The sequence below is a fragment of the Zootoca vivipara genome, chromosome 11 (genome assembly GCF_963506605.1).
Source record: "Zootoca vivipara chromosome 11, rZooViv1.1, whole genome shotgun sequence".
Classification (NCBI taxonomy): Eukaryota; Metazoa; Chordata; class Lepidosauria; order Squamata; family Lacertidae; genus Zootoca; species Zootoca vivipara.
Window position 1 is genome coordinate 11,119,516 of NC_083286.1, and position 71,684 is coordinate 11,191,199.

The following is a 71,684-nucleotide window of genomic DNA, read 5'->3' on the forward strand; positions in this document are numbered from 1 at the left end:
ATCTTTTTTGGAATAGCAGCAGAGAGAAAGCGGATCCCCTGCTCACCCACGGGCAAGTGAGCCGGCGCAGGCGTACTCCGACTTCCAGGAGGGAGGGAGGCGAGCGCGCTCTCGCGCCGGGCCAGACAGACGGCCGAGGCTCCGGCTCTCCTGTCGCAGTTCAGCGGGCGCAGTGCGCCTGCGCGGCCGCAGCAGCAGGACGGCGGGAGGCGGGGCCGCGCGTTTCGGAGCGGCTCACTATTTGGCAGGAAGGCGCGGAGGCCTCTCTCCTGGCAGCGGCGGCCGCGCAAGGCTGAGGGGAGGCTCCCAATGTGGCAAGGGAGAGGAGGAGGAGGGCTGAGCAGCGGCGGCGGCGGAGGAGGAGGGGGCCGAGCGAGACAAGGGGAGCCGCCGCAGCAGCAACCGCCGCCGCCGAGGAGCTGAGCGGCCTGGCCGGGCGAGCAGGGGGTTGGCAGAGCCTCTGCAGCACTGGCACCCCCGCCGACGCCGCACCCCCGCCGGGCACCTCGCGCCCGCCCGGGTGCAGGCGGAGGCGGCGGAGGCAACGACGGCGGACAAGGAGGCTCGGGCAGCAGCAGCAGGTGAGGGAGCGGCGGTGAGCGGCGAGAGGAGGGGGGGAAGGGAAGGGGAAAGGGAGCGGGAAAAGGAGCCGCCGCCGCGCCGCCCTTGGCCCGGCCGGGCAGTACCGGCCACCGCCGGTGGGAGTCGCTGTGCGGGAGCCGCTCCCTTGGCCTGGCCCCTCCCGCCCCGCGTCCCTCGGGGCTGGCGTTATTTATTATTCATCCGAGGAGGGCGCGCGATCCCCCCCCCCGGCAACTCGCTCTCGCGCGCCAGGCTTTTTTTTTCTCCTCCTCTCCCTCCCCCCCGGAAGCTGTTGCTAGGATGAAACGGGGGGGGGGTAGCGAGGCCAGAGGGGGCTGCCCGGGGGGGGACCCTCTTTCCCACTCTCCTCCTCCTGCTCCTGTTGGGTGGAAGGAGCGAGAGGGAGACGCTCGTGGTCTTCAACTCCCCCCCCCCAAGTCTTCCTTATACACACACTGCTTCCTCCCCCGCTATTTTTTTTTTGTGTGTGTGTCGGGGGTGGGGCTGGGGCCTTTCTCCTCATCCCGCAAAAAAAAAAAATTCCCCTTATCGGAAACAGAGCCACGAGGGAGTGGGGGGCGGGGGTAGGTGAGGGGGGAAAGTGTGTGTGTGTGTTGGTGAATGGGGGTGGGGGGAGTGATGGATCTGTTGTTGCTAGTGGTGCCCGTGAGAATGTGGCAAGCCTCCTCTCTCTCACACGCAGACTCTTGCACACACAAAACACACACTCACACCAGACACACACTCTCAATCACACACAATCTCAGACAGACACACACAGGCACAGGATCTCACACAGGCACACTCTCAATCACACACAGGCACACACTCACTCAATCACACACTCACAATCTTACACACACACTCCAGAAACTTCCCACTAGGTAACGAAAATGGCCAAGGAGAGAGGCAAACAAAGCTGCCCCAATCCTGCCACAGCAGCTGTGTGTGTGTGTGTGTGTGTGTGTGTGTGTGTGTGTGTGTGTCTTGTCAGGCTTTGCTGGGTTCCTTTGTCTGCTGTTGCTGCCTGTCTCTCCTCCCTTCTCTCCTTTCTTTCTGCTTTTCTCCCCTTCTCTTTCTCCTTCTCCTCGCCCTCTCCCCCTCCTTTCCCCCCTTTTCCCTCTTGCCATTCCCTCTCCCTCCCCTCCTCCCTCCCTCTTCCTTCACAGACTCCAAGAGCTGCTGCAGCTGCAGGTTTGTAAATACTGGACTCACACACACACACACAAGCAAAACATGGCTGACGCTCTGTCCCCCCCCCCCCCAGGGCTCATTTTCTCTCTGCTTCTTGGGTCTTTCATCCACTTGTGCTTTGCCTCCCCCTCTTTTATTTTCCCCTCCCCCCAACCCACCCAAAAGGAAGGAAACTGCTGTGTGTGTGTGTGTGTGTGTGTGTGTGTGTGTGTGAGAGAGAGAGAGAGAGAGAGAGAGAGAGAGAGAGAGAGAGAGACTTTGATGGGATATAAAGGGAAGGGTCTTTGCTCTGGAGCTTTCTTTTCTTTTTTGTACAGTGCGGTAAATGAAAAGTCCAAAAGATTATTGCAAGCTTAGGGAGGCCTGGGGAGGGGGAGGGGGGTGAGTGGTGCCGACCTCTGCTGAGAGGCTTGACTGGAATGTGCGTATCTGTCTTCCTAGGCATGGGGGGAAGGGAGGCTGATGCACCAAAAAAATGTTGGCTGTGATTAAGGTTATTAAATAGGTGTTATGTTAGCAGGATGCTCAGGGCCATTCCTTTTATTTTGGGATATGCCTCATTACCTGCCATCATACAGTATGTTAGCTCCGAACACAGGGTGGCAATTCCCCACCCCCCCAGTCTGATTCATCCTTTTTTTAGTGCATGTGCTTTTCCAGAATCTGAAGTAATTGTTGAGCTGTGAGAGTTAAAACATGCATATGGTGATGGTAGTTCAGTTTTACACAATAACTTTTCTTCATAACGACAAGATAAGTGCATACAAGGAAGGGTTGTGCCTCATTCTTTAGGGTTTCAGTGACTACACAGATCTAAAAAAGCACCCAAGACTTTTCAACTCCCCCCCCCCAAAAGATCTTGGCCAGCTACCAGCACCTCCTTCTGGCTTGACAAAACTTCATAAAACAGTTTTGAACTACACACACACCTCTTTAGTTGACAAGCCCCCCCCCCCACCCCTTTGCAGTTTCTTCTCATGTAAAATGACCTTGGGCATATTTGCATGCTTTTCTTGAAAGGAGGATCCTGCACAAGAGTTTTCTTTGGTTCTGTGCTGCCTGTGGGTGACTGGTTGCTAACAAGAGAGATCCCCCCCCCCTCTTGTGGATTTTTACTTCTGAGGATGTTACTAATGTTTAGAATGCTGGCTTTGTACTACTATTCTTTTGTCCACAGAATAATTTTGTGGCCTTTGAATAATTTATCTCCAGCAAAGTTAGTAGTATTTTTCAAAAATACATAATGTAACCAATTAGAACTTAAATGCTTGGTGCTGATTGGTAAAATCGATTTTGAAATTGCAGAGCAGATGGGTAGAATAATAGAATATTTAGTCAAGCTTTGGGTATTGGAGCTGCCACATTACAAAATTATATAGATGCATAGTTTGGAACCTTTGTTTGAAATATTTATGTTAAGTGGTACGGATATAGATTGTATAACTGAAAATAATTCTAAGTGGCTTACAAGAAAGAATACAATAATAAAAGCACAGAGCTAACATATTCCATATTATGTATACAGGTACGTTATCAAATATGTTCAGTATTCCTGAATGAAGAATTGCACCTGTACTGAAATGAAGCTTTCATTAGTTTCTGCCTACCAATGGGACCAAGGAAAATCGGTTGCAACCCAGGTTTTACAATTGGGAACCTTTTGTTCAGTTTTTGTTGGGCTTTGCATGCAGCATTCTTGTTACAGTTGACTTGTTGATCAGCAAATGATGCCCTGCATCCTGTTCTCAGACCAGTTAATAGGGCAGTCTCCATGGCGGCACACCACTATAGAGTGAAAGTATATAAATATTTAGCCATACTGTATTTGTATTGACTTGTTTTTTCTAAACTTTGCTAAGTCTAGATGTGGAGGAAACAAGAGTCAAAGGATGTTCATGAGGGGAAGTTTCTGAGAAGACTGTAGAACCTGAACTCTTTAGGACATTAGAGAAAAGACTGGCCTCAAAGCTTAAAACAGAGGATAAAAAAAAGACATTTAAATGGACGTTCTGATGTAGGAACCTTATCAACCCCTACAGACAAAGAATAATGGAAATTCAAAGGGTTCTGGAGTGGGTTGTGAAGTTATGAGCTCAAACACATGTGAGGGAGCGAAATTAAGGCCTTTAAGATCATCCTCTTATAGGGACTACTTTCTGCATTGTGGCAGTTTGAGGAATCTGTGTCTTCTAACTTGATTATATGTTGATAGTGATTAATTGTAAGTTGGCTTTCCAGGGGAGGGAGTAGAAGTATGAACAGAAAACAAACAGCAAGTTTCGTCAGGAAGGTCCTGGTTCTTTGGCCAGGGTTGTTCAGTTCCATAGGGAAGGGCTGAAGCAGAAAGCTGAACTTAATGGCCATTGCTTTGCTGTTTGTAAGAAGGGGTAGGAGTGATAGTTACAGTGGTACCTCTGATTACAAACTGAATTCGTTCCAGAGGTCCGTTCTTAACCTGAGGTACCACTTTAGCTAATGGGGCCTCCCACTGCTGCCGCCGTGGCGTGATTTCTGTTCTCATCCTGAGGTAAAGCTCTTAACCCGAGGTACTATACCTCGGGTTAGCAGAGTCTGTAACCCGAGGTGTTTGTAACCTGAGGTACCACTGTATATGCAGTCGGTATGCTGTAGGTGATTAGGCATATAGATGAGGCTTTTTGCAAATTGAAATTCCCTTTGTCAGTCCAAGTCAAACTTTATGTTAACTTTGGTTAACCTGGTGCTGTTTATTCCATCTGAAACAATTTGAATCTGTACTTTGGAATAATGTGAGCAACTTCCAAGACTTCCCATTGGAACTCATACAGTGGACATATGTCTCCTGTATGCTACACTCTTCCTTCACTACTGCACTTGAGTGTTACCTGAAATGATCTTGCTGTGCACCCACCCAACCTGTTATGAACTGTGCCACAGTATTGAGGCACAGATGTAAAGGGTTCTCAGTTTTTGCTGTGGCCTCAGCATGTTTCAGTTAAGCCATACCTCAGGCAAGCAGTCATTCATTTAGAGCAGGATTCCTCAACTTTTTGCCCGGCAAGTATTTTGGACTACAACAATATCAAGGGAATGCTGAATATAGTCTATCTTGATTTCAGCAAGGCCTTTGACAAGGTGCCCCATGATATTCTTGTAAAGAAGCTGGTAAAATGTGGGCTGGACAATGCTACCATTCAGTGGATTTGTAACTGGCTGACATCAATGGCTCCTCTTCATCCTGGAGAGTAGTGACTAGTGGAGTGCCACAGGGTTCTGTCTTGGGCCCAGTCTTATTCAACATCTTTATCAATGACTTGGATGATGGGCTTGAGGGCACCCTGAGCAAGTTTGCAGATGACCCCCAAATTGGGAGGGGTGGCTAATACCCCAGAGGACAGAATCACACTTCAAAATGACCTTAATAGATTAGACAACTGGGCCAAAGCAAACAAGGAGAAATGTAAAGTACTACACTTGGGCAAAAAAAATGAAAGGCACAAATACAGGATGGGGACACCTGGCTTGAGAGCAGTACATGTGAAAAGGATCTAGGAGCCCTGGTAGACCACAAACTTGACATGAGTCAACAGTGTGATGCAGCAGCTAAAAAAGCCAATGCAATTCTGGGCTGCATCAATAGGAGTATAGCGTCTAGATCAAGGGAAGTAATAGTACCACTGTATTCTGCTCTAGTCAGACCTCACCTGGAGTACTGCGTCCAGTTCTGGGCACCACAGTTCAAGAAGGATACTGACAAGCTGGAACGTGTCCAGAGGAGGGCAACCAAAATGGTCAAAGGCCTGGAAACAATGCCTTATGAGGAACGGCTTAGGGAGCTGGGTATGTTTAGCCTGGAGAAGAGAAGGTTAAGGGGTGATATGATACCCATGTTCAAATATATAAAAGGATGTCATATAGAGGAGGGTGAAAGGTTGTTTTCTGCTGCTCCAGAGAAGCGGACACGGAGCAATGGATTCAAACTACAAGAAAGAAGATTCCACCTAAACATTAGGAAGAACGTCCTGACAGTAAGAGCTGTTCAGCAGTGGAATTTGCTGCCAAGAAGTGTGGTGGAGTCTCCTTCTTTGGAGGTCTTTTAAGCAGAGGCTTGACAGACATATGTCAAGAATGCTTTGATGGTGTTTCCTGCTTGGCAGGGGGTTGGACTGGATGGCCCTTGTGGTCTCTTCCAACTCTATGATTCTATGATTCCTATCAGCGCCAGTACGGTTGGTGGTCAGGGATACTAAGGAGTTGCAGTCCAACAACATCTGAAAGTGTGCCATGTTGTGGAAGGCTGATTTAGAGGGATTGGAAATTTTGATAGTTAATAATTGCAATGACTTTGCTGTTTAGATCTGAATAAGGAAGGCAGAGGTGGTTGAGTCATGCTAACTTGACAGCTTCCATAGCTGCTAGAACTTTAACTCATGGAAAGGTCTTGTATTAAATATGCCAGGTTTGCATCTCCAGCTGTATTCTAAATCAGAGCTAAAAAGTAGTTTCTAGTTGGCATAGTTCAATCAGACACAAGCTCAAGGCCATTCTCAAGTTAATCCTTATCACTTGGTAGGTTTATTTCACAAAACGTAGCCAAGTAATTTCCCAGGATATTTCTGGTTATCAGTAAATAAGGAGGAGCCAGAACAGTGGCTGGATAACCCTTCCGCAGAGCAATTCCTCAGACCCGAGGTGGCCATTGTGGCACTTTTTAGGTGCAGTGGCACCCTTGGGATCTAAAGTTGGTGCTCACAAGGTGCACTCCCTTGCAATGATGACAAAGAGGTGGGGCTCCTTCTTCTCCCAGAGAACAAAGGAGATCTGGGTGGTTAGAGGGAAGAAAATGTAGTTGTTGGGGTGCAGGGAGAAAGACGAGAGGGCGATCTGGCTGCGACATCTGTCACCCCATTGATCGGCAGGGAAGGAGATGGGGTGCTACAGAAGTCAGGAGAGAATGAAGTACAGTCATACCTCGGTTTAAGTACACTTCGGTTTGAGTACTTTCGGTTTAAGTACTCCGCGGACCCGTCTGGAACGGATTAATCCACTTTCCATTATTTTCAATGTGAAAGTTCGCTTCAGGTTAAGTACGGACTTCCAGAACCAATTACACTCATACTTCAGGTTAAGTACGCTTCAGGTTGAGTACTCCGCGGACCCGTCTGGAATGGATTAATCCACTTTCCATTACTTTCAATGGGAAAGTTCGCTTCAGGTTAAGTACGCTTCAGGTTAAGTACGGACTTACGGAACCAATTACACTCATACTTCGGGTTAAGTATGCTTCAGGTTGAGTACTCCATGGACCCGTCTGGAACAGATTAATCCACTTTCCATTACTTTCAATGGGAAAGTTCGCTTCAGGTTAAGTACGCTTCAGGTTAAGTACAGACTTCTGGAACCAATTGTGTACTTAAACCGAGGTACCATTGTACCAGATACAGAGAAGGCTTGCATGTGTTTGCACGTGCACACTAGATCTTGTGGAACGAATGCTATTCAAAGTCCATGATTTTTTTCACAACTTCCCTCTCCCCCAAATCTACATCAATTTCTGTCTCCATTGACGGAATAATAAAAAGGTGCATAATCATGGATCTAATGCAGGGGTCCTTATGTATTATGAGTTTTACAAGGGATCATCTCAAAACTGCTATCAAACTATAACAGGTTAGCTCTGTGTACATTGATGTGTTATGTTATTTGTTTTTTGTCCTATGAGGAGGATTGTTGCCTTGGATCAATATTTTCGTTGTGCTGGCAAATTCCAGATTTACATATTTTTTACTGTGCAGTTTAACACTTTCATTTGATAGTGGGTTTGTTTGTTTTTAAACCTTGCATATGCAAAAGAATCTGTTTTAAGTCTGCTGGAACTGACTTTTACCCAGGTGCCATAGAAAGAGTGTGCACATGCTTTCTGTCTAGTGAGATGCCAACCTGGAGAAAGGAACAACCCAAGATAGTAGTGCTTATGGCACTCACTGAAAATTCTGAATGGACCAACAAAGGTTGCCTAATTATCTAATGGGGGAGCCTGTAAGGCCATCTTAGTCTGGCCAGTTGATAAAAAATAATAATCTGTTCTTTGAAATTGTGCTATGACATCCTTTTCCTTGTTCTCCCAAGTATATCTTCCATCTTCTCTATTCTTATCAACCCATTATCTACATTTTTCCTGCCTTTGTTGTTAAGCATTATAATCTACCTTCATCTGTGACTTGCCAACTTCTGTAAATTATCACTTGCTGGAAACACCCCCACCCCCACTTAGTTGTAATTTTTATTGATGTTATTCAAAATATCAGTAAAGTTTGTTAAAACTCTAACCTGATTCAAGAAGACTAATTTTTGGTACTCTGTGGGCCAATAATGTAGTGAGGAAACGAGCAAATTGATTGTTTGGGATGTCTACTTGATCCTAGTGGTGAGGCCAAAGCCACTTAAATCAACAGCAGAGGTGTAAATGATATTTTTATGATAGAAAACAATTAAAATGAATGTCAGATAGCTTTTGTGCTTTGGAACAAACAGAAAACTCATTTCACTGTTCAGTTATGTGAGATGTGGTGAGGCATCAAACTGCCTTAATCTTGTGAAGTGGAAGAGACCAGGTAAATCTTTGTATTCGGACCAGTCTAAGTCATATGGGCAAGGGTAGCAGATGAGTCAAGGAGACAAACATACAAGAGAGTAACTCATACTGCATTTTAAATAATACACTATCCTGGTGTTGGAAAGCTAGAAAACAAAGGGATATGCTCTAATTTGGAAGGGAAGAAAGAGACTATAAATGCATGCCTTTGTCTCATTGTAGCATGTTTGCTAGTAGTTATACATCTCCTGTTTCATTCTTACAATTGGTTTCTTCCACTTTTCATTCTGACCATATATGCCTACACACATGTCATCCAGAGAATTTTCCTGAAGAATTGTGTGGGTTAGAAGTGCCTTGGGTCAAATATGTGCTGCTACTCTTCCTTTGAACCCTGTCCATTTTTGGCTTAGGGCTCTTTTACAGGGTTCTTGAGTAGAGAGCATGCAGGTGGAAAGCAGAAATATGAATTAAGCCTCACACCTGTGTTTTTTTTGGCTGCTCATTATAACCCATGAAGGGGCCCTTATATTCTGATACATGCTTTTAGATTCATAATTACAATATTTTGTGCCTTATGCAGAAATCGCTTTAGTACAATACAAAGACATATTTATTTGCTTTATAAATGTGAAATAATAATACTTGTTCATGTTAGACTTATCAACACATGATCAGAGTTGCATGGTGAAAAGGCTACTCGAGCCTATAGCTTATGTTCTAAGGACCCGGGAAGCGCTGTGGTCTAAACCACCGAGCCTCTTGGGTTTGCCGATTGTCAGGTCGGCAGTTCAAATCCGCATGACAGGGTGAGCTCCCATTGCTTTGTTCAGCTTCTGCCAACCTAGCAGTTTGAAAGCATACCAGCACAAGTAGATAAATAGGTACTGCTTTGGTGGGAAGGTAAACTGCGTTTCCATGCCCTCTGGTTTCCGTCACGGTATTTTGTGTGCCAGAGGCGGTTTAGTCATGCTGGCCACATGACCTGAAAAGCTGTTTGCAGACAAACGCCAGCTCCCTTGGCCTGAAAGCGGAGATGAGCGCCGCGCCCCATAGTTGAATTTGACTGGACTTAACCGCCATGGGGTCCTTTACCTTTCTAAGTACATTCTCTAGCCTAAGAAATTAGTAATAGGGGTATTATAACATGCTTATAGTCCATTTTGCCATGTTTAATAACACTAAAGACAACTTACAGTACAGTGTTCCCTCGACTTACAAACTTAATCCGTTCCAAATGCACATTCGTAAGTCGAAAAGCGGTTTCCCATAGGAAAAAAAAATTTGGAAAAATTCGTAAGTCGAGGAAACCGCATTTAATATTTGTAAGTTGAGGAAACCGCATTTAAAACTGCCAACGGTTTCCATTCGGATGTAGAAAATCGTAAGCGTGTGGCCATTTGTCCCGTTCGTAAGTCGAAAACTTTGAATGTCGAGTAATTTGTAAGTCGAGGGGCCACTGTATATTCTTTTTGAATGTCAACATTTATTTTTTAAAACATGGCAAGACAGCAGATAAAAATAATTTTAAAAAATCATTCTTCAGGTAACTGGCAGTATAGCTTTAGCTTGACAAGCAAAAGTTTGGAAGCAAAAGTCTTGGCTAGCAAAGGTTTGTGCAACTCAAACCTCTCTAGGTAGGCCATTGCATAGCCTAGGAACTACCACAAAGTGGCTTTCCCTTGTCCCCACTAGTAGACACTTCAACTACTGATGGAAAGCAGAGAAAAGCCCCTCTGCTAGATTTTATGAAAAAAAAGACTCAGAGCTTTAAAGGCAAAAAACAGGTGGTTGTTGTCTTAATTGTCCCCATAAACAGGCCAGAAGCCAGTGTAGCTGTTGTAATAGCATACTCCCAAGAAATTATTCCAGTCAATACTCAAGTTGCTGCATTCTAGACCAGCTGAAGTTCCTGGACATTTTAGAGGCAGCTCTATGGAGACGGCATTGCAGCAATTCCCTCTAGGTGGTAATTAAGGCATGTTATCTTGGCCAGATATGATCTCTCTAGGAATGGATGGAGCTGGCACACCAACTGAAACTGTGCAAAAGCATTCTTGGCAACAGCTGCTCCCCAAGAACCCAGGAGGAAAACTGGATCTGGAAATGTGAGCCTGAGCTTTCACAGGGAGTTCTGCCTGTCTGAGTGGCTGATTTCCAATACCATCAATTAATCCTAGTTCAATTTCCCTGCCGTCTGCATAAGATTTCATAAAAAGTGGTATTGGGTTATTATTATTATTTTATATATTGTGATCTTTTCTGTGAACCGCCCCGAGACCTCTTATAGGGCAGTACTGTATATAAATTGAATAAATAACAATTACTGCTACTACCCATTCATTTATCTAGGGACTTTCATGTGCACTCCTGAATTTAGAAAACGAACCCGAAACAATTTTGTATGGTACCAAGTCCTCTCTCTTACTTGAATGCATAGGACAAGTAAATTTGGATCCTCAACAACTCCCAATAATCGCAAGTTTGAGAAACACTGACATATAGCCTGTTGTACAGTGGTCATCTAAACCAACCCCACCTTGTTTAGTAGTATTGACTTTGTCATTTCTTCCCAAGCTCTTCAGAATGTTTCTATTTCATATTAACGGCTTACATTGGATATTGTGCTGAACTACAGTAAATTGGCAAGCTCAACACTCCCTTGGTCACAGCAAATCTGATAAACCAGTCTGAGGGTTGAGGCAACTGGATAATCCCAGTCAATTTTTTCACAGAATTGTAGCGCCACTCTATATTGTAAAGTACTGACAAACTTGAAACTTTAGCACTTTATTCATTTCTATGAAGATACAATGCAGAGAGCTTTGGGTCATTTTCTCTAGAGTAGCTGACTTTGCCATGTGGGGTTTTTATTCAGTCTGTACAAAAATAGTATTGGAACTCTCAGAAATACCGGTAACTTGTTACTTTACCTATACAGTGGAACCTCGGTTTATGAACACCTCAGTTTACGAATTTTCGGTTTACGAACGCTGCGGACCCATCTGGAACGGATTAATTCACTTTCCATTACTTTCAATGGGAAAGTTCGCTTCAGTTTATGAACGCTTCAGTTTATGAACAGACTTCCAGAACCAATTACACCCATGCTTCGGGTTAAGTATGCTTCAGGTTGAGTACTCCGTGGACCTGTCTGGAACGGATTAATCCACTTTCCATTACTTTCAATGGGAAAGTTCGCTTCAGTTTATGAACGCTTCAGTTTATGAACAGACTTTTGGAACCAATTGTGTTCATAAACTGAGGTACCACTGTAGTTATAAAGAAACCTGTGTGTCTCCTGGATGTCATGAGTGCAAAACCTCAGGGTTTTTTTTACCCAAACTTGATGATTTGAATACTAAAGAATACTAAAGGCTAAGGTAAAGATGTTTACTGACAAGAACATTTGCCATGCCTGATCATGCATAATAAGGTGAGCCAAGTTGGCTACTTCTGATAGGTCAGTGAAATAGCCATTACTTAGAGGCAAATTGTGCTAAAACAAATTGTTTGGCTTTATTAGCAGCACTTTACATTTCCAGGATGGAATTCGTAAATGGGGCATTTCTCAGATGGAGAGGGATATTCTTTTTAATTCATAAATAATGAATTTATAGCACGTTTTGAAAACAATTGCCAATATAAAATGATTTAGGTAAATAAGTATTTTCAAGTCTCTCTGTGTGTGTGTGTGCTGCTAGAATAGGCAGATTGTAGAGTCTGACTGAATTGCATTGTAAATCCTATGGGAGGAATTGTACTAAAGTAATAATAATAAATAAATAAATAAATTGTTATTTATACCCCGCCCATCTGGCTGGGTTTCCCCAGCCACTCTGGGCGGCTTCCAACAGAAAAGTAAAATAAAATAATCAATGAAACATTAAAAGCCTCCCTAAACAGGGCTGCCTTCAGATGTCTTCTAAAAATCTCGTAGCTGTTTTTCTCTTTGACATCTGATGGGAGGGCATTCCACAGGGCAGGTGCCACTACCGAGAAGGCCCTCTGCCTGGTTCCCTGCAACTTGGCTTCTCGCAACGAGGGAACTGCCAGAAGGCCCTCGGTACTGGACCTCAGTGTCCGGGCAGAATGATGGGGATGTGAAAGTTACATCAGTGCAAGCAATTCAGCTTGCCTGATGGACTGTTCTCATTTCTATTCCTTGTGCTCTGTTCTAGGGGGTTCTCCTGACCACCCCCCATCCTGGGAACCAATTGCAGGAGCACACGGGGAGGTAACACTGTAGCACTGGTAAAAGTATTTCCATAGGCTTCTACTAGTGGGATTAATTCATTGAATCTGGTCTTAAGTGTACAGAATGATATTTCCCCCCCCCCCATTGTATCTTGCATGTATGAATGGTAGACAAATATATCCCATAACTTGTCATGAAGTAGTGATCCTGTGAGCAAGTACCACTGGGTGGGGCAGGTGGTAACAATTAGTCCCCAAAGTGGGAGCATGTGATGGGGCTGGCTGGTTGCAAGCATTCCCCACCCCCTATAAATATTTGAGTTAAGCTGCTGGGGGAGAGAGAGAACCTGCCATGTTTTAGACTTGCTGTTTGATGTTCTGTAGCTGGTGCCAGAAAATAAGCCAATAAAGCCTGGTAACCCGTTTGGTGCCTGCATGTGATTGATTAGTAGCTTGGAGGGAGGACTCAGGAAAGCGGCCCCCTCCTTGACATTTCTAGTCCAAAACAGCTCTCTTTCTTCACCTCAAGATACTAAAGTCTTCAACTTCTATAATTTGAGTTGCAAAATAGTTTATTCTGGTTCTTGCAGGGCTATCTAAGCTTGTGAGTACACCCTACAGTTCTGTCTGGTAGTGTTGCCTTGAGACTTTTACCTAGCTCTACCCTTTATTAGATGTATCCATGTTTTTTCCTCTATTCTTCCTAGAAGCAGCAAACTTCAACAGCCATGGTAGGGTATGCTATCATAACTTGAGTTTATAAATAACTTCCTAGGCTGTACACAGGCTGCTTACATTCCATTGCCCTCAAGGAGATTTAAGTAGCCTGTGTTCAGAATTGGAAAATAATTAGTTACTACATGCTAGAAGGAAATGCACCATACTAAGATCTGGCACCTGGGTCACTTCCGGCACCCTTAGTGAGCAGCATGAACCATTTTACTCTCACAAAAATGTGTTCCTTCCTTGTTTGTGAAACAAAAGATAAAATCTCATCTTCTCTGTTTGCTAAAGGTGCTAAATGTCCCTGAAGGCTAGACTTTGGTGTGTATAACAAAATTTGTATGCTGTTCACTTGTCTTTATCTCCCGGACATAATAGGATCAGCACCAGTGATGGATGCTGGTAGGTGCTAAGTGAACAAGTACATTTTGTTGCTGTGCCAGCACATAGGAAATTGGAAGTAGTAATAGTAATATTTAGGATTACCACTTCAAGATGATGATGATTATAAAACAAAATTTCCAAATGCAGTAAATAAATCAAACAGAAATACTTCATACTAATAGTCATAAAAGAACACCATCGGATATAGTCCATGGTGGGATGCAAGGTTCAAATTTATACAGAGTAAACATTTGCCAGATATAATCATATTTTAGTAGGAATATGCCAACCATGATATGGTTTGGTTATATATATAACAAACCACCCCCATATTACAAGTCTATCATGGGTCATTTTTTCAGAGATGGCAGTAAACATGTCTCTTTAAAGCCATAAGACCAAAGAGTATCAAGATGATGCCTTCCATGCTTGACAGATAACTAAACAAGCAGTGACCAGCAGATATAAAATTAGCTGTTGACTAATAATATCAGCATTAACACCATCAAAAATGGATAAAACACACGTAACATAGCATCCAAAGTGACCTGTTTCTCAATAATAATACTAATTTCTGTTGCAGAATTTGTTGTATCCCCACCACATATGCCAGCATGTTCCTCATACCATACAACCCTGCCAGCATTAGGGGGAATTAGATCTTACAGTACAAGCTAGTCTGGGGTTAAGAACCATTGGTGGACCACCTTCAAAATATCCTCCCAAATGTTAGCAGACATTGACCTAGAGTGGGTGAGTGGACCAGATCTCAAGCCTTTGAGAATCTTTCAGTTTGCCTGTAGGGTCCATCTCCCACATTGATTTCCAAGTAGCATGTGGAGAGAACTGGGATTGTAACAGTAACAGGTACTGTATATCAATGAGAGACCCTGCTTTTTGGACCACTTGCTACATCCAGATGTTCATAACATCGTTTTGTGGCTAGACAATGCACCACAGGATCTTTCAAGCTGATGTTAATCTTGTGCAGGGGTCCCCAGTCCTCTTTTATCCTGCCCACGACGACCCCCGCCGCCCACTCTTAGCATGCGCCGGAAATAGCTGTGCACATGCGCAAGCGTCATTTCCGGGTCAGAGAAGGCCTGTGTGCATGCGCACGAGCTATTTCTGGTGCTCCTCCGACCCAGAAGTGTGCTGGAAATAGCGTGTGCGCATGCATATGGGTGCGCTCTCACGCGCGCTCTGGCCCGCCACACGATCGGTGCTGCGGGCACCGGCCTGAAGCCAGGTAAGTTTGGGGGCCCCTGATCTTGTGGATGTGTAGCCAGTCTAAGCCTGAATCTTTCAAACTTTCCAAGAGTTGTGGCACATTTTTAAAATAACAGTCTTGCAAGTGGTGAATTCCCACTTTATAAAGAATAATAGATATAACAGATTTATTTTGGGTCTGAACGTGTGCTATACAGGGAAGTGGGATTAAAGTTGAGGGTGTGGAGGCTAATTTCTAAAACCATCTGTTCCACATCTCAATAGTACATTGTGTTGAAAGGATTGGAAAGAGACTTCCTTGTCAACCTCATCTGGGGCAAAGGTGGAGGTCACAGTTAAGAGCAGGTATCCCCAAACTGCCCTCCAGATGTTTTGGGACTACAACTCCCATCATCCCTAGCTAACAGGACCAGTGGGTCAGGGGTGATGGCAATTGTATTCCCAAAACATCTGGAGGGCCGAGTTTGGGGGTGCCTGCTTAAGAGGGGGGAAAGAGGAGTCTCATGCCTCCAGCATGATCCAGGATGTTCCTAGATCTAAAATCATAGGAATGATTTGCTGAAGTTGGAAGGCATTTTGGTTTGGCATAGAATCATAGAGTTGGAAGAGACCAGAAGGGCCATCCAGTCCAACCTCCTGCCAAGCAGGAAACACGATCAAAGCATTCTTGACATATGCCTGTCAAGCCTCTGCTTAAAGACCTCCAAAGAAGGAGACTCCACCACACTCCTTGGCAGCAAATTCCACTGCCGAACAGCTCTTACTGTCAGGACTTTCTTCCTAATGTTTAGGTGGAATCTTCTTGTAGTTTGAATCCATTGCTCCGTGTCCGCTTCTCTGGAGTAGCAGAAAACAACCTTTCTCCCTCTATATGACATTCTTTTATATATTTGAACATGGCTATCATATCACCCCTTAACCTTCTCTTCTCCAGGCTAAATATACCCAGCTCCCTAAGCCGTTCCTCATAAGGCATTGTTTCCAGGCCTTTGACCATTTTGCTTGCCCTCTTCTGGACATGTTCCAGTTTGTCAGTAAAGACAGTTTGGGGATGCCTGGGCTATATCCACAGCATTCCCTTCATCTACCAGGCTTGTAATTCTGTCAAAAAATGAGATCAGATTAGTCTGACATGACCTATCTTTCAGAAACCCAAGCTGACTTTTAGTGATCACAGCGTTCCTTTCTAGGTGCTCACAGACCGTTTGCTTAATGATCTGCTCTAGAATATTTCCTGGTATTGATGTCAGGCTGACTGGGCGGTAATTGTTTGGGTCCTCTCTTTTCCCCTTTTTGAAAATAGGGACAACATTTGCCCTCCTCCAGTCTGCTGGAACTTCACCTGTTCTCCAGGAATTTCCAAGGTTATTGCCAGTGGTTCTGAAATCACCTCTGCCAGTTCTTTTAATACTCTTGTCACAGTGGCCGGAGTGGACTACTTCAGAGTAACGACGCTACGCAGCTCTGCATTTTATTCTTTTATTGGTGCTGCGTATTTACAGTGCTCAAGTCATTGCTATTTACACGGAGCGATGTTGTCAGTCGGTTTCAGAACCTCCTAATGGCTTTTGGCGCGTCTTTCTCCAACACAAAAGCTTTGGCAGACCCATCCTCTTGCCCCTCCTCTTCCTGCGTAATTCTGGAGTTGGGGGGATGGGTCTTCCCCCCTTACTTGCCCCTTCCTGTCCCACCTGGGACCCTGGCTCCTCTACCCTGCCTGAGCCTCGGACACGACTTCCTGCTTCCCCACTGGAATCGGAACTCTCCCTGCTTTCCCCTTTGCTCGGGGACGGGCTTGAACTCAGGAGGGGAGGGACTTCGCGATATCCCCTGTCCCTCACATCCACCCCCCTCCCAAGCTCTCCTTCACCCCTCCCCAGGCCCCCCCCATGTGTCGGTGACGACTGGAAGCCTAAAAACTCGGTGCTCTCCGATCCCGTTGGTGTGAACACCTCCCCCCAGTCCTGCGAGCCCCCCCCTTCCGCCTGGGAGGACGGGAATCCCAAAAAGTCCGTGGCGTCTGAGCTGGTGGGGGTAAAAATGTTTTGCCAATCTGCTCCTTCCTCTGACTGGGTGGATCTTGGCGACACCCATACCTCATCCTCTGGTTCCTCAAACTCCGCTTCCCAGCGCCATGGTGAGCTGTTCTCCCGTGCCTCCTCCTCCTCCCCCTCCCTTTCCATGTGCCAGGGCTTGGGTCTGTGGGGAAAGAGGGCGTGAAATTCTTCCACCAAGAATTCCTCCTGTATCTGAGTGGCGGGAACCCATTCATTCTGGGACGGTGGAGCATCCTCCCATGCCATGAGGTACTCCAGGCCCCCCACCCCCCACCTTGAATCCAGGATGGCCGTGGCCTCATTGAGTTGCTCCCTGTTTTCCCTCTCCCCCCCTCCCTCGGGGGTTCGTTCGCTGTCCCTGAGCCTGCTGCTTTCCCTGTACGGCGACAGCAGCGATCTATGAAACACTGGATGCACCCTCATGTCCTCTGGCAGTGCCAGCCTGTATGCCACCGGGTTGACCTGTTGCGTGACCGTGAAGGGGCCCAGCCATTTGGGTGCCAGCTTCTTGCACCTCCCTCTGGTGGGAAGGCCCTCCGAGGACAACCACACCTTGTCCCCCACCCTGATGACCTCCCCTTGTCGCCTGTGGCGATCTGCCCCCTTTTTGTACGCTTCCTTGGCCCTCTCCAAGTGTTCTCTGAGCTGCTGGTGCACCGTCTCCAGTTCCTCTGCCCAATCCTCAGCCTGTGGGCCCTCCTCCTCCTCCTCCTCCCTCTCCCTCTCTGGGAAAGATCTGAGGTCGCGCCCGTAATTGGCCTTAAAGGGCGACACCCCTGTGGAGACGTGCACTGCATTGTTGTAGGCAAATTCTGCTAGTGGCAAGCGATCCACCCAGTCCGTTTGCCGCTGGCTGACGTAGCATCTCAGGTACTGCTGCAGAATGGCGTTGACCCTCTCCGCTTGTCCGTTGGTCTGCGGGTGTCTAGCCGTCGACAAGCTGACCTCCACCTGCAGGAGGTTCATGAGCCGCCGCCAGAACCTGGAAACAAATTGGCGGCCACGATCCGAAATAACCCTTAAAGGTAATCCATGCAGTCTGAAAATGTGATCAACAAACAGTTTGGCTGTCTCTTCTGCCGAGACTGCCCTGGCACACGGTATAAAGTGACACATTTTGGACATGAGGTCCACCACCACCAACACTGCGGTCTTGCCCCTGGAAGAAGGCAGATCTGTGATGAAGTCCATGGACACCACTTCCCACGGCCTGTGTGGTGTGGCTAAGGGCTCCAGCAACCCTGGTGGCGCTGCTCTGACCACCTTCGCCCGCTGGCAGGTGGTACAGCCCCTTACATAGTCTCGAACATCTTCCCGCACCCCTGGCCACCAGAAGTGTCTCATGACTAGGTGAGCGGTTTTGTCCCTTCCAAAATGCCCCGCTGTAGGGTTGTCGTGCATCTGCTTGAGGACCGTACGTCGAAGCTGGGTGGTGGGTAGGTACAGCGCACCCTTGTAGAAAAGCAGCCCTCTGCGTTCTGCAAAGTCTTTTGCTTGCTCCCTCCCCCCTCTCAGTTCTCTGAAGATGCGGTTGGCAAATTCATCCGCTGCCGTCAGTGCTGTGAGTTCTGCCTCGCTCACCACAGCTGCTCCGCAGGACCATGCCGACGGGGGGAAAATGTGCCTTGGGGCTGGTGGCGCCTCCTCCTCCATGTACTCTGGCTTGCGGGAGAGGGCATCCGCCCTGACATTCTGCTCCCCCGGGATGTAGTGGATGGAGAAGTTGAAGTTCGAGAAGAACTCTGCCCACCGTATCTGCCGCTGGTTGAGCACCCTGGCAGTTCTCCAGAACTCCAGGTTCTTGTGGTCTGTGCACACCTGGATGGGGTGCTTTGCGCCCACCAGGAAGTGTCGCCAGTGCTGGAACGCAGCGTAGATCGCAAGAAGTTCCCTATCAAACACTGTGTAGTTGCGTTCAGGCTGTGTCAGCTTCCTGGAGAAGAAGGCACAGGGTCTCCACTCCCTGTTGGCGTCCAGTTGCAACAAAATTGCGCCCACAGCTTTTTCAGAAGCATCTGTCTCAATGCGTAGGGGCGCGTCCTGCACCACATGGAACAGGTTTTGGTCTGAGGCGAACACTCTCTTGAGGCTTTCGAACGCTGCTTGCGCCTCTGGTGTCCACTTGAACTTCTGCTTGCCTCTCAGGCAGTCCGTGATGGGAGCCGTAACGCGAGAGAAGTTCTTGATGAACTTCCTGTAGAAGTTAGCGAAGCCTAGTAGGCGTTGGGCATCTTTGCGCGTCCTGGGGCTGTGCCAGTCCAGGATGGCCTGCACCTTGTCCTTGTCCATCGCCAGCCCCTTGTCTGACAGCTTGTAGCCCAGGAAGTCCACCTCTTTGGTGTGAAACTTGCACTTCTCCAGCTTCACATACAGGTGGTTCTCCTTCAGGCGTTGCAACACCTCTCTGACATCTTTCACGTGCTGCACTGGGTCATTCGAGTAGATAAGGATGTCATCTAGGAAGACCAAGCATTTCCTGAAGAGGAGGGACCCCAGGACGTGGTGCATGAAGGCCTGGAAGCATGCTGAGCCCCCTTGCAAACCGAAGGGCATCACCAGATATTCAAAAGAGCCCAGAGGCGTGAACATCGTGGTTTTCCATTCATCTCCTTCCCGGATCCTGATCAAGTTGTACGCCCCCCTTAGGTCCAGCTTGGTGAAAATCTTGCCCCTGCGTGCCGCTGTCAGGAGATCATCCACTCTGGGCATGGGGAAAGCCACTGGCTCTGTCACCGAATTCAGCCGTCTAAAGTCCACCACAAGACGGCGCTGTTGCGTGTCTTTCTTGTCCACCCAGAAGACCGGGCTGCCCCCTGCTGCCTTGCTTTCCCTTATGAACCCCCGCTTGAGGTTCTTGTCGATGAAAGCGCGCAGATCCTCCAGCTCCTGGTCTGACATGGCGTACAGCTTGGCTGGGGGTATCGTCGCCCCTGGCACCAGGTTAATCTGGCAGTCAAAAGGCCTGTGCGGGGGTAGGTGGTCGGACTCCGCTTCGCTGAAGACCTCCTGCAGGTCCCAGTACTGCTTGGGTATTGCCTCACCCCCTTTGATATGCATGGTGGCCACCGTGGCTATCGGAGGCCCCTCCCCTGGTTGGTGCTGCATGCAATGTTCCAGACAAAAGTCCGAACCAAACGTGATGCACCTCTGGTGCCAACTGATGGAGGGGTCGTGGCGCGCCAGCCAGCTCATGCCCAAGACGATGGGGGGGTCTGAGATGGTGGTGACGTTGAACGCCAGTGTCTCTGAGTGCCTTCCCACCGTCATTCTCATGGGGGGGGTTTGATGTGTGATGGCCCCTCCCAGCAGCTCCCTGCCGTCAATGGTTGCCACGTGCAGAGGAAAATCCAACTGCAAAAGCTGGATTTGGTGCTCTTCTGCAAAGCTTCTCGAGAAGAAGTTGGCGGACGCCCCACTGTCAATTAAGGCGAGGACCGTCAGGGGATAGCCATTTGGGAGCGTTAGCGTCACTTCTAGAACCACTCCTGCTCTGGGAGGGGTGGGCTGGCTCTGCACCTCTCTGTGCGGGTGGGCGGGCTGGGGCTGTTGTCTGCTGACTGTGCCTGGCTGCTGCCCCTTGTCTCCTGCAGCCAGGCTTTCCCGTTTCCCTGCTGTGGTGCTGCGTCAGTGGGGGAGGGCACCACCGTTCCCGCCTTTCCTTGCCACTCCCTGCGATGTGGGCAGTCTCTGACGAGATGCTGGGGTGAGTTGCAGAGAAAGCAATTCCCGCCCCTTCCCTCCTTGCGTCTTGGCGCCGCTGGGGTTTGAAAAGCCCGCGCGCGCGCGCTATCAATCTGCATGGGCTACTGGTCCTGGCTGGCTCCAGGCGTGGCTTGAAAGGGTTGTTGAGGGAGTGGCTTCTCCTGCGACCGTGGGAACCAAGCCCGCTTTGCGCGCGTCGCTTGCTTGTCGTTCCACCGGGATTCCTGCCTCACCCCCACCGCCAGAGCTGCTTTGCTCAGCTGATCCATAGTACTGGGCTTTGGACCTCTCGAGAGTTCATCCTTCACCTCCTCGCTCAAACCCAAGTAAAACGCAGCTTGCATGGGAGGCGAATCCAAAACCCACCCCAGTCTGTGCACCAGCATGGTGAATTTCGCCCAATATGCGCGAACTGTCATATTTCCTTGGCGTAAATTATGCAGTTCCTCCTTAGTCTGGTCCAAATGACTATCGGACGAATACATCGTCCTCAAACCTTCTAGAAATTGTTGGACATTTTTCATGCAAGGATTCTTGGTTGCGATTAATGGTCTTAGCCACTCCCTGGCTGCTCCGGTGAGATGTTCCACAATAAACGCTACTCTGTGCTCATCATCGGGGAACTCATTCTGGTGCAGCTCAAGAGCATACACGATCTCAGTCTCAAAGCCCTGAAACTCCTTCGGGTCTCCATTGAACTTGCTTACAAGGGTCCCTGCTCTCCTTCCTGGCAGCACTTGGACTTGGGGAGCCCCTCCCGCCTTGTTTTTCTCTGCATCCAGCTTGTTTTGGAGGTCTACCGCCACCGCCCTTAAATGCTGCTCTTTTTCCTGGAGCTCTCTCACCTGTTCCGCAAGTTGTAGCCGGTCGTCCTGGACCTTCTTAGTCTCCTCTTTAGCTGCCTTCAATTCTCCCTGCGCCTGCAGCGACAGCTGTTGCAGTTCTAGCTGGGCTTGCTCAGCGATCTGCCGCCACTTCTCCGCCTCGGACACGCTCATCCCGGCAACTCCGAAGTAGCCCAAAAATGATTAGGAGGTTGCTGTCACAGTGGCCGGAGTGGACTACTTCAGAGTAACGACGCTACGCAGCTCTGCATTTTATTCTTTTATTGGTGCTGCGTATTTACAGTGCTCAAGTCATTGCTATTTACACGGAGCGATGTTGTCAGTCGGTTTCAGAACCTCCTAATGGCTTTTGGCGCGTCTTTCTCCAACACAAAAGCTTTGGCAGACCCATCCTCTTGCCCCTCCTCTTCCTGCGTAATTCTGGAGTTGGGGGGATGGGTCTTCCCCCCTTACTTGCCCCTTCCTGTCCCACCTGGGACCCTGGCTCCTCTACCCTGCCTGAGCCTCGGACACGACTTCCTGCTTCCCCACTGGAATCGGAACTCTCCCTGCTTTCCCCTTTGCTCGGGGACGGGCTTGAACTCAGGAGGGGAGGGACTTCGCGATATCCCCTGTCCCTCACAGATTAGTTCATCTGGCCCTGGAGACTTGAATACATCTAAACTAGCCAAGTATTCTTGTACTACCGGTACCTCCTTACTTATTCTGGGCTGTTTCCCCTGCTGAATCATCTGTTCCATATTCTTCAGGTCGGGCATTGTTTTCTTTTTTGGAGAAGACTGAGGCAAAGAAGGCATTGAGGAGTTCTGCCCTTTCTCTGTCCCCTGTTCGCATTTCACCATCTTCTCCTCTAAGTGACCCCACTGTTTCCTTGTTCTTCCTTTTGCTACGGACATACCCATAAAAGCCCTTTTTGTTGCTTTTCACCCCTCTAGCAAGCCTGAGTTCATTCTGTGCTTTAGCTTTTCTGACTTTCTACACGTGCTGGCTATATGTTTGAATTCCTCGCTGGTGATTTCCCCCCTTTTCCATTTTTTGTACATATCCCTTTTAAATCTTAACTCAGTTAAAGGTTCTTTAGATAGCCACCCTGGCTTCTTTAGGCACCTTCCATGTTTCCGTCTCATTGGTATTGCCTGAAGTTGTGCTTTTAATACCTCCCTTTTAACAAACTCCCAGCCACCATGAACTCCCTTCCCTTTTAGTATTTCTGTCCATGGGATCTCACCCAGCATTTCCCTAAGTTTTCTGAAGTCGGCTTTCTTAAAGTCTAGGATTTGAGTCTTAGTATGCTTGGTTGTTTCTTTCCGCTGAATAATAAACTCCAGAAGAGCATGATTACTCCAACCTAATGATCCTGCCACTTCTACCCCACTAACCAGGTCATCACTATTGGTTAGAACCAGATCTAAAATGGCTGATCCTCTTGTTGCTTCTCCCACTTTCTGGACAATGAAATTGTCTGCAAGGCCAATGAGGAATCTGTTCGACCTTATGCTCTAGGCTGAGTTTGACATCCAACAAATATCAGGATAGTGGAAATTCCCCCATTACTACTATCTCACTTCCTTTTGAATGCTTGGTCATCTGTTCCAGGAAGGCATCATCTGTGTCCTCAGTTTCGCTTGGGGATCTATAGTAAACTCCCACAATGGGATCACTGTTATTTTTCTCTCCCTTAATTTTGACCCAGATACTCTTAATTTGGCTTTGAAGTTTTAAATCGACGACCCAGGTTCCAGGAGCCTTTTGGCAAATAGTTTCTAACACTGCATTAGAGGCATAGCTGCCAAGTTATCCCTTTTTACAGGGATTTTCCCTTATGCTGAATAGGCTTCCTCGCGAGAAAAGTGAAAACTTGGCAGCTATGATTAGAGGTGTCTCAAAATGTATACTTTACGAAGCAGAAGTGGATAGAGATAAGCCTTTTCCCTCTCATATTATGCTAGAACTTAGGGTTATCCAGTGAAGCTGAAACATGGGCGATTCAGTACAGGAAAAAAGGATGTGCTGCTTCACATAAAGGTAAAGGTACCCCTCCCTGACTGTTAGGTCCAGTCGCGGATGACTCTGGGGTTGCACACTCATCTCGCTCAATAGGCCGAGGGAGCCGGTGTTTGCCCGCAGACAGCTTCCGGGTCATGTGGCCAGCATGACTAAGCCACTTCTGGCGAACCAGAGCAGTGCACGGAAATGACATTTACCTTCCCGCCAGAGCGGTACCTATTTATCTACTTGCACTTGACATGCTTTCGAACTTCTAGGTGGGCAGGAGCTGGGACCGAACAACAGGAGCTCACCCCGTTGCAGGGATTCGAACTGCCAACCTTCCGATCGGCAAGCCCTAGGCATAATGCATAGTTAAACTACAGAATTCACTCATGACTTTAAAAAGAAGTTAGATTGATTCCTGGATGAAAAAGCAATCAAATCTTGATGGTTATGTACTCCTTGCAGGATCAGAAGCATGTGTCTTTGAAAATCAGTTGCTGAGGAACAACAGCTGGAGAGGGCCAATCCCTTCATGTCTTGCTTGTAGGCTTTCCATAGGCATCTGGTCCCGGGGGTGGTGGAATGGAATGCAGGACTAGATGAGCCTTTGCTCTGATCCAGCAGAGCTCTTTCAATGTTCTTATTATCTAGGGCAATTGTCAATCCATGAAGTTTTTCCATCCTAGGAGAGGTTCTATTTCTACCTCCCTCTGACATTTGGATGTAGATTAAAAGAGTCCACATCTTAACTTCCTTCCATGACACTTAAGATATGATTCAGAAGGTCTGGGGTGGAGTGTAGACTTGCCTAGGTGGACTTTCAGCTACAGCTTGGAGTCAGTTATATGTATTTGTAATGGTATGAAAAAAAGCTGGTTCGGATGAAGCTCCACAGGCTATCAACATTTTCATAAGCAGGTCTTTGTGTTGTCAGGGTCGGCCGACACCCACACCTACACCAGGGAAGAAGGAGTGAGTGAAGATCTACATCAGGAACAAGATGGGGGGGGATCAAATCAACCCCATTGAATGGCTGAAGTGGGAATCAAAGCCACCTCACCTTGCCCTATGGACGGGCCAGCCCTGTATGGAGTGGTTATGGCTGGAAAGTCATACAAGTAGATATGACTGCAGTCAGCAAAAAGAGCTTCACAGATTTGCTCATCATGAAATGTATGTGGCCTACTTTCACTGTGGCCCAAGAAACGGCTGTGCCACTGGTTTCTGGTTAACTGGCAGATGTGTATGAGAAACCATGAAGCGAAAGCTGCTCCTTTTTTGAAATTGTGAAGAAAATGTTTCCTTCCATTAACATGAAAGCTGGCCCTTGGATATGGGCTACTTCATAGCAATTGGATATGATGTCATTGGGTTAAGGTGCCTGTGTTATCTAGGTTTACTGTGCTTTAATATTAGGGTTGCCAGACTCAATAGAGGACAGGACTTCTGTGCCTTTAATTGCCCTGCTCTCTTTTGAGTCTGGAAACCTTAAAGAGAAATCAGCAGACCCTTTGTTTAATTTCCAAGCAAAGGGTCTGCTGGTTTTTCTTTAAGGGCCAAAGTACCAGAAAGTTCTAACATCAAAACCTTCTGATTGGTTCTGGGGAGTCACCCTACTTATTATCCTTTGTACAATAAAGCTAAGCTTACTCCTGTTCTGTTTGGACTCCTTTTATTACATTGTCTCTGCGAGATCTTACCTTTCCTGATACGGATTATAATTGGTAGATGTCAATGCCCTGCAATTTGTATAGGGTTGGGAGAAATTAGCTTTGTTATTTTATTTGGGTTTATAATTTCTAACCACTTTGTGAATTTGATTTTCTAACGGTAGTTTTTATGTTGGGTCCCATTTTGTGCTGCTATCTTTAGTTTTGCTATTTACCTTGTTTAAAAATATTATTTATTATTTAGTAGGTATCTCTCTACTTGGTACTAAATCTTGTTCCTAACTTCCTTGCTCACTTGCTAATAAATATGATTGTGACCCTGAGACTCGGGGAGCAGAAAGCCTTGTTTTTGGCTCTTGTTTCTCTGGAATCTTACTGGTTTCTAGTAATGTCTGAGAGCCTCTTGACACAGGTTGTTTGGACAGAAGGAGTGGTAGCAGTGTAAGTTGCAGGGTTGATGTTGCCGGACAAAGTGGCTGAATCACCAAGATCTGGATTCTGGGTTTGGGGAACTGGCCTTGACAATAATCAATTGCATAACCTGAGAAGAGTATTTCTTCATAAAAGGAAAGTATATGGGCTTTTCTTTTGGTGAGGGGGAGGTGATTTGAAGTAAATGATTCACAAGATTTTGGAGAGGGTTTTTTATTTTAAAAATAACTCTTTATAGTGCTGAATGGGGACCACTAGAAAGGGCCACAGTGAATTCAAAGTTGCTTGTGCAGATCAGTATCGAGAAGGTCTGTGACTACATTGGTGCTTGAGCATAGAACAGCTATATGAGAAATACAGGTAAATTGTGGCTTAAAAGAGGTACTAGGGGCTCTTGTGGCAGCTCAGTGGTATCTCTTGAGCAAGTTAAGGAGAATAGAAGTACAGTAGAATGGAGCACACGTGAAAATGGTGAACTTTTCGATAATAATCTGCTTCCTCCCAGCCACAACAAAGGTGTAAAGAGCCTTGGAGAGGAATGGCTGGCTCAGAGAATGCTTGTCAAAGATGGTAAGGAAAGCTCACCATGCAGGAAGGTGAAGTGGCTGGAAGGACTAAAATGGTTAAGTTGTTAGGATATCTGTAGAGTCTGCCACAAGAGGGTGTTAAAGTGCTTATTTCCTGGTGCCAGTTGCATCAAGCATACTTGCAGTGTGTAAAACCTTTTATTTATACTAATCCTTTTTAGGAAACTTTAAATCGGCTCCAACTACCAAAATCATGCGCCATCCATTAGCTGATTTCCGTGGTCATAGAATTTTAACACTTACTACTAGGGCTTGCCGATCAGAAGGTTGGCGGTTTGAATCCCCGCGCCGGGGTGACCTCCCGTTGCTTGGTCCCAGCTCCTGCCAACCTAGCAGTTCGAAAGCACGTCAAAGTGCAAGTAGATAAATAGGTACCGCTCCTGCGGGAAGGTAAATGGTGTTTCCGTCAGGGTAGATTTGATTTAAATCAAACTGATTTAAATCACGATTTAAATCACGATTTAAATCACTAGTCAGTAAGGCTTGATTTAAATCATAGTTGATTTAAATCATAAAGACTAATTCTTGCTGGTATAACTTTATTATGCAAGTAGGTGAAGATTTTTAGAATAACAACTTTTCATATTAGTTTTTTTATCCCCAGTTTAATAGGTTAATCATTCATATTTGGACAACTTTACTGTTCTACTTAGGAAGGAGAAAAATAATCATTACCTTAATAATAACAATTTAAATAGATTTATTCAACTGAAACAATAACATTTCAGCAAATGTTATTTGCTTAAACAAACATCCATGTTTGTTAACTAATTTGGCTAAACAAAAACAATATATATATATTTTAAGAAACTTAGACTGTCAGCCCAGCCTACACATGAAAAACTTAAATACTGTCCACTCCAAACAATCAGAAAAATATTGTTTCTATTCTATTCACTGAACTTCTTGAAACTTAGCACTGAAGGGGTTGCTTCTGTATTCATAGGTTTGTAGAACAATAGGATTAAGGTCTTTTTCTCAACTCTGTTCATGTTATAACATTTTTGCTGTGAAGAAGAGGCATGTGATCTCTGTTGAGTCAAATTCAGTTTTGAGAACTGCAAAAGTAAACCAAGCACCTGTGATAATATCTTGTAGGCAGAGAAACTGCCCAATAATCTTACAAAAACCTCTGGAAGAGGTGAATGGATTAATGGAATTTATTTACCCCAAAAATTAAACATATACAACCTTATACTACATAATTAAAAAACTAATCTTTATTTCATGATGGAATAACCTTTGGATGGTAATATGTTTTCCTTAAAAAGCATTTTATTTAAAAAAATCCAATTTAAATCAAAAAAATCGATTTAAATCAAAAAAATCCGATTTAAATCAAAAAAATCCGATTTTTTTGATTTTTTTAAAAAAATCATTGATTTTTATCCACCCTGGTTTCCGTGCGCTGCTCTGGTTCACCAGAAGTGGCTTAGTCATGCTGGCCACATGACCCGGAAGCTGTACGCCGGCTCCCTCGGCTAGTAAAGCAAGATGAGCACTGCAACCCCAGAGTCGTCCACAACTGGACCTAAAGGTCAGGGGACCCTTTACCTTTACTACTAGCAACATTCGCCAAAAGTGGTATTCAGGTACTAGTCAGAACTTCGTATTTTAATATACTTAATACAAATCAATGCATCAGAGCTGTTAAAAATAAAACAATTTGAGCAAACATAGTAAGATTAAGTGTATAAGATCAGTAGAAAGTTTGTGAACATTTTTTTTTAATAGAAGGTATATAGCACGGGTGTCAAACTCAAGGCCCGGGGGCCAAATCCGGCCCGCCAGGCCTCGTCATGTGGCCCGCCGAGCGCCCCAGCCAGCGGGACCCAGCCAGCAGGACCTTGCTGCTGAAGCACCGCGCCGACAAAGCACCGACAAACAGCTGGGGCCTGGGGGAGATAGAAAGGCGGCCGGAGCAGCGCTGCGTGGAGCGCCCCGAGCCACAGCAGGAGAAGGAGGTGGCAGCTTGCCGGGTCAGCGCCCAGCAGTGCCGCACGAAGAGTCCCGAGCCTCTGCGACGCAGCAGTGCTCTGTAGCACTTTGAATCCTCCTCCTCCTGCCACGGCTCGGCGCCTGGAAACGGCGGCTGCTGCTGCTGAATCACAGACAAAGCACCCAGCAGCACCGCGTGGAGGAGGAGGAGGATTCAAAGTGCTACAGAGCACTGCTGCGTCCCAGAGGCTCGGCACTCTCCGTACGGTGCTGCCGGGCACCGACCCGACAAGCCTCCTCCTCCTCCTCTTACCTCACCTCCTCCTCCTCCTGCCGCGGCTCAGCCTCATGAACGTGAGCTCAGCAGCGGCTCAGCCTCATGAACGTGCAATTCTGAGGCTTTACGCACGTCTGCTAAAATGGACACCCGCTGCCTCACGCTGCACGGGAAATGCTTTTTGCCCCTGGGTCCCTTCGCGCTCTTTTCTGGCGCTGAATCAAGGCGGCGACCCCCCCCTTCCCTTTCTTTCTTCCTCTCTCTTGTTCTTATTCTTTCTTTCCCTCTCCTTCCTTCTTTATCTCTGTCTTCTCTCCGTCTTTCTTTTTCTTTCCTTCTTTATTCCCTTCCTTCTTTCCTACTCTTCTTTCTCTCCCCTCTTTCCTTCCTCTCTCCCTCCTACTCCCTCTTTTCTTCCTTCCTTCCTTCCTTCCTTCCTTCCTTCCTTCCTTCCTTCCTTCCTTCCTTCCTTCCTTCCCATCTTTCTTCCTCTCCCTCATTCTTATTCTTTCTTTCCCTCTCTACTTCCTTCCTTCTTTCTCCCTTTCTGTCTTTTCTCCCTCTTTCTTTTTCTTTCCTTCTTTATTCCCTTCCTTATTTCCTACTCTTCTTTCTCTCCCCTATTTCCTTCCTTCCTCTCTCCCTCCCACTCCCTCTTTTCTTCCTTCCTTCCTTCCTCCCTCCCTCCCTCCCCTCCCCTCCCTCTCCCTCTCCCTCTCCTCAGAAACATAGGATGCTGCTTTATACTTCTGGCCCTTAAACCCTGGAACCAGGAGAGCAGCTCCAGTGAGTCAACCTCAGCCAGTCCCTTTGGTGAAGGGTGGTGGCTCACTGGCAGAACATTTGTCCTGCATGCAGAAGGACCCCAGCATCTCCAGGTACCAGTAGCTCTGCAAAGCTCCTGCATGAAACCCTAGCGAGCCTCCACCACCCAGTGCAGTTACCAAAAATCATTTTTCAATAAATTGTACAATAATTGTACATTTGAATATCTACTTGCCATTATTCTGACTATGTTTCTGCTTTCAGAGCTAGTTATTACTTACATTATTACAAAAAAGTAATAATTGAATGCAGTGACAATAATTTATGATAATAAAGAGTGGACACATAGTCCTACAGATACAACCGGCCCTTTGAGGGTGACCAAACTGCTGATGCGGCCCCCGGTGAATTTGAGTTTGACACCCCTGGTATATAGGAACTGCTTAAAGACCAGAAGAGGCAATGGGGCTTGGCAAAGATGTCAGGAGGGAATTGAGGTATGAGACACCACTGAAAAGATCCTCCTATCTTTGGCACCTGTCAATGGACTAGACATTTACAGTAGGGACTGTAGATAGTGATCTGCCCGTGACAGTGGAGTCATAACACCCTCAAACCCTATTTACAAGTACCTTCTCGTCCCCCCCTCCTCCCCTTGGCCTTCCTGATCAGAACAGAAAAACCAAGTCAATTGCATGTCTTGCCACATGTTTTGTACTAGATGTCAGTGGCAACAGGCCCATGGTTGCCATAGAGACCATGAATTCCTGAGCAGCTCCAGGCAGAAAGACTTCAGCATGGAAGTATTTGAAGATGATAAACTCTGAAGATCTCAGGACCACTGTAAGACCATCTCAGCCTGATCATGCAGAGAGACTGTTAGGCAGTTGTGCATTAACAGAGTCCCAATTAGGTCTTGAGAGCCCAGTACCAGATACAGTTTTGAAACTGAGAGACATGAAACTGGTTTTTTTTTAAATACAGTGGTGCCTCGCTAGATGAATGCCCTGTAAGATGAATTTTTCGCTAGACGAATGGGTTTTGCGATCGGAGGTTGCTTCGCAAGATGAATTCGTTTTGTGAAAAATTTGTCTAGCGAATCACGGTTTCCCATAGGAATGCATTGAAATTCAATTAATGCGTTCCTATAGGCAAAAATTTTTTAGAAATTCAATGCATTCCTATGGGATTTGCTAGACAAATTTTTAGCAAAATGAATTGACTCACAGAACAAATTAAATTTGTCTTGCGAGGCACCACTGTTATCTTTATTGAACATACAACACAAACTTGCACAAAAATATGCCATATTAAAAGTTGTACAAACTACATATACTTTACAAAGAAAGAAAAGGAAAAGGGAGATGATAAAAGTTAAAAGATAAAGGATGAAAACAAAATAAAATAAACTTCTGATTGTTCTCATTGTACTACATCTCATTTTTTATTTTATGCACAGTATCTTCTTCTTCTTCTTCCTCTTCTTCTTCTTCTTCTTCTTCTTCTTCTTCTTCTTCTTCTTCTTCTTCTTCTTCTTCTTCTTCTTCTTCTTCTTTCCCCTGGTTCATTTTAAAAAAAATATATTATTTATCACCTAAATGTTACAAGAATCAATCAAGGTCTGCCAGATGGTTTTTGCTATCACAATAATTTTTCAAATACTCTTTAAATACAATCCATTCTTTATTCACCTGTGAAACTGAGAGACTTCTGAGTGGGATATGTGGAGAGAAGAAATGTATCCTTGTGGACAACAATAGCCACTCCTCACTCATAGATCACCCAGTTGATTTAAGAATTACTCTGTTTTTAAGCATATTTAACTGAGAGGGGATTTTGTGCCTTGGAGGCACCCAGCCAAATGAGGGAAATGAAAATATTCTGTTGCTGACTTGGATACCAAGAAAGAGGAGAGGTACTGCCTTTTCCTCCAGGTAAGTATGGAAGAGATGGTAATGTAACTCTTCAAGCCAAACAGAAATGAGGCAACAATATGACAGTAATGCTAGAATTGGGACATGGGAGGAAAAGAAGTTGTTGGGAGGTTGTCATGGTAAGGAGAGAAAATGCAGGCTAGGAAGAAGCTCTTCCCTGGCTAAACAGGGTGCATAGAGTTTCTGGGCATTGTTGTTTACATTGCTCATTAGCAGTCCTTAAAATTTCGCTCTCTTTTTCTCTTGCAGAGTATTATAATTGAAGGAGCATCTGTTACACTTGTGGGGAAACATACTTCATATTTGGATTATTATAGTTACTGCTTCAAGACGTAGGAGGACTTCACAACACCACCCAGAACTGGATTTTCACCCTAGTTCAGCAGCTTTGCTGCTCACTTAAATACAGATGAATGAAGACCCCATTTGGAAAGGCACCAGGTCAGCGGTCCAGAGCTGATCCAGGTAAGTAGTGCCTCTACACATCCCACAGGTGGATAAGAAATCTTGGTGACTGCAAAAACCCCACTCCTTTGGCATATCAGGCACACCTCTTTGGGAAGTCCATGTGCATAGAAACCTGTGCAACCTGCACAGGATTGGTACATTCACATATTTGGTCTACAGACTATTATGTGCTTGTGCCATCCAGCTTGTGGATGGTGGGCGTTCTGATTGGGATGGGGGGGGGGGTCAGTTGATGGAATTGCAATTGCAAGTCCGCTTAACCACCAGGCATAGGTAATATTTCTGTAATACTAGCATACATCTGTTTTCAATGTGCCTGCTACCCTCCAAACTGAACTACTCTGGTATGGCAAATCTGATATTTATTATACAGTGCCTCAAATGTGCTTTTCATAGATGAGAGCACAACGGGGCTTGCCCACAGTGGTCTAGGCAAAAATAAATAAAAATATACTTGCTTGTATTCAGTGCTGCCTGTCTGTGCATGAGCAAAGTGGAGTTTTGCTCATGCAACAGGACTCCAGTTTCCTCCCCCCCCCCCCCGTGTGCCCTCAGAATTGCTCCAGAGAGTTGAAGGAGCCTCTGGAGCAGGTTTTTGGGACATGGGCAGGGTCACAGGGGGGAAGTTGAGGAAAGCAAAGTCTGTTACCGCTTTCACAACATTAGATTCTGCCCAGTATTCTAAACTCTGTGAAGGCTGCATATTCACATTAGTAGTGGACAAGGTGTATAAAAATCAATGATTTAAAGAAAGTATTTTAATTTAAATTGGATTTTTAAAATAAAATGCTTTTGGAGGAAAAATATTTCTAAAGATTTACTATTTAAGTTACATTATAGTCCAAAGGCTATTCATCAGGAAATAAGGATTTGTTTTAAGTTTTTCATGTGTGCTAAAACTCTGTTGTTGTTTTTTTTAAAAAAGGTTTAACCACATCAGTTTACAAACATGGATACATGTGCTATAATGTTATTGTTTTAGTTAAATAAATTGTTTAAATTGTTATTAAGGAAATGATTATTTTTCTACTTCCCATTAAGTACAGCAGAAAAGTTTTCCAAATATAAACAGTTAACTTATTAAACCTCATCATAATTTCATAATTATCTATGTATTTCTAATAGTATAACCAAATCAGTAATTTTTGATATAACTGTAAAAACTACTCTGAAAATGCATTATTCCAAAAATGAAACCTCCCTCTGGTTGTCAATATTAAGATGATACCAGCAAGAATGAGTCTTTCTGTAAAAAAAATGATTTATATCAAATCTTACTGACTAATGATTTAAATCATGATTTAAATTGATTTGATTTAACTCAAATCCACCCTGGTAGTGGAACATAGCAGACTCGCTACTTCATCTATCAAAAAACTGGTCCAGCATTAATTTAGGCTAACTAGAGTGCTTTGGCAGTAAATCTGTTGTTTAGTTTTGGTGTAGCTGACAAAAAACATTCCTAATAACTGAATCAGAGTACTGCTTTGTGCAGAATTGAAGTAGTAATTCCAAAATTCACTATATTTGTTGAGCTAAGGCAAATATACAGTATTGCTTTGCCTTTAGATACCAAGTTTAAGTTGGGGAAGTTGCACACATGGTAAGCAAAGATACCAAAGGAGCTTTTAGTGATGTGCTGGCATTTAAAGTGTATGTTTCGAGGTGGGTGGGTTGTGAACTGGGAGGAGTGAATGTATGCTTGGGTGTTCTAATTTTCCAGAAACTACTTAAAATGAAAACACTTCTTCTAAAGCTTCTATCACAGTAGAACTGAAATAGGCCTAGGTAGGGGACGAACATTGCATTAACTTGGTTCCTTTGGTTTATATTGGGGTATGTCCCAATTATTTGGACCCTTTCAAAGCATAGTGAAGAGAAGCCCCTGGGTGCATCATTTGTTGCCAAACAAATTTACCATAATTGCAACAGTGGAAACCCCTCCTACATGAGTAAGATTTCCTCATTTATATGTAATTTAACATCTTGCTATCTTGTGCATTAATTCAGCTGCTAGTCTTCAGTTCTAATAAGTCAACAGGAAAAACAGCTTGCTGATTCTCAAGGTTGGAAATCTGAGTTGATATCCACTCCTACTCCACAACCTAGGGTGAGCTCTCTAGTCTGAAACTTTTCCATCCGTAAAGCATAGATAAGTGTCTTGTCTTGAAAAGAATACTGTGAGAATTTAATGTCAAGGCATCCGTTTGCACAGAGCATGAGTGTCATCGGCACTTTTCTAGAAGTTCTGGGTCCTTCACAACACTAGCCTTGATGCTGTTGCATGTTTCGTTAATACTGAAAAAATATTACAAGTCAGAGATATACCTAAGATTTCTATCAGTGACTGACTGCTCCATCTGGAGCACTGAACTAATTAACTTGTTCAGATTAAGATTTGTGATCACCCTCTTTGTAATAGGATCTTCAGTTTTTAACTAAAAGAATCTTCCTCTGGGTTTTACCACAAATATGTTTTGATGCCACTGCAGGGTATTATTTCTACTCTCAAGTAAGAATAACTTTTGGGTAAAGGTCTTAACACAGTGTACCCAGAGTGCATGTCTGTTACTCTCCCACTCTCAAAAAGTCTTCAAGCTTATTTATTTTCTGGGTTCATCTTAATATTATCATTCATCATTTATTTATTAATGCCTTCAGGTGCCCGTGATTGGCTTTATCTGCAGTTTTTAGTTTATTGAAGATTGGAGAATGACTTTAAAAAAAATAATTATTCTTACTATCCTTGGGTGCTGTGTGCAGAAAGTTGGGAAGTTGATATAATAAATAATAAAGACTACTTGAATATCAAAACATATGCATATCATCTCGCAGAACTGTAATAGTTCAGCGTATGAGGATTTCCCTCGCTCAGAAAACACACAAAAAAAAACCAGACAAGGATCAACAAGTGTAGCAGTTATAAAAAAGAAGCCAAAATTATAAATTTTTACACTGACAGCCTGTGTGCCAGTTCCCCCAAAAAACCTAAGGTACTAGGCAGAAAGTCAGTATTCCCTTATTGATTTCACACTGTTGACCTCTGGGCAGGTGTGGTTCCAGCCAATGAAAAAGTTCAATTTTGAAGCTGCCTCTTCAATGATGCTGCCTCTATTGGGTTGCAGATATTTCTATTTAGACAGGCACTTATCACAATGCTACACATTGGATAGATTGAAAGTACTGGTCTTGAGAGATAATGGGAGTAATCCATCTCTCTAGGGCACACAAATGGTTTCCTTGAATATGCACATATGGCCGTCTTGAAGCTAATTTTTATAGCTAATCGGCCTGATCTTACAAAGATCAGGGGCTTTTCCTGTGTCTATGATACAAGATGTGCCTCATCTCCGAACATCTGTGTGTGTAGCCTTTGATAGCCAGGCTTTGGGCAATATGGTTACCAAATCTGGGAAACGGTGGGAAAGCTACTGTGCAAAAAAGGCACCTTGTCAAGAGTCTCCTAGTGTACTAGTTCTGAGTATGCTTGAAGTTGCAAAGCATATTGATGGTCTCAATAAATTGGACAGAAGCAAGGCCTGATGCACACTTCCTTTGCATGCTAATAATTGGGTGACATATGATCTGTATCTGGGGGTTTTCAGTTCTTATCTCAGTGGCCAGATGAATGTGAAACTGTGATAAACAAGGTTTGGCATTTTTCTCCGTATTGTGCAGTGTATGAAAGAGATGGTGCATTTTAACTGTTTTTAATTTTGATTTTTATGTTGTTGTAACCTGCCCTGGGATCTGCTGATGCATGGGTAATAAACTGATAAGAATGGTCTGTACCACCACACTCAGCATCTCTCTTCTGTTTCTGTACCCCAGGCCAGCCTAACTCAGTAATCGAACACCTAAGGTGACTGAACTTGGTTTTGGTGGCATTAAGCACTTACCTATGATGACTTAAAGTGGGCAAAGAAGCAATTTTGGCTGGAGGGCTGCACACCATCCCATCAGCTGACTTTCCATGAATCCAGTCCTGGCTGAAACACTGCTGGTTAAATTTGGCACCAAATGCAAGCTGCGCTTGGATCTGCTCAGCAAGTCTCAAGTGGATAAAAAGCCCTGGCAGAAAAGCAGCACAGCTTGCATTTGATGCCAAATATAAGTACTGCTTGCAAAGGATGCAGTGTGGTTTGCAAGCACAGCGTGCATTCAGGGCTATTTAAATTTGGCACTAAATGCTAGTTGCACTGCTTTCTGCCAGGGTCATATCCACTCAGGAGCTTTTGAGTGGATACAAGTGCAGCTTGCTTGCCTTCCCTGCCAAATTTGCACAGCACTGAATGCGAGCTGTGCTTGCAAAGTAACCATTCAGAAGCACACAATAAGGCTCCTGGTTCTTCCTTTGCAGCTGTAGCTTTACCTGTCCCATATCTGATATCATCACATCAGATGAGCGACAGGTGGTTGTCATTATTTATTGGTCTTATTTATTGACAAACCCCACCCCTCTTCATCCTAAGGTCCCAGATTGGGATACAAAATTAGAATACAGCATTAAAAATAGAACAATTTGCAATCCTTAAAATAAGGTGGGCATTATCAGGGGGAAATGGGCTTCTGGGCCACATTTAAGAGGCATGGCAGGTCTGATTAGTCCTCGAGGCTTCCCATCTGTGGCATGAAGCTTGGTTGAACAGGGTGGATGCAATTCATTTCTGTTAGCGTTTTTAATAGGTTTGGTCCGTGTGGTGCAGGCATCCCCAAACTGCGGCCCTCCAGATGTTTTGGCCTACAACTCCCATGATCCCTAGCTAACAGGACTAGTGGTCAGGGATGATGGGAATTGTAGTCCAAAACATCTGGAGGGCCGAAGTTTGGGGATGCCTGGTGTGGTGTGTTAAAGTGAATGTCAATACAGTAAACAAATGCTGCATGAAATAACAATTAAGCCTGTGAGGTTAAAACTTCAGACACCTGTTCCTGGTGACTTAGTCACTGTTGACATCTTCCTTGTAGGGCATGCAGGTGTGTCTGCCAGCGTGATGAAGAAGAGAGCTTCCCACAAGTAAGTGGCTTGGTAATTCTTAAAATCCCATGCTTGGCAGCTTTCTGTGAGGACTGTATTTTTGTGTCCACTTTACAAAGGCATTTTGTTACATCAGCTGTGTGAATTTTCTGTTCCCAGAAATTCTAGTGAAGGTCAATGGGCTTGCAGCCCCAACATGTGCAGCACTCAGTAACTGTTTCTGTACAAAGTCAGAGGTCTTGAAAGTAACAAATGGAATTTCAGAAACCAAGGACACCTGTAGAACTTTCCTTGGGCCCCGGAACCAAAAAATATCTGATACCAGTACATCAGCTTGAGCTTGCAGAGTCCTCACTCAAATGAGATGTTGCCATTCATGCAACATCTATGAAAAATCAAACCTCTAAACTGCAGTATCCTAAGATGTGCTTCAAGCCTCAGGACACAAATGTTCCACAGCCAAGATTTTGGATCCTTTTTTTGGCTCCACTATTATGTTTCAATTGTGAAAATACACACCAATGACAGCGGGTGGTCCTGGACCAGATCCAGGTGCTGGTGGAGGAAACCCATTTTCTAGATCTATTTCAGTCTGGGTTTTGGCCCAGAAACTACTTTGGTTACTTTGCATGATGAGTTCTGTCGAGAAAGAGACAGGGGGCCCTGTTAATTCTCATTTACAGCTTCTGTTGTCTATGCTCTGGTAACCTCTAGGTTAGTTTACTGCAAAGTATTATATGTAGGGCTGTCTCTGACGATGGTTCGGAAACCTCAGCTGGTGTAGAATTCGTCAACCAGAATGCTTACCAGGGCAGGACAGTTTAAGCGTATAACACCAATCCTGACCTGACTGCACTGGTTGCAAATTAGTTTCTGAGCCCAATTCAAAGTGCTGGTTTTGACCTCTAAAGTTGTAAACTGCTCAGGACCGCAGTATCTCAAGGACCACCTCTCCTCATGGACTGACATGGACCCTGCAATCATTAGCTGAAGCCCTTCTTCATGTGTCCCTTCCACAAGAGATGTGCTGGGCAGCAACATGATAACAGGCCTTCTGTGGCTCCCCGTTTGTGTAATGCTTTCCACAGGGAGGTTCGCCTGATGCCTTCAATGCAGATCTTTAGGCGCCAGGTGAAAACGTTACTCTTCTCCACCCCCTTTTAAACGGGTTGGTGGTGGTACTGTTTTTGTTTGTTACTATGTTAATGTATTTTTTGTATTGTAAACTTCCCTGTGATCCTTGAATGAAGGGTGGCGTGGAAATTAAATAAATAAACAATTAGTTCACGTTTGAAATATAATATAAAAGTGCAGTAGAAATATTTTGGAATTTAGTAGAACTAAAAGGAAATAGCATAATTGAAATTTTCCATACTCCTGTATAAACTTGGCCTTAGGACTTGTCTGATTAGTTAAGGCTTTTTCGGTTATTAAGCATTTCATAATAAAACTTGCCTTTAGTAGCTCTTTATCTGTTTCGCTGTGGCTTGGATCTCAAGTCCCATATGCTCATAGAAAGGAACCTCCATTCAGGCACACTAGGGTGGCCAATTCCTTCAAAACCCCTGGCTGCTGCCACACAAGCATAACGGCTGCTCCAGATGGTTCCCCAGCGTAAGAGAGAAATCTCTTGGAAGATTCTGCTGAAAACTGGGGAGGGAGAAGCTTTCTTGCATGAGGCAAAGCAGCTCCATGTCACTTTGGGTCACACCCCCTTTCTCACCAGGTGGGCAAAAGAAGGGCTATGCTACAGCAGAGCTTTCCAAACTTTTCATATTGGTGACACACTTTTTAGACGTGGATCATTTCACAACACAGCAATTCAGTTTTACTAGCAAACCAGAAGTTAAATTAACCCCTTTCTAGCCCTGGGAGGAGTGCGGGGAGCATTCACTCGACACACTTGCACTCTGCAGCCGGCACACTAATGTGTCGCGACACACAGTTTGGAAAGATCTGTGCTGAAGCTTTGGGGATAGCGAAGAGTACAGACTCTACTAGAAAATATTTTCTCACATAATTTATTAGCAGTTTAAGACTACCAGTATAAAAATAAACATTTTCATAAACTACAAAACAGCAAATCAAAATATGAAAAACGTTTCTGGAATGTTTCAGAGAATATACAGACAGATATGTACACATTTATTAATCGGTAAGGCGTACACGCATTTGCAGCTCTGTAGGCACTGGTGAGCAAAAAAACACAATATGAAAATGAGTGTTAAGAAATAAGCTGCCATATATGTGTTTGACTTAGACTACTTTTCAGGCAAAATATGTCTCCAAAGTGATTTACAAACTATATATCAACATTAAAAAAAATTCCTTCAGTAGCACCTTAAAGACCAACTAAGTTTTAATTTTGGTACGAGCTTTCGTGTGCATCATGCACACTTCAAACTATATTATTAGAGCCATTTAAAGCACTTAAACATAAATTTCCTTCAAAACATTTATCAAAAGCTAACAAACAGCCAGCAAAATGCTAATGATTACAGTTCCAGTTCTACAACCCAGGTCACAGTTAACTTCTACAGGTCTTGGTGAAAAGATGGGTCTTAAAAGTATTGAGGAGTGGTGATCAAATTCCATATTTCTGGTGCCATTGCCCTGGTTTCTTTGGCTAAACTATAGCTCTTAGTTAGAACGGAAGTATTCATGGATTGCTCCCAGATCCACTGTTGCTTCTGTGGGTTCTGGACCAATTCTGGAAATACGAAACGTGGCTGTATCTGGAAACCTCAGGCAGGAGAGGGGGCAGCAATACCATTCACTTAGGATGCCACAATTCAGAAGGGGAGGTCAAACATGCCTGGGCACACCCTGAAAATAAGCTTGGTTTAAATCTCCTCTCACTTTGAGGTGGCTTCATTCTATAAACTATTTAATGCTTTAATAGTTATGCTTGTGTATCTATAAACACAGAAAGCATCGAAACAACGTGGGACCAAGCAAACCAATGTCGCAACCTAGAAGAAATATTGTAGGCTGCAGAATACAGCATGGATGGAAAGAAGGGAGTGGACCCGTGACACAATGGAAAGGCACTGTCCTAGACCAGGTTCCTGTAAATCCCTCCCTCTACCTTATCAAATATGATGGATTTGATTGTGTCTATGGACTAGAACTGCACAAAGACGAAAGGGTTTCAGCACTCGAAGTCCTTCCAGATAGAGTTGGTAAGTGTCTCAATGGGGCTGAATTTGTGTGTGTTATTTAAGTCCCATATACCCCAAGTTTCATTCCAATAAAAAAACTCAAGGTAGCTCACAATAAATTTAAAATGATCAATTTCAAAAATATTTTAAACCCCCAAAGAACCATTGAGAACAGCATTACATCAGCGAATTAAAGCCAATACAAGCTAAAAGGAAGGTTTTGACTAATTCCCAGAACATGGTTAGAAGTGATGTGCTCTCCCCCCCCCCCATTAATTTAATATTTATTCAACCTTTTAAAATAATGAATACAGGGACCAGGATCCATTGTGGTGGTGTGGTTAGAGATAGGATCTGGGGAACCAGGGTTAAAATCCCCACTTTGCCATGAAGCTCACTGGGTGACCTTGGGCCAGTCACGACCTCTCAGCCTAACCCACCCTGCAAATAAATAAATAAAATCCAGTGAGCCACTGTCAGTGCTCCCTAGGGCTTATGCATGCATTTTCCATTTTAATAAAATACCATGTTGTCACATTGCTAACATTTGCCTCTCTTAGTTGGCAGTAAGTATCTTAGAAATAGGACAATGGTATCCATGTTTCCCATAATGTTAAAAATTCAGTAAAGGGACTTTGGCCACTCTCTCAATATCGTTATCTCTTAAAAACAACAACAGAGATCGTTAGGACACCTTAAAGATTATCAATTTTATTATGACTAGAGACCACTTCATAAAAAGCAGGAAAAACAGAGGCTTATTCAGTACATGGTGCCTGAGTTTATCTTGGTGTGTCTAATTAGAATTGTGCCCTTTAGTTTCCAAAGGATAATGGTTGAAATAGGGGGACATATGGATGCCATGGTTAGAAATTGTTCCACATGTAGTCATGGATAGGAAAAAACCTATACCTCAGTGTGGATTAAACCAGAAGAATGATGTAGCTTTGAATTCAGGGCAATACCTTTAGTCTTGCATTAGGCACACTATTTTCCTGGCCTCCTTTAAGATGTAGTAGCCATGCTTCTACCAAAATGTTAATCAGATATTGGTGTTTCTCTTCCAGCTTCGTCTCGAATCAGTGATGCCCACCTGGCAGACACAATGATTGGCAAAGCAGTGGAGCATATGTTTGAAACTGAAGATGGTTCAAAAGATGAGTGGAGGGGAATGGTCTTGGCTCGGGCACCAATAATGAACACATGGTTTTATATTACCTATGAGAAGGATCCTGTCTTGTACATGTACCAGCTCTTAGATGACTATAAAGAAGGTGATCTCCGTATTATGCCTGATTCCAGTAAGTTGACCAGTATTTGATCCTCTATGTAAAGAAATAAAATACGATTAAAATGTCTGACATTGAGCATTGAGAGTTTGTAGAAGAATTGGAGCACTGTTTGCCACTTGTTGTTTGAAGTGAGACAAACCAAGAAAAAGCTTCAGCTACAGTGAAGTTTGCAGTGAGACAAACTATGAGCCATGGTTTGGCTTTAACACTAAACCAAACCATTGCTTAGCCCCAAGTAGCACAGCAACAGGATTGGTGGAATAATGCTGCAGCTGGGATCATCAGTTGTGGAACATGAAGGTTTGCGCCAAGTCATGGCTTGGCTTAGCGCTACATGAGAATCTGGTCACTCAACCTGTCATGATTTCTTTTAGCTACAAATCGTGGTTCAGGAATTGATCGTGAGCTGTTGGGTTTGACCCTCAGTTCTATGGAGCCACTGACATAAACAGTATGTCTGAAGTGGTATTCTGCAGGCTTCTGACGAGTATTTTGTGGTGCCTAATTACAGTGTGATCGTCCAACCTGGAAGAGGTGACGGAAAAGGCACCCTTTCCTATTCTTGCTTTTAAAGGGTTATTTATAAAGCGATCTCCTTTGTTGTGGAGCATAAGGCCAAAAGAAGTACTATTTGAGGCAATTTGAGGTTTGGAGGAGATCCCAGAAATGCTAGGCTTACCATACTAACTTTTTCCCTTAATTGACTATTTGGAGTCTAGGAAGATAAGATTTTGAGGGAGTTATTCTAACTGATACTGTAATGCTCAACAGCACCAACTACAAAAGTTTTTTTTAAAAAAAAAAATACTTTGTGGGTTCTGATACTTGGAACATGTTGTAGAGCAAATATAAATGAACAGGCAAAGAAACTTCAGCATGGCTTTCACATTCCAACTTAGACTTGCTTTTAATTCAGGTTAAATGTGCAGCTTAACGACTCATCTGAACAGGTTGATATGTAGTCAAATCAGTAGTATAGCCAACAGCTGATAAACCTCCAGGAATATGCAACAGTCATTCTGTCTGTCCTTACCATAATCTGTATTTAAGATGGTTACTGTGAAATGGAGACAAACTGGATAAGAGGAATATCAGATATTTATATCCAGTTGTTTATTTTCCCTGGGTTAGAAGACAAAACCATTGTGATCCGAAATACATTGCCATGAACATTTAATTGTTGAAGCACTTAGTAAACTATTACTCGGTGAGCCGACTATGAGCATCTGTTCTATAAAATTCTGCTGCATTTTAACTCAAACGTTGTGTTCACAGATGATTCACCTCCAGCAGAACGGGAGCCTGGCGAAGTTGTGGACAGCCTAGTGGGGAAACAAGTGGAATATGCCAAAGAAGATGGCTCAAAAAGGACTGGCATGGTCATTCATCAGGTGGAAGCCAAACCCTCAGTCTATTTCATCAAGTTTGATGATGATTTCCATATTTATGTCTATGATTTGGTGAAGACATCTTAGACACCACCATGCAAACTTTTGCCAAACTTGTGGAACTTCAATGTAAAATTTGTAGACACAAAGACTTAAGTGCTTTCCAGTTTATTTGAAAGCTTAAATGTCCCTGCGAGCCCACAATCTCTGCCAGGAAAACTATTCCATTGTGAACTATACAAATAGACTTTTATGTGAACATGACACATTTTGTGTAAGGGAACTCCCTTTCTTGGAGGAAGTCTTCTGGTGGGTATGTGGATGAAGTTAGAGAGAACGGCAGCTGCAAATTCAAGCTGTGTAAAGTGGATCCAGCAACATAATCATTAATCTGATTTCCCCCCACTCCCCAAATATAACTTTCCCTCACCGTCTCACATAACTATTCAACTGCCACATGCAAGTCTAGCTTGATATTATTACTTTCATGTATGTATTAAGTTTTCTTGTCTGGCAGTCCTTGTTTTCACAGGGTTTGGGGCAAAGATGACTATACTATGTTTAAAGCAGTGTTAAGGAGTGCCTAACCCAATTTAACATCGGTGTACTGTGTTCAGGTTAACTGTTGAGCTACTATCACATGAGAATTTTGTACATTTTAGTTGCAGGAAAATAGAACATGGCAGACATGTAATGCAGCTGAATGCAGAGTAAGAGCCCATATTTGCAACTGTAGGACCTGGTCAAAACATTCAAAGCAAGGATGCCTTCAGTTCTCAATGTCGTAGGCCTTTTTTTTGTTTTGTTAACTTTTAGCAGAATCCAGGTGCTTGGTGCCCTAGCAGTCTAGAACTTCATGTTAATGTTAAATACTCCGCAGCAACTACTGGGTGTCTCAGTATCAAAACTAGCAACCTAGATTCTTGTGTGTGGACTTAAATCTGTTACGTGTAAAGACAAACCTCACAAGAGAAGAGTCCTCGTACATTAAAGGCTTGTGTTGCAGAGGAGGAAAATCATTTGTTGCCTTCTACTTTGATCTGCTGCATTCCTTCTCATTTTACTGTGTTTTGTTCAGGAAGGCACCTACTCCCCCCCCCCTTTTTCTGGCCTTTCTTCTTGGGGTTTACCCAGACAAGACATTATACAAACTCAAACCTGTTGTCGCCTTTTGTGCTGTACGTTGTATTTTGCTTGAAGTATGCTGTTTTAACGTGAACTTCGTTAAAAGGACACTGGGGTTCTGCATGCTAGTGGGGGTACTGCCTAACAAAAGCTAGGCAGTCTCCGTGGTCCAGTCATCTGCAGCAGATTGTGGATGTAAATAAGCAGCCCACAGCCACAAAATTTTCTTCTTCTCCTCCTCTCTCTCTCTCTCTCTTTCTCTTTCTCTCTCCCCCCTATTCTTTCTTTTTTCTTTTTTTAATTTGTAAGGTAGTAGATTGGTGTGGCAGCTTTTTAAAGTAATCAGTGGGAAAATATCAAACAGCAGCAAAGCTGAAGCAGGGCATTGCAGTCTGCTTTGCACATGTAAATGAGAAGCAAGCACCATTGTTTATATATAGCTAGGAGGTAAAAAACAAACAAACGAGTGTTGCTGATCAGCCTTTTGAGGTCCAAATTACCTCGGGTGTGGGTCTACATATTAAACTCCATGTGGTTTAAACTTCCTTTTTTAATTTTGCCTGATTTCATATTGTAGCCTTAAGGCTTGTGCCTCATTAATGCTCTTTAATGGTAATAAATACCGTATAAATACAGTATCTTAAACTTTTCCTGTCCCATCGCTGCTGTTGCATTGTGTACAGTATTTCATCATGGGCAACCCCAAGGCAGGCTGTAGTCTTTTCCATGAAGAGCTTCTCAAATGCAGTCCTGAAGCCCTAAGTACCTGAGTCATAAATGTTCCTGTGTTCTTGAACCAAGTGAGCAGATTTGCAACCCAGTGGGTTTTTTTGTTTGTTTGTTTGTTTGTTTGTTTTGTTTCCTCCTTCATTCTGCAGATCTGTATGTTTTCTATTGACTCTTTAGAGTCCTGCATGTAAATCTCAAAGCTGAGCCTGGCTCCATGAGCCCAAGTTAATATTTGTGGCACAAGAATGAGTGAGTGTATTGCACCCACACACAAGATACATAAAACATAGTACTTTGAATTGTGGGCTACGTTAACAGTGAATCCAAGGTGTGCCTCAAGGATTGCTGAGGATTAGGTAGACAGAAAATGTTGCATTCAAAGAGCTTGCAAGTGGAGGTTTTCTCCAATACACCACATTCTGCCAGTTGAGAGTGATCTATATTCTGTATAAATTTTATGGTTTTTAAAGTGTCCACATTGTCTGCTTTTTTGATAGCTTAATCCACCTTTTTTTGAGGCTTGAGACTTGATTCTACTCCCTGCCAATCTGCTTTGGGCTTTGTTTTAGGCTCACGTTTCAGATCTGCATGTAGTGCTTGTTACCCTGGTAACTAAATGTTGGTTCCTTTTCTTAGGGGTTCAACATGATTTTCCCAGTTATCACGGGGCTTGTGGTGGCACAAGCTATGGATCTGTGTATAAAAAGTTACTGGCCTTTCTCTCCATTTACCTGCTGTAGTATTGTATATTGTGTGTTTTGCGTGATGTCAGGCTGCCCTGTAAAATTTTAAAAAGACAAACTTAAAATGCAGACCACCCCTTTTTTGCATGCTTAGAAGGTAGAATGTTCAATGTAACAAACTTAAAAGTTGCATGTTTAAAAAATGTTTAGGTTTTTAGTTTCAGGGTTTTTTTTAATTTTGTGTTCTTTGTGAATTTGCTTATTGTGCTGTTTTTAATGGTGGTTAGTAGGATAAATGCACTGGTGAGGCAAACATAGTGCCAACAGGAGGTAACTTTCCAGTTGTATGTGTCAAGCAGCGTTTGAAGGGACCATGTACTTTGCTCAAAATGAAATAAAAAACCAATAAAATTCAACAGTATGCTTTTTTGTGCCAAATCCTAAATTAAGTTGAAGTAGAATCATATTACGACACTCCCCCTCCCCAAATAATGATGGAAAAAGCCTTTTTTCACTGAATTGCTTAGCCTTCTTAAATTGGTACATTTGAAAAATAAAGGCTTCTCCAGAGATACATTAATTGCAACCATTTCAGAGAACCCAAAAAAAGAGAAAAAGCTTCGATGATTTGTGGTTCCTTGGAAATGCTGTGCTTTTTTGTATTTTACATCATTAGTGCAATTTGGATGGTTCTTGGTATGTGTATAGTTCAAAGGTCTTCATGTTCACACTTTAAAATTAGGTAAATGACTTCATCTCTAGAGCTTGGTTTCATTTTTTTTATTTTTTAACAATGTAGACAGTTCCCTGTTCTCTGCATTTAGAAGTATAAACACTTTAAATCTGTTACTTAATTCTGTAAGTAATTTTTATAATTATGATGTAACTCTATCCTTAAAACATTTAAAATAAACCCTTTATGTGCAACTTACGACTGTAAATCTTGTTCTCATAAGGCAAATGTAGTGATGTGTTTAAAACTGAATAGGATTTTTTTCCATTTTTATAATTAAAATTATTTAAACAATGAGCATTTATGCTGATATAGACTTGCCTAAGCAGCTATGCTTATCGGGCAATACTTTTGGCCAAGAATTGTAACTTTAGAATCATCCATTTAAAATGGATAGAATTCTTTGGCATTGAAACAGCTTTATTGTACTTTCAACCCCCAAAAACCAAAAGGACAACATCTAAGGAAGTAAGGTAAGTACTTCCCCCAAAATATTTTGGTATACTGTCCCCTGTATATACACTTTATCCAGAATTTAGAAGTAGTGGCCTTGGAAAGCAAATTTCAGAAATTACAATATTTGCTTTGAATGCCTGATAAAAAACTGTTGAATATGGTGATGACTAATAGCATACAACTTTCATGTATCAATCATGGTCCTTCAAAATTTCAAAATATATCCAATTTTGCCTTTTAAAACTGAAAGACTTCTTGAGTGGCAGGGGTAAGGCAAAGTATCTGTAAAGAATCCTAAATACAAGATGATTTCAATAGAATTTACATGCAAGTAATTCGAGTTTGATATCTGGCTGTCACTTACGCTAGGATTTACCTTAGTCCCACTGTTCTAAGTAGCTGAAGAAGTTGACATACTAGATCCCTTCCTAAAGCTTTTGGAGAAAATGACAATGTCCCTCTTCCTGCCAATTTGACATGTAGCATGTGCTGGCAAAGACAACAATTATGCATGTAATGGTCTTCCAGTACAGTACTTAACATTTCCTACCCATTGAAACATGCTCTCCCTCCCTCATTAATGTGACAGTTTTATTTCATAAATTATAAATACTTATATCTTACCTCTTCCACCAGTGATGTGTAAGGCAATCACAACAAACCAGGGGGGGGAAACAAAATAAACTAAATATATTTTAATATTTTTAGTAGATACATATATGTTTATTCCATTAATGTTTAATTGTTTTTTTAAAAAATGTTTTAGGTGTTCTTATTTTATTTGTAAGCCGTCTTAAGTCCCTGTCTGGGAAAAAGGCAATGGAACAGAAAAACACCAGACAGTTCTAGGTAGGGTCAGTCCCTTTGCTGATCATGTTCAGGTCTGCAGCTTATATAGGATACCTACAGTTGTAATATTCTGAGCTTCCAGCAGCAAACGGTCTCATTGCAGCATCCCAAGAGCAAATTTGCCTCAAGCACAGGTGTCTATAGTTTTGCCAAGTTGCTCTCATGCTTAACCAGGTGCAGGACGAAAACACCCAAAATTAAGCACACCTAACTTAAACCCTTTCTTGCCCTTTTCCCTCTGCAAGCAGAAACCCCCTTATACATTAACACAACAAGAGAGGTAAGATGACTCTCTAGGGAGGGCCCTCAAAGTACTTGGGGCTGAATCCACACTGATCTTTTTAACGTCATTAGAACAATATTGGATACATCCTCCTACAATGTCACAGGACATACCTGAAAATTGAAGGCACTTTATTTCCCTGCTGCTGGTTCCTCTGCAGGGCCCTATGGTGTCACATTTTAATAACACATTATGAATGTTAAAAGCAGGATGTTATGTCTCCCATCTGTGCTATGAAAACCATTCCTTGACCCTTAACGTTGCAAACCATGAGTGTCGATCCGCCCTGGGTGTGGCTGCCAAAAGTCCTTTACCCGTGTCTCAAGTGTAACTTTACAGAATGCGGGTCTTCTCCAGAAGATGTTGAACCCGTTTTCTGAGCTGCAAAGAAGCGGTGGAAAACTGCAGGCCTGGGACCCAAACGTTGCTTCCCATGCCTTTGGGACCCAAGCAACAATTCTCCATGGGCCATGGCCTCACCAACCCTGCTCTGCACTTCTCCTGGGGGGTCTTTGCCTGACCGGCATATGTCCTTGAACTACGACGATGCCTCCTCTCGCTAGCACGGATGAGGATGGGTAGGGCATGCAAAAACTTCAGATTGTGTAGCCAGAATATCTCTGCAATATGCATGCCCCCTGGATGAAAAGGTGGGAAATAAACGCAAAATAACAATAATGCTGGCATAGGTTATCCATCACTGTTGCCAAGGTACATAAAGGAAGGAAGAGTTCTATCTGGGCTCTTTGTGCGTCTTACTGAGGCTACGTGTTTTAAACTTGAAAGGCAAAAGGGTGCACTCTCAATGTGGCCCCCATTAGCTTCCTGCGCACGCTTCCTGTTGGTGCTCAAGTCCTGTGATGATTGGCCATTTATAAGGTCAGCTCCATGGTTACACATACAATTGAAAAATTAACATGGGCTTTCGTAATCTAACGGTCTCTCCCTGGGCGCGGTATGGAAACCACATCAGAAGTGTGAACCAGTTTTCCCTTTAAAACTACAGTATTGAAGAGCTCAAGAGGCATCACATGACCAGCACAACACTAAAATTCTAAACTGCCTAATGGGGTGTTTCTCTTTTAAAGGCTGGAAGGTTTCAAGCAAGATAACGGGTACATTTAAAAGGTTGCAGCCAGTGCGTGTGTGTCATGTACGTACAACAGTCAAACTGATAAGGTCAAAACAGCTGCCCAAGATGACAGAGTGACATATCAGAAGTACTGGGATCAGATAATCAACAGGATATGGGGTGCCTTGAATGAGCATCAGGTATGTTGTTGTGGGGAACACGGGTGGCGCTGTGGTGTAAACCACAGAACCTAGGCCCTAGGGCTTGCCGATCAGAAGGTTGGCGGTTCGAATCCCCACGACGGGGTGAGCTCCTGTTGTTCAGTCCCAGCTCCTGCCCACCTAGCAGTTCGAAAGCACGTCAAGTGCAAGTAGGTAAATAGGTACTTCTCCGGTGGGAAGGTAAACTGCATTTCCGTGCGCTGCTCTGGTTTCGCCAGAAGTGGCTTTAGTCATGCTGGCCACATGACCTGGAAGCTGTGACTCACTGAAATGCAGCAAATTGCCCCAAAACATTTTGTTCCCATATAGCATGTATATTAGATCCAATTGCACATTGATTTTATTTAGCATATCTGATAGAAGACTTCATAGAAGTTAAGTTTCTCAAAACAAAAACTTTGTTTTTATTTATTAAGTATCTATCCCACCCTTCATCCAAGGATCAAAGGTCGGTTTACAATTTGGGGTCAGAACTCTGGGTTCTGGGAAGAATAGCTTTGGGTGTAGTCCTGTAACACTTACCTGGGAGTAAATGCTATTAGAGGAAATGCTATTGGTTCTACTAACTTACTTCTGAGTAGAAAGCCCTGGGATTGTGCTGTTGGTCTTTTCATGGATTTTGTCAGCCATTTGAATCTCTTTGCAATTTGTTTCCTTTTTTGTCTAGCTTGGGATGCTAAGATGTTTCTGTGCCATGTCACTGGAGGGAAATCCCCATATGTGGGGATCAAAGGATGTTAACAAAACCACACTTTACATAGTGTGAGCTTCTTGAAAAACAAAAAAGCTATTTTCTTCCATCAAAGGAAATATGTAACTCCCCCTTTTGAAGAGGCTCATGAATTGTGCTTCATGTTAATTGCATGTTCTGAAATTGCTGCTCTTACCTGGTCAACAATGGACACCTTTCTTCTAAAGGACTCCCCAAAGGAAATATGTGGCAGTTGGTACTGAATTTATGATTACTGCCATTTTCAGCTGCAATTAAAGCCATTTTCAATTTGGAAAGGCCTCAGTGTTGCAAAATGCAAAATATACAATGGTTCGCAAAAGCATGATAGCGCAAGAGAGCCATTAATGCACAATATATTCATACAGAAGGAATCCAATTCCTACAGAGTTGTACAGTTACTTTTCATAGAGGATGTTCACTCGGTAGTAGAAAGTAAACACAGGCTGCAGGTCCTCCATTGGTCTTCCAACTCCCCCCCCCCCTCAATAGGTAAAGGTAAAGGGACCCCTGACCGTTAGGTCCAGTCGCGGACGGCTCTGGGGTTGCGGCACTCATCTCGCTTTACTGGCTGAGGGAGCCGGCGTACAGCTTCCGGGTCATGTGGCCAGCATGACAAAGCCGCTTCTGGCAAACCAGAGCAGCACACAGAAATGCTGTTTACCTTCCTGCTGGAACGGTACCTATTTATCTACTTGCACTTTGATGTGCTTTCTAACTGCTAGGTTGGCAGGAGCCGGGACCGAGCAATAGGAGGTCACCCCGTTGCGGGGATTCGAACCGCCGATCTTCTGATCGTTAAGCCCTAGGCTCTGTGGTTTAACCCACAGCGCCACCCACGTCCCCCCTAAATAGGAGTGGGGGAAAGCAGGTTTCCAGAAGGTATATGAATTCCCTGGCCTGTGAACATCAAATGTGCCGCATTTCAGTGAGTCACATACCAGGGACGTGTGTGGTGCTCTGGTCTACACCACTGAGCCTCTTGGGCTTCCCGATCGGAAGGTTGGCGGTTCGAATCATGAGCTCCCATTGCTCTGTCCCAGTTCCTGCCAACCTAGAGTCACATATCTACAGAAAAGCAGACTTCAGCCTGGAAATGTCTTTCATGTTGTGCCCCATTAATGCTGCTAGGAATGTGTGATTTTGAAAATGTTGAAGGGGAAGCTGATTTAATAAATATAAAAATTCAGTTCCATAGTAACTGGGTTGTTCTATTGTACCCTAGCTAGTTTTTCTCTTAGTTAATAAGTTGCAACCCCAACATTTTGGATTATGTCACTGAGAGAATAGAAAGGCAAAACAAGAGTGTATATTCCATATATACAAAACAGGCAATTTCTTGGCTTATCGGCAGCAGAGGCTACAACCAGCTAATGTTTGCTGGATTAACTCGAAACAAAAAAGAACTGTGCTATGAGAAATGTATTTTATTAGTCGTTCAAAGTTTTTCCTAAGATCATACATGGGTGGGGAAGTAATAATAATAATAATTTTATTATTTATATGCCGCCCAGCTGAATGGGTTGCATGAGCCGAACTCTGGGCAGCTTCCAACAAAGTATTAAAACACGAAAAACCTCAAACATTAAAAAACATCCCTGTACAGAAGACCTAATGAGGGGTAGAATAGAATCATAGAATCATAGAGTTGGCAGAGACCACAAGGGCCATCCAGTCCAACCCCCTGCCAAGCAGGAAACACCATCAAAGCATTCCTGACAGATGGCTGTCAAGCCTCTGCTTAAAGACCTCCAAACAAGGAGAATCCACCACACTGTCGAACAGCTCTTACTGTCAGGAAGTTCTTCCTAAGGTGGAATCTTCTTTGTTGTAGTTTGAACCCATTGCTCAGTGTCCGCTTCTCTGGAGCAACCAGGGTAGGCAAACTAAGGCCTGTGGACCGGATGCGGTCCAATCACCTTCTCAAACTGGCCCACGGACGGTCCGGGAATCAGTGTGTTTTTACATGAGTAGAATGTGTGCTTTTATTTAAAATGCATCTCTGGGTTATTTGTGGGGCATAGGAATTTGTTCATCCCCCCCCCAAAAAAAATAGTCTGACCCCCACATGATCTGAGGGACGGTGGAACGGCCCATGGCTGAAAAAGGTTGCTGACCCCTGACCTAATGAAAGAAAAGCAAATATCTTGAAGTGCAGCCTATAAATGGAATTAAATGACAGGCTTTGGACTTCTTAAATTTACAGCAAAGGCAGATATATGATACACCCTCCCAAAATCATGATCTGGGGTTGCACACTTTGATTACCTGCAGAGACTCAGATCAAGGGACCAGTGAGAACAGACAAAGTAGGGAATCTGGTTTGAGTAGCTGTCTGTCAGGGATTGGACTCAAGAGGATGAGACAGAGGAGGAGTGGGGGAGATCACACACACACACACACACACACCCCTCCTGACATTGCAGGAGAAGAGGAATGTAGCATTGATTTACAGCAGGGGGGTGGAGGGAGGTTACGACTCAAGAGATAGACGAACAAAATATTTGGGCAGTTTTAGAAGGGGGTGGATTTTGACAGGGCAGCCAGTTGACACGTTGTCACTGGAGAGTGTTTCAGACCCACCCACCCCTTCCCCCCAGAACTCGGCGTTCATTAAGGGTGCAAGAACAACAGGATCAGAGACTTTTGGCCCCAAGCAGGCACCGTAAAGGGAGATGTTGCTGTTAGGAATGTGGAAGGTAGAGCCCAGTTTGGAGCAACGTCAATGTTAAGGCTGGAAACGTTCTTTTGTCTCTCGCTATTAAGATGGAATAAAACGTCTTAAAAAGGACTTAACCTTGTTATCTCTGCTCTTGCCGCAACCGGGAAAGGAATAGCTTTCCAGAAGCCTTAATACTATCTTTTGTTAGCTTTGTTTCAGCAAACTTAGGAAAGCGGTTGCTTGTGTGTTAGGTATGGAAAGTTAACCACAAATAGTTGTGTGAGTAGGGAATGAACTGCACAGATTCTCCATTCCTAGTGCGGACACTTCTGAGCTAAGCAGACCAGTGGTTGACTTGGTACAAAATGCCTATTGAAAACTCTGTTCTTCCTTTATCCTTTGTGGGCAAGTAAATGTCTTTCCTAGGATTGCAAAATAAACACGCAACCACTGTTGAAAATACAAAGAAAGACACACACGTATTCTCTAATCACACGATAAATAGATGATGTGTGTTTTCGTTGACTGAAAAGGCTGCCAGTTGGTAGTAGCCAAGCCATGTTTATCAGTTGTCTAATATACAGTGCCATCTTGGTGTCAAGTTAAAGTTAATTTGCTCCCTTGACGGAAGATCAGGGACTCTGTATAAATAGAGGCATGACAACAAACCTCAGAGCACCTTGCAGACAAGTATGGTAAATAAATACACCTGAAGAAGTAAATACGCATAGGCTATGTTGCTGTGACCAAAAGAGATGTATCTCCAAAATGTAGCAAAGTCTTTGGCATTTTCTCTACGAACTCTTTAATAACTGTTTACACATGTAAAGGTAAAGGGGCCCCTGACCATCAGGTCCAGTTGTATCTGACTCTGGGGTTGCGGCGCTCATCTCGCTCTATAGGCCAAGGGAGCCGGCGTTTGTCCGCAGACAGCTTCCGGGTCATGTGGCCAGCATGACAAAGCTGCTTCTGGTAAACCAGAGCAGCGCATGGAAACGCCGTTTACCTTCCCACTAGAGCAGTCCCTATTTATCTACTTGCACTTGATGTGCTTTCGAACAGCTAGGTGGGCAGGAGCTGGGACCGAGCAATGGGAGCTCACCCCGATGCAGGGATTCGAACCGCCGACCTTCTGATCAGCAAGCCCTAGACTCTGTGATTTAACCCACAGCGCCACCTGTAGTTCTCTGCAAATATCATGCAGCTCTCTATGAATTGTGCATGGTTTCTGGTTGAGTCGCAGAGGCCCAACACTGGAAACAGAAAGGTTTCCACTGCAGCTAGGGCACTATTGGGAAGTTTGCAAAGCGCTGACTACAAATGTACAACATTTAGAATAGAATCACAGAGTTGGAAGAGACCACAAAGGCCATCCAGTCCAACCCCCTGCCAAGCAGGATCTTCTCTTTATATGACCTTCTCTCTGTTATTGCAATGCCCATTTGTGAACTATAGCTTCCGTCCTCCCTGTTTAAAAATCTGCGCCACTAAAGTTGGTATTTGCTTATATCACAGTGAACTGCCATAACATTTATCAAGTATAACTTGGATGTAGCTGTTACAGATTACCATCCCAGGAAGTAGACACTATGGTAAAATCGTCAGGTGGTAAACCCATACTGTGTCCTTAGTGGAAAAGCCTGAACTGGGTTTGAAAAGCCATATAATGATTTAGAACGAAGATCTGAAACAAGAAGTTGCAAAGTGGAGTCTCGCTCCTGTTCAGAAGATGCCATTCCATTCACCACCGCTAGCCACCCAGCATTCCGTGTCTACTGAGCATGCTCAGTCCTCACTGAGCTGAGTCCACGTCCACCAATATGCTTCTGTACTTCTGCAAACCTTAGGGTTCCTCTGAGTTTACTCTGTCTTGCATTCAGATGATGCTGTTTTGACTACGTAAGTAATGAGGACTGCTTTTAAGCATATAGGATACTGCTCTGAAAGTTTGACTGCAAAAAGCATTGTGTGTCAACAGGAAAGATGGTCAAAGACTAGAGCTGCCTCGAAGTTGAAGTGCTGTGGTAATGATGGCTTTATGTAAAACATCATTCAGGTTTACACTCCACCCAGGCGGCTATGTGAACACCAATATATGCCCCCAGACCTCTTGAGGGGGCAAGCTGTCCTTCCATTCCAAGGAATAGCTCCACTGGGACTGTCATTGTTAATGTTAACGGGGACTCCATTTTTATCTGGATTTGAAACCAGTTTCAGACGCTGGTTCCAAAATTCAGCTTGTCTAAAGCTGATCTGGCACACTGAAAAATATTGATTTCTAACATGTTCATGTTTCAGTAGCAGCCAGTGTGCTGGAGGAGAGTTTTGGATCTGGTGTTATTGCCTGAGGCGAAATGGGAAGGTGCCGTCTCACTTACTGGGGTCTCAGGCAAAGTTGTGTGAGGCCTTCAAGTGGAGTCTGCCTCATGGATGGGTCGGCCCTGTGTGTCCCTGTAGCTCACCTGGATGGGGGTAGAACCACAACCAATCTGGGATTCCCACTGGACGTACTCATGGCTTTGAACAGCAAGGAGAGAATAGGGAATATTGGTTGGAAATACACGTAAAAGAAATGGGTTGTTGGAAGTTTCTGATTGAGGTAGGTCCTTTGGCTGTCAATCATGTAGGTTGCGCTGTGCTATAGAGAACCAGAATAAAAGCATCTGTAAATAAGGTTTAATCATTTAAACTGCTTTAAAAAATGGAAATTAAAATAATTCTGGGCACTGCAGCTCACCCCCACTAACCCTTCACAAACTACAGTGCCTAAACTTCTTTGAAGAAAAGAAGGCACTTTCAATGTGCTTTACAGGTAAACACAGCCTTTGGCTTAACGTCTAGCCTGAAGAAGAATTCTCATGAACTGGACAACTTGTCCACGACTCTCTGCGTTATTGCGCAACTGTCGGTTGTCGGTGTAAGCCGCAAAGCAGGATTTTATAACTCCTTCCCCAAATCCTCTCCTTATTTTTCTTTTTCTTTTTCTTTTTTGTTTTCTTTTCTTCTTTTTTTGCAGGACTGCGAGCAATAGTGCCTTTCTCTCGCCTGCCGACTTGATGCTCCTACGACCGGCCCGAGGACCAGCTGAGCAGACCTGTTACTTCGCCTCCTGCGCAAAGAAACCCGCCCCCTTGCGCAATCGGATCTCGGGATGCTCAGAGCAGTAGCTTTCCAACCTCGCCCGGCTCGGGAGGGCTATTTTTAGCGAGCTCATTCCATTTACATCCGTGGCAAACAAAGGCACCGGCCTTAAGAAGCTCCACGGCTTGGATAAACCCGACCCCCTGCAGATCTTCCTCCTCTCGCCTGCCGCTGCCTCTCCAAAGCCACGCGTAAATTCGTTTCTCTCCCGGACGTTTGGGGTCGCGGACGGATCCAGCACGCGTTGCGCCTTCATTCCGCTTCCTTCTCCTTAGGTTCCTCGCTGCTAATTTCCCTCTGAAGCAGAAACATTTGCTCCATCCAAACTTTAGACAGTGCGCGCGGCGGATCGCCTGAGAAATCCAGATCCCCGCTAGCACGTGGCTTCCCTACCCCCCCCCCCCCGGCGCGCCCTCAATTTGGGAGATCGGCAACCGGGAAAAGGATCCCCAACAAAACCGCCACTCCCGGATCCTCGTCGCGCCGGTGAGAAAGAATGGTGGACATTTTCACTGGGCATTTCCTGGTGAACCGGGACGGCCAAGTCGTGGATCCCGAGCAAGCGCTGCAGAACAAGATCGTGGGCTTGTACTTCTCGGCCGCCTGGTGCTCCCTGTGCCGGGATTTCACGCCGATCCTGTGCGACTTCTACAGCGAGTTGGTGGAGGATGCGCCCTCGCCGGCGCCCTTCGAGATCGTGTTCGTCTCGTCGGACCGCAGCCGAGAAGAGATGGTGGATTACATGCAGAACACGCACGGGGAGTGGCTGGCGGTGCCTTTCCACGACACCTTTAAGCAGTGAGTAGGAGAAGGGAGCGGGGTGGGGGTGGGGGTGGAACACGTGTGTGGGAATGCAGAATCCCGCGCAGAGGAGTGGGAGGCAAAGGAAGACCTCCGTCCCTCCCCCGCGTATGTAGATCTGCTTCCCCTCCGCCCACTCCGTGGTTAATCCCCCCTCTAATTCCAGGTGTGTACAGGAATGGAGGAGGGCATCCTCCGGTGCTGCCAGGTAGGGGCAAAGCTCTGTTGAGCATTTATAGAGGTGCCTATGGTCCTTTGCTGGTTTTATGTCATAAAATCTGTACGCCGCTTGATTGTAAAACATTTTCCCATTTTAAAGTTCTGAATAGAGTAGTTGCTTTGGAAGACGATCATCAGGCATCCGCACAACATGACCAGTCCAACGAAGTTGATGTTGAAGAATCCTTGCTTCGACACTGGCAATCTTTGCTTCTTCCAGTATACTGGTAGCAGTTTGCCTGTCTTCCCAAGTGATGTGTAAAAATGTTCACGTCAATAGGCAGGGAGTTCCAAAGTTTAAGTGCTGCCACAATCATGAAAGATTAAGTCCTTACAAATTTGGAAGGGGTGTTCTGTGGCCTTCCAACAATTGTAAGGTTTTAAACCACTTGTACCTGTTGGTTTGAGACAGGCATGGGGGAGGGGACAAGTCTGTGGTCCTACAGATGTTCGGATGACAACCCTGAGCTAGGTTAAGAGCTGTGAGAAGTTATAGTAGAAAAGTTAAAGAAGAAGGATAGAAGAAGTGGACACTCCACACCTATACAGTGGTACCTCGGGTTACAAACGCCTCAGGTTACAAACGCTTCAGGTTACAAACTCCGCTAACCTGGAAGAGTTACCTCGAGTTGAGAACTTTGCCCCAGGATGAGAATGGAAATCGTTTGCCGGCAGCGCAGCGGGAAGCACGCCTCAAGTTAAGAACAGTTTCAGGTTAAGAACGGACCTCCGGAACGAATTAAGTTCGTAACTAGAGGTACCACTGTATTCAATTCCAGCCTCTTTTCCTTAATGGTGACTGCTTCTGCTCAGGATGCAAAGAAAAAGCATTTTTGGTTCCTGAAATCCGTTTCAATCATATAGATAAAATATAGCTGATAGAATTGTACAGGATATTAGTGATTGAAAACCGTCCCAATCCATGTCATCAGATATTGAATCTCTGTGTGTAAACTTGCTCTTTTTCGAAATCTCCCATTTTGAATTGACACTTTAGTCTAAGCAGGTTTGGCTGCTTACCTGCAACACCTGAACCCATCCTTTCTCGAAGTAGCAGCATACAAGGGGATGTCTCCTTTTTCTGTCACAACAGCCCCTTGATGTATTTTAAGAGAAACTGCTCTTAGGTGAATCATAGAATCCTAGAGTTGGAAGGGGCCCAAGGGTCATCTAGTCCACCCCGCCTGCAATGCAGGAATCTCAGCTAAAGCATCCATGACAGATGGCCATCCAAGCTCTGCTTAAAAACCTCCAAGGAAGGGGAGCCCACCACCTCTCATGGGAAACTGTTCCACTGCCGAACAGCTCTTGCTATGAGAAAGTTTTTCCGAATGTTTAGTCGCAGTCTCATTTCTTGTAACTTTAAGCCATTGAATCGAGTCCTACTCTCCAAAGCAGGAGAAAACAAGCTTGTTCTTTTCTATGTGAGAGCCCTTAAGATATTTGAAGATGGCTATCATATCTCCTCTCGCTCTCCTCTTTTCCAGGCTAAACATACCCAGCTCCTTCAACTGCTCCTCATAAGGCTTAGTTTCCAGACCCTGGCCTTGATCATCTTGGTTGCCCTCCTCTGCACACATTCCAGCTTATCAATATCCTTCTTAAATTGTGGTGTCCAGAACTGGATACAGTATTCCAGGTGTGGTCTGACCAAGGCAGAATAGTGGTACTATTACTTCCCTTGATCTGGGCACTAGACTTCTGTTGACTTGCCCAATGAGCTGAATGCCTAAGCAAGGATTTGAACGAAGTCCTCCCAGGTACATCCTATTCTGTCCCCCATGCACCCCTACCCCCCCCAGAGGTGATTCACATCAAAGCAAGCACTTCAGATTTGTTTGTTTATTTAACAAAACCCAAACCAGGCTAATTATGCTATTGAGTTGAGAAAGCTTTGCTTTAGGAGGAATAGGTGTGCTGAGGGATTGGAGTCGGGAAAGTTGTCACTTAGAATCATAGAATTGTAGAGTTCGAAGGAACAATGGAGGTGAACTATTCCAACCCCCCTGCAATGCAGGAATTGGAGGAACAACTAGTGATGTGATAGGCACTCTAATGAGTAAGTTTACCTGTTACCTGGTGTGACCACATAACTGCACCAATGGTTTATACCACTAACATTGGCATAAAGATTTAGAGCTAATACATCGCTGTATGGAAAGGAGCCAATTTGCTTACAGCTAAGGCAGAGAGCTTGAAATCTGGATGATTATCTTCGCCCTTGCACAAGGTCTTACAAGAGATAATGTTCAGTGGTTAGGTGGTTCCCATGTCTGGAAGACAGACCGGTTATCTGTTCTGGATGGGGTTGCATTGCATCTTAAGGAGCAAGTATGTAGCCTCAGGGTACTCCTGGATACAAGGATGCGGGTGGCACTGTGGTCTAAACCACTGAGCCTCTTGAGCTTGCTGATCAGAAGGTTGGCGGTTCGAATCCCAGCGACAGGGTGAGCTCCCTTTGCTTTGTCCCAGCTCTTGCCAACCTAGCAGTTTGAAAGCACACCAGTGGGTTTGAGCCCTGCATTTGGCAAAAGATTCCTGCATTGTAAGGGGTTGGGCTAGATGACCCTCATGGTCCCTGCAAAACTAGATTATCTGATTCTATTAAACCAATATCCCCTGTCCCATTGGTTCCATCTATTCATGAATAGATATCACATATCACATTCGTGAACATGCAAACACCATTCTGCCTCAACCACATTTGAACCTCCCATTTACTCATACATATACCAGCTGACATCCAAAAAATTTGACATTCATTCACATTTGTACCCTGGCTTCAATCCACAAATATCCACTGGCTTCTGTTGACTATCTTCCAAAGGTGAACTTCCATCAGTGACATCCACAAACATCAGTCTGCTTTAGCCTTGTAGCCTCCACCAACTTCCGAATCCAAAAGCCACTGGCTTCCATCCACCAACATCTGCCAGCTTCTCTTAGGTCCATCATGAGACGTCTATCAGCTTCCAACTACAGATACCAGCAGCCTTCAAGCAAGCAAACTTGCCTTATTATCGCTCCCTAGCATCCCACTGCCAGAGGATTGCCTCCTTCCATTCACCAGTTTGCCTCCTCCAAGTGGAAGAAACCTGGGCAGTGCTGAATGTCACATCCATTGCCAGATGTGTCCTGTTGGAAATAAAAAAGGGCTTTCCCCTTGGCCTGCCTTTATATCCACTCAGTTGCCAAGTGCTTTTGTGACATCACAAGAAACCCACAGCCAATGGCAACAGCTGGGGAGGCATAATCTTCATTGCTGTGAGCCTCACAATGGCGAGTAGACCTATCAGTGATTGTGTGCTTGTTTATTCAGGACACAGGTGACACTGTGGTCTAAACCAGTGAGCCTCTTGGGCTTGCCGATCAGAAGGTCACCAGTTCAAATCCCCGTGACAGGGTGGGCTCCCATTGCTCTGTCCCAGCTCCTGCCAACTTAGCAGTTTGAAAGCAGACCAGTGCAAGTAGATAAACAGGTACCGCTGCGGCGAGAAGGTAAATGGTGTTTCCGTGTGCTCTGGTTTCCATCTGAAGCCCTTTAGTCATGCTGGCCACATAACATGGAAAGCTGTCTGTGGACAAATGCTGGCTCCCTCAGCCTGAAAGCGAGATGAGTGCCCCAACCCCATAGTCTCCTTTGACTGGACGTAACCATCCAGGGGTCCTTTACCTTTACCTTACCTGGATACCCCTGGTGCATTAGACACCCATGACCTTGGTGGTTAGGAGTGCTTTTTACCAGCTTCATCTGGTACATCAGCCACGTCCGTATCCGGATGGGGATAACTTGGCCACTGTAAAAATAATCAGTGCAAAACTGATTATTGCAACACACTTTATGCGGGTTGTCTTGTCCTGTAGCACCAGCAGCTAGACTCCTGGCGGGGTCAGACGGCCCATGGCATGTGATACCTCTGCTAAAACATCAGCATTGGCTGCCCAAATGCCACACAAGGCTCTTGTGTTGCTATACAAAGCCCAAAACAACTTGGGCTCATGATACTTTAACGGGCCATTATATCCCAGCTCAATCACTGATATCATCTGTTAGTTGTCCCTCATACAGTCTTCAAAATTCGCCTGGCTCATTTTGTACCTACCCATCAACCACTTGTGACCAAGTGAATATGCCTGGGTGCTAGGATGGCAGCTGGCATCTCCAACATCTGGGTATAATTGAATCTGGACTGTTTTCAATCACTAATATCCTGTAGAATTCTATCAGCTATATTTTATCTATACGATTGGAATGGATTTCAGGAACCAAAATGCTTTTTCTTTGCAGCCTGAGCAGAAGCAGTCACCATTTAGAAAAAGAGGCTGGAATTCAATACAGCGGTACCTCTAGTTACGAACTTAATTCGTTCCAGAGGTCCGTTCTTAACCTGAAACTGTTCTTAACCAGAGGCGTGCTTTCCCTAATGGGGCCTCTTGCTGCCGCTGTGCAGCCGGCACACAATTTCCGTTCTCATCCTGGGGCAAAGTTCTCAACTTGATGTAACTCTTCCAGGTTAGCGGAGTTTGTAACCTGAGGTGTTTGTAACCTGAGGCGCTTGTAACTCGAGGTACCACTGTATATGTGTGGAGTGTCCCATTTCGTCTTTTCTTCAACTTTTCTACTATAGCTTCTCACAGCTCTGAACCTAGCTCGAGGTTGTCATCCAAACTAGCCAGATGTTCAACTGAGAATCCACCACAGAATCAATCATTTGAAAAATAAGACTTTAGAGCTGTGTCTTCCCCCAAAATGGCAGCTAGACATTCCATTTTGGTGACTGCAACCTTGGAGCCATTTGGTGCCTAGTTTATATTATCTGGGTTTCCAGCACTGCTCTCATATTATATGTTACGGAGGCCTGACTGGTCCCAACTACAAATTGAGCGTTTGGTGTCACTAATCCTATGCTGTGAGACAATCTTCCAGCAGAGATTCAGCAGGCATCCTTGGGGAGAGAGGTATATACCGTAAGAACTTTTATAAATGAATAAATAAAATAAAATAGTTCCTGAATTTGTTTCATCCCCGAGTTTGTCTGTTTAATCCAGAGGCCATCCTGAGATTGGAACAAATTCACAGCATCGGGATAAGCATTGCAGTATTCTCTCTCTCTCCTTTGATCTGACTCTCTGTCTTGATATAAATAAGCATGTAAACAGCATGCAACATTATTTCCGATGGATGCAGTCCATTGTTTTGTACCACCCAATCACTTTGAATGTGCCAGAGTCTCAATGAGATGACTTTACTGACTGACCTTGCATGACCTCCTCCTTACCCAGAGGAGGAGTCTGGCTGTTTTCAAAACAATAATGCCTAAATCATTTCTCACACTCCATACACCTGTAATTGGGTTGGAAAACTGCATGGGCGGAATCTAAATTATTCTAAGCTTGATAACCCAACACCCAGAAAGCCCCTAATTTAAGAAAAAAGATTATGCTCTTACAAGCTCACTCATACAAGCTCGATCATGCTCCAGAAAGCATGGAAATTTTTAGTTAAGGCTTCTGCATTCATTTTGGTTTCAGTGCTGTGCATCTGGCAACAAGCTCTGCCAAATGTAGTGGAAGTGAGTTCTGTATAAGTATTAATGGGAGTGTGTTATTGATGTAACATCTTGTTCTGGTTTGAAGAGCGCTTAAAAAATTTCAGAATATTGTCTGTGTGTGTTATAGAAAGTACTTCTGTTTGTTGAATTAGCACTTTAAACCAGGTGATTTTTAAAGAGACAATAAATTGTGTGCGTGTTTTTTTTAAAAAAATAGCAACCCTATTATAATTTTTTTAACCAACTTTAAATAAATATATATATATTTAATCATGCTGAATCCACTCTTATTTTCTCGTGCATTTTACACCAGTGTGTCCCTCTTTTCCTGCCCCCTCTTTTTCTTTGCAGTGAGCTGAAGAAGAGATACAACATCACAGCCATTCCTAAACTTGTGATTGTTAAACAAACTGGAGAAGTCATCACCGATAAAGGAAGGAAACAGATAAGGGAACGGGGACTCAACTGCTTCCGAAACTGGCTGGAAGGGGCAGACGTCTTTCAGAATTTCTGCAGCTGAACCAGTGGTGGGATTTGCAGACAAAGTTAGCTTAGCTAAATCCTTTGTACATTCAGAATTCCCACCTTCACAACTAGGCCAAGCAGAGAAATGGCTTTTTCTTCGGATGGTATCTAAACCAAGTCATACCCACGGCAGTCCCATTGAAATGAATGGACGCGACTAACTGTGGTCCATTGCTTTCAGTGGATCTACTCTGAGTACAACTTAGTTGGATACACTCCTTTGTTTGAATGTCCTTTTGCTTTATTTAGAATTCTGTGTGACTGGAAGAGTTAAGCATAGCTGGGTCCAATGCACTCTTCCATCTGTTTTGTATTATTTATGCTTTTATTACATAGAATATAACCAAAGCTGAAGAATTTGGTAAAGGCTAGCTTTATCTAGGAAAGAGGATTTTGGCAGTCAGAAAGAGTGCCCTCTCAGATCTCTGCAAGCCTGTTAGTTTTACAAAGGTAAAAACTCTACAGGGAAAACTATATTTCTTGGCAAGAAGACTTTTTTGGAGTATTGGTTTATAATTTATATTACTAAAATAAGAGAGTATTTGCTTTAATAAATCCATTTATAGCTTACTTGACTCCTTTACTGCATACCAAATTGAAAACGAAAACTAGATGGTGTGTTATCTAATGCTTCTCAAAGCTATTAGTTCATGCTTTTTCTCTCTATTAATATATTTCCCTCTGGAGTTTTTTTTGGGTTGCTTCTTATTCCACCCTGGTCTCTTCACTGCTAACAGGTGTTGGCCATGCAAATGCTGTACAACTATACAACACCGAGCCAATCACAGCCCACCACTCATGGATGGCAGCCTATCATGAGCTTGATAAACCTCTCTGTTTTTGCTCGGTTGTGTGGGCGCCATCAAGAGAAGAAGATGCAACCTCTGTGCTTGTAGAGCAGGCTTCCTCAACCTTGGCCCTCCAGGTGTTTTGAGACTACAATTCCCATCATCCCTGACCACTGGTCCTGCTAGCTAGGGATCATGGGAGTTATAGGCCAAAACATCTGGAGGGCCGAGGTTGAGGAAGCCTGTTGTAGAGTCGTCACACCCACTGGGGACAAGAGAGAGAGCCACTTTGGCCAAGAGATCAGGGAAATGAATATGGAAGAGGCACTCATTACGGTCCATGGATGATGGTCTAGGGCAGGGTTATCCAACCTTTCAGATGTTGTTGAACTGCAATTCCCAGCAGCCCCGGACAGCATGGCTGAAGGGGAGAGACTATGGAAGCCGTACTGTAGCAACACCTGGAGGATGTGACATTGGCTACCCCTAGTCAGGTGAGTTGATTCTTGCTCTGTGTGAGAGAAGTTCTGGATTCAATTCCCAGACAAGCCCAGGGAAAAGAGGGGCTACAGATTTAGGGTTGAGGGGGTCTTAGTTCAGTGATTTTGCATGCCAAAGCATTTATCCCTGGAGATTGCGATGGGGCTTTCAAGCCAGAAAATAGATGACGCCTGGGCATTAGAAAATGTGTGTATGACAGGGATGGGACACCTGTGGCCGCTTAATTTTATGTGGCCGTCAACCTCATTTCAAAAGCCCTCTGTAAGTGGTAAGTTCAGACTTCTGCCAACACCATCTCTCCCTCTCCAGCAGCCTGCTGGCTGCGGAAGAGGAGTGGGAGAGGCTGAGAAAAGGGGTAGCCTTGCCCACTTCGGATTCTGCCTCACCTGCCAATTATTATTATTATTATTATTATTATTATTAGAATTTATATACCGCCCTATACCCGGGGGTTTCAGGGCGCTTCACAGAATAAAATCAAGAGAGAAAATCACAAAAAACATAATAAAAATAAAAACAACAACCCAATAGCTCCCCCCCCAAAAGACACAACATGAAGCAGATGTATCATGAGGTATGACTGTATTGAAAATTAAAGTAACAACAACTTTTGTTGTCAAAAACCCCAAACACCACATTTTAAAAAGGCATAGGATGTAAATCAGATCAACCAAAGACCTGTTTAAAAAGGAATGTTTTTTTGCTGGTGCCTAAAGGTGTATAATGGAGGCGCCAGGCGAACTTCCCTGGGGAGGGCATTCCACAGATCGGAAGCCACTGCAGAGAAGGCCCCGTTCTCGTGTTGCATTCAACATTATCCCAAAGCGACCCACAACAGAAAACAGGGTGCCCACCCAGGTGTGCAGAATAACATGCAGTGTGGATGGAAAGAGGCCACCTGGATCCAACATCAATGTTAGGACTCTCTGTGATGTTTCCAAAGCCTACAATTAAGCTAGAGCTCTATAGTTTTTTCCTCCCCCTCCTGTCTTTCTTCAAGGGCAATGTGAATTTGATACAGTGGAGCAAGGAATGGACTGCCCACCTTCACCACCTTGATTTCTTTATCACTGGTAGTCCAAGAAGCAGCTCACTTTTTACAACCCGCAAGCTGTGCATTTGATAAGTAAGATGCCTTTAAGAGGCTCCCTCCTCTGTGCAGATATGAACCTCTGGAGGCTTAATTGATAGGGATGTGGCTTCTGGTTAGCAACAGCCATCTGTGCTGTGGGAACAAAAGGCTCATATTTCTCTTGTAAAGTTCAACTCTGATATTGTTGTTGATCAGAGGCACTACAACCAGATACACTGCGTAACCCATAAGATACCCTTCTGCATAGAAGGATGTGCCTAGCTTTTAGGGCATCTCCAGACTGGGGGGTGTTGTTTTTATCGGTATATTCTGCACCATATTCATTGACGCAGTAACAGTGCACCAGTGGTGAATGTTTAGTGGATCATCATTTTTCTTTATTAGCTGTTCTGTGATGCTTCTCCAGTGTTACTGCATCATCGCCAGCTGGAGGGGCACTCCTGTGCTACAATGCAAGAAAAAGGACAAAAACCAAACACCCAAGAACAGATTTTTTTAAAAAAATTATTATTATTGCAAAACAGTTTACATAAAACAACACAGACACACACAAAAAAGAACAGCACATCAGTAGCAACCTCCTTACGGGGTCCCGGCCGCGGGATCACATTCATCCAGTGCTTTACCAGCTGCACTGGCTCCCGGTGGAGTACAGGATCAGGTTTAAGGTACTGGTTTTGACCTTTAAAGCCCTATGCGGCTTGGGACCCTCGTACCTACGGGACCGCCTCTCCTGATATGCCCCGCGGAGGACCTTAGGGTCCACAAACAACAATATTCTGGAGATCCCGAGCCATAAGGTGGCTAGATTGGCCTCTACTAGGGCCAGGGCCTTTTCAGTATTGGCCCCAACTTGGTGGAACGCTCTTTCACAGGAGACCAGGGCCTTGCGAGATTTGTCACCTTTCCACAGGGCCTGCAAGACAGAGCTGTTCCGCCTGGCCTTTGGGTTGGACTTAGTCTGACCCCTGTGTTTTCCTCCCTCATGGTTTGGATTTATGGACTACTTAAAATGAGGCTGCATTTTAAATTTTAACATTGTATTTTAATCTGTATTTAATTAATTGCTTTTTATGTTTTGTTGTAATTTTATTGGTGTTAGCTGCCCTGAGCCTGGTTTTGACTGGGGAGGGCAGGGTATAAATAAAAATTTATTATTATTATTATTATTATTACACACACACACTGACAACAATTTTTTTAACTTCACACACATTTTGGACTTCCGATTCACCTTACTGTGCTTTCTACATATCCTTAGCCTATAAGCTCTTCCTGATATATCCATTGCATATCGCAAAGAAATTGTTAAGTTTCTAGCATTCCTTAATATTCAAGATTCAATCCAAACCTGTCAGGAGATCTGCCTTTTTAACAATATTGTTTTATATATTTTTAAAACTATTATCCACTTGTTACTCACTTTCTGATTTGTGTTTCCTCTTATTCTCCCAGTCTTTTTTGCAAGTCCCAAGTATTCTATCATCTCCACCTGCCAATCAAAGAACAGATTTTAATGGGGCGCACACCCATTGCAAACAAAGCAGCATGCCATTTGCAAAACATTTGCAGACACAATCGGTGCTGAAAGCATTATTGTGTAATGACTGCCCCAGTTAGCATCATGAAGACAAATCATGATGAATGCTGTATTTTAAAAAGGATATCTGGAGGGGCATTGAGATCTTTGAAATTGACTGAACTGGCAATGTTAACAATTTTAAGCATTGTACCCATATTTCAAGAAGTAAAAATCTGGACACAAAAAGTTGAGCTTTTGTTGGGGAAGTTGTTGAGCTTTTGGGTGATTTTCCAAAATCCCCCCTGGATGCTAATTCAATCATTGGAATCCAATACATGTCTGGGAAAACCTGGACATATGGCAGTCCTATACACAAGCTTAATAAAGTTGTTGATATGGAAAGAGAACACTTTAAACCCTGCTTGGCTGGTGGGCCACTATGGCTAGGATCCAAGGAGTTTCTTCATAACATGTAAGGGACTTGCCGTAGTGTGGAAATGTTGACCCTTTCCCCTTTTGACATCACCAACAGTTTTAAAAAAACATTGGTTTCAAAAGCAATTGGTTGTGCAATATCCAGGACCGTTGATGAGAAGAGTAAATCTAAAGGACACACTTTGGGCTCAAAAGTATGAGGGGACCGCCAGTGACTCCTCTCCAAGGCACTGTTGCCCATTTGCCGGCTCTCTTTTTCTCGACCCAGTCCATACAATTGTGTGAAAGTACTAGCTCGGGTCAGCAAACTTTTTCAGCGGGGGGCCGGTCCACTGTCCCTCCGACCTTGTGGGGGGCTGGACTATATTTTGAAGAAAAAGAAGAAAAAAGAACGGATTCCTATGCCTCACAAATAACCCAGAGAAGCATTTTAAATAAAAGCACACATTCTACTCGTAAAAACACCAGGCAGGCCCCACAAATAACCCAGAGATGCATTTTAAATAAATGGACACATTCTACTCGTAAAAACACCAGGCAGGCCCCACAAATAACCCAGAGATGCATTTTAAATAAATGGACACATTCTACTCGTAAAAACACCAGGCAGGCCTCACAAATAACTCGGAGATGCATTTTAAATCAGAGGGCACATTCTACTCATGTAAAAACACCAGGCAGGCCCCACAAATAACCCAGAGATGCATTTTAAATAAATGGACACATTCTACTCGTAAAAACACCAGGCAGGTCCCACAAATAACCAGGAGATGCATTTTAAATCAGAGGGCACATTCTACTCATGTAAAAACACCAGGCATGCCCCACAAATAACCCAGAGATGCATTTTAAATAAAAGGACACATTCTACTCGTAAAAACACCAGGCAGGCCCCACAAATAACCTGGAGATGCATTTTAAATCAGAGGGCGCATTCTACTCATGTAAAAACACCAGGCAGGCCCCACAAATAACCCAGAGATGCATTTTAAATCAAAGGGCGCATTCTACTCATGTAAAAACACACTGATTCCCGGACCGTCCACGGGCCGGATTTAGAAGGCAATTGGGCCGCATCTGGCCCCCGGGCCTTAGTTTGCCTACCCATCGACTAACCACTCCATCTCCTCATTGCTTTCAAGAGAGGGCAGGTGAACAGGTGGTGATAGCAAGGAAGAAGAGCTATAGAACCAGGAGACTCCAGAGAGAATGGCAGTGGCAGGATAAATCACGGTTGCATGAACACCATACATTTAAATCACATGAGTTTCCCCAAAGAATCCTAGGAGCTGTACAGTAGTTCATTAAGAGTGCTGGGAATTGTATCTCTGAGGGATAAACTGCAGTTCCCAATAGTCTTTTTTTGTGGGGGGGGGACGTACGTCTGGTTTAAATACACTTTGAATGTATGTTATGCACACTACCAGGACAAAATAAAGTTTACTACACATTACGGAGGAGGTCCTGTGTACTGTGGCTTCCTGGTGCTTGCAATAATGTGCATTTCTGTCTCCAGCTTTTGGAAGAAGAGTTTTAAAATATTAGTGGTGATGGCAGGAACAGTAAGGGTATAGTTTCCAGAATTGACTTGCGTCAAGGCGCTCAATCTGAGAAGAAAATACTCTTGACTTTCTGCTGGGTCTTGAAAATATATATGTTATTATTTGCAATCGTAGCTTCAGCTGGCTCATATTGCTTTTATTAATTTGCAGGATGGCATTAAAGAAGGTCAGTTCAGACAGATGTTTGTACTGAGCAGGTTCAAGTTGAGGTTTCCCATAGTTTGGGGGTGTGTGGGTGGTTGCAGATTCTCTGATGTCGACTGCTATGAAGACAAATATACAGAACATTGAATCCTCCTAACAGAAGGATTTATTGTAGTCCTCTTTCTCCTTGTTTTACTATGCAGTATATTTAACATAAGCGTCTCTGACATAAAACATGGTTTATGATTGGTTTTTTTTTTTTTGGCTTTGGGAAACGAGGGGCATATTTTAGAACTCTAAAATCCAGAGTGAAGAGGTTGCTATGGAAAATACCCCCTTCCCAGAAGGTGAAGCACAGCAGGCTGTTTCTGTGTCATAGAAATGTTAAATTATTTCAGACAGGTAGCCAAGCTTTGGTCTGAAGCAAAGCCAAACTGAAGTCCCGGAGCCCCTTAAGAGACTAGCATTTTTATTGTGGCATATAGCACAATAAAATTGCTAGTCTTGAAAGTGCCACTGGTTGCTGTATTTTTGTTCTTAAATGATGGCATTCAGAGGTGTGTATACGTGCTAGGAGAGGGTATATTTTTAAGATACTAACTTTCCTTCTGCACGTTTGTGAGCTCAGCAGAGTTGCTTCCATTGCAGCTGCTTGTGTAGGTTAGTTTTAGCCTTTTAATTTAAGTAATCCAGGGTGCTTTAAGGCAGACTGGATTTTCTTGGTATTTCCCCCTTTCCTCCCACTTCAAACAATAATCACCCAAACAGTCTTGTAAAGGTAAAAATAACATTTACTCATCTCAGGGTTTAAAATGGTAATTCCTTTACAAAGACATGCTTAAGGCTAGCGTAAGACATAGCTGACAAGTACCCCGTTTTGCCCAGGAAACCCCCGTATTTTCTTACCATTTCCCCCTGGTCTCCCAAATGGATTTATCTCCCGTAAATCCCCCAGAAAGCAGCTTCTGCCGGCGGCCATGTTTCTGGTGCCGCTCTGCCCATTTCCAAAATGGCCGCGGCGCCAGAAGTCGCTTCTACGCATGTCCGGAAGTGCGTAGAAGCGACTTCCGGTGCTGCGCTGCTGCTGGTCCCGGATTTTTCAATCCGGAACTTGGCAGCTATGGCGTAAGAGGGTGTCTGAACAATGGAGCTCAGACGTGCAGATTGTTCTCACGTTTCTGGCTTGGCAATGAGATGAAGAAGAGTAAAGAGAGCCAAAGGAGGATATGCCCAGGCAGGTGAGGAGAATACGGTATATACATGGCTATGCCCTCTCCCCATCAGGGCACAGTGGGAGTGACTCTCACAGAGTTCTGGCAAACTTTCAGGAAAACTCTGTGAGCTTCACCTCCTATCATGTGTCCATCTAGCAAACAATGAATCATTGGTTTGACTGCCCTTTGACTACCCCACACTATGTGAGCCCTCCATTGGTTGCCAGTTCATTTCTGGGTCTAATTTAAGGTGCTCATGCTAGTGTTTAAAGAACTACTGTATGGGCTTTGAAGATGCTCAAACTCAGGACAAAAGGGAGAAACGTGCTAAGAGGAAGGCACGCTTGGCAAACCCTCACCGTGATCAACTCCCACCTGGAAACCTATATCCCCACTGTGGAAGGACGTGTGGATCCAGAATTGGCCTCCAGAGTCACTGTCAGAACTGTGTTTATGGAAGACTATCTTACTCAGCTATGAGTGATCGAAGAAGAAGAAGAAGAAGAAGAAGAAGAAGAAGAAGAAGAAGAAGAAGAAGATATGATTGAGGTCCCCAAATATCTCTAATAACGCAATCTTTCCCTAAGGACCCTCTTGGGTGTTAAGATTGGCAGAGGGGGCTCTCTTTGCAGTTCCATCAACCTCAGAAGCTCAGGGGTGGTGGCCTAGGAGAGGGCATCCTCTGTGGCAGCCCCTACGTTGTGGAACATTCATGAAAAGTTCCTGATGTGTACTGAAGATGCACCTCTACCTTGGCCTTTGAGGTACGTGTTAGCAGGACCCGCCCTATTCCCGTGACTAATTTGTCTTAACTTGAATTTTAAACTGCTGTAAGCCACCCACCCTTGGACCTGCTGGTGGAGGGTAAGTAAACACAAACAAAGAAACAAGCAAAAATAGGTGCTGAAATCCCACGGGAACAGAAAAGACTATTTATGTATGTGACCACGGCTTTGTGGATGTTATTGGCTCAGAGATGGAAAGAAGATAAAGTCCCTACCAGGGAAGAATGGGAGATGAAATGGATGAACCATGCCGAAATGGGTAAAATGAGCAGAAGAATCAGAAATCAGGAAGACCAAATCTTTAATAAGGAATGGAGAAAATGTATAACTTATCTTAAAAATCATTGTAAACAGTTAGAATCGTTAGTAGGACTAGAACAGGCATAAGCAAACTCCGCTCCTCCAGATGTTTGGGACTACAATTCCCATCATCCCTAGCTAAAAGGACCAGTGGTCAGGCATGATGAGAATTGTAGTCCCAAACATCTGAAGAGCCAAAGTTTGCCTATGCCTGGACTAGAATATCACTTGTAGTTTAATGGTTGACACAATGGAGATGAGAAAGATTTGGATTATCATAAAAGATGCAGGAGGAAATGATTCACAATAGGACCCACAAAGGGGAGGATGGAAGTGTAGGAGATCCCTTGGAATCTTGTTTTTATATTTATGTTTGATATATGACTGTAAATTTTTAATCTGAAAAACAAACAAACAAACTACAAATAATGTGATTGGTTTTCAGCTCAGCCTTCTGAGCTGAATGGCTTGGGGCATTATATAAACTTCCTGGGTCAGCTCAGCCCTTGACCTTGACCTGTCACCGTGTACAAGGTAGTGCTGCCAGAAGATTAAAAGAGATCAGTGGTAGAGAGCTGTGGATCTTCAGGAACACATTCGAGATAATATTGCCTGTCTGATTTCTGCATTTCCTGTTCATCCTACAACATTGAATTTTTTTTTAATGTCCAGTGGCACCTTAGAGACCAACTAAGTTTGTCCTGGGTATAAGCTTTTGTGTGCATGCACACTTCTTCAGCTACACTGAAACAGAAGCCGCCACACCCTTATATATATATAGTGGGAGGGTGGGGAGGGGTTTTTCTCAGGAGGGTAGCTGGAGATGGGTGATTGACTCAATTGCTATGGTAAACCTGTTGATGACTGCTAACGACTGCAATTAGTCCTATAGGAAAAAGCAAGTGATACTATGCAGGTGGTTAGCATATGTATTGAGACAGGAATCCAATATCTCTCTTCAGACCAGGTCTCTCCATAGTTTTCAGTTTAGTGATAAGTTGTAATCCAGCAACTTCTCTTTCAAGTCTGTTTCTGAAATCCTACAACATTGTTTATGAGTAGTTCATAAACCTACACAGAACAGCATTGGGGTAACTTCAGGCAATGGAGAGTCTTACAAGGAAATGAGCATTCCCCCAACCCCCCAAGAAGCGAGGTTTTTTGGTGGTTGTTGTTGTTTTTGTTAAAT

The 71,684-nt window shown here is 44.2% G+C and overlaps 2 protein-coding genes across 3 annotated transcripts; both read left to right on the forward strand.

The window, feature by feature from the left end:
- The first annotated feature begins 257 nt into the window (after positions 1-257).
- On the forward strand, positions 258-45,838 carry SPIN1 (spindlin 1). Of its 2 annotated transcripts, XM_060280119.1 has the most exons (7): positions 260-581; positions 31,333-31,548; positions 33,562-33,661; positions 36,520-36,568; positions 39,458-39,711; positions 40,758-40,991; positions 42,258-45,838. In XM_060280119.1, the coding sequence occupies exons 4-7, from the start codon at positions 36,546-36,548 to the stop codon at positions 42,455-42,457; spliced, it is 711 nt and encodes a 236-aa protein (XP_060136102.1). In that variant the 5' UTR covers positions 260-581; positions 31,333-31,548; positions 33,562-33,661; positions 36,520-36,545; the 3' UTR covers positions 42,458-45,838. The 2 variants fall into 2 exon arrangements, with proteins under 2 accessions (XP_034955687.1, XP_060136102.1); XM_035099796.2 differs by lacking the exon at positions 33,562-33,661 and having other exon boundaries at positions 258-581.
- A 9,645-nt stretch (positions 45,839-55,483) lies between these two features.
- NXNL2 (nucleoredoxin like 2) lies at positions 55,484-62,680 on the forward strand. Its single transcript, XM_035100330.2, has 2 exons — positions 55,484-55,852; positions 61,978-62,680. The coding sequence occupies exons 1-2, from the start codon at positions 55,551-55,553 to the stop codon at positions 62,144-62,146; spliced, it is 471 nt and encodes a 156-aa protein (XP_034956221.1). The 5' UTR covers positions 55,484-55,550; the 3' UTR covers positions 62,147-62,680.
- Positions 62,681-71,684: the final 9,004 nt, after the last annotated feature.

Bases quoted from the DNA above. Each gene is read 5' to 3' on its own strand.
- SPIN1 (XM_035099796.2), top strand. From the start codon at position 31,497: ATGAAGACCCCATTTGGAAAGGCACCAGGTCAGCGGTCCAGAGCTGAT. The intron at 31,549-36,519 runs GTAAGTAGTGCC...TCTTCCTTGTAG, and splicing joins GCGGTCCAGAGCTGATCCAG to GGCATGCAGGTGTGTCTGCC. The intron at 36,569-39,457 runs GTAAGTGGCTTG...CTATAAACACAG, and splicing joins AAGAAGAGAGCTTCCCACAA to AAAGCATCGAAACAACGTGG.
- NXNL2 (XM_035100330.2), top strand. From the start codon at position 55,551: ATGGTGGACATTTTCACTGGGCATTTCCTGGTGAACCGGGACGGCCAA. The intron at 55,853-61,977 runs GTGAGTAGGAGA...TTTTCTTTGCAG, and splicing joins TTCCACGACACCTTTAAGCA to TGAGCTGAAGAAGAGATACA.